The sequence below is a fragment of the Rosa chinensis genome, chromosome 6 (assembly GCF_002994745.2).
Source record: "Rosa chinensis cultivar Old Blush chromosome 6, RchiOBHm-V2, whole genome shotgun sequence".
NCBI lineage: Eukaryota > Viridiplantae > Streptophyta > Magnoliopsida > Rosales > Rosaceae > Rosa > Rosa chinensis.
This window is the reverse complement of record NC_037093.1, coordinates 40,169,707-40,241,795: the sequence shown is the minus strand read 5'-3', so window position 1 is coordinate 40,241,795 and position 72,089 is coordinate 40,169,707. Positions and strand designations below refer to the sequence as shown.

Below are 72,089 nucleotides of genomic sequence, written 5' to 3'. Positions count from 1 at the left end.
TCAAAATTCCAACCAATGCTTGAATAACATATCCTCACTAATTCCTCAAGGAGTAAAGACTTTAAAGGAGTTCTCAATGCTTCACTGTAGTTATCTACATCATCTGCAGTCATCCTAGTTTTGATAAGCTCCTTATAAATTCAAGAACACAGGAAGAAAAATCACGGTGCTGAACAGCAATAAAACGATTGTTCAACATAGTAATTAATATACAAATCAAGAAGGTAAACCTTGAACTCTTTTTTCTCTTCCCTAGTTGTTGGAAGTACACTACTAGGACTTTTTATCAGAAATGCAAAAGAGACTGACATTGATAATGTCTCAGATAACAACATGAAAATAGCACTCTGTACCTTCTAAGCTCAGGCCATGGATTATTCAAACGAAGGTCATCCAGAAAATGTTCAGGCTTGGACTCAATCACAGTATGTTTCTGCACCCAGAAAACCATAGAGAAAATGAAGGACATGCCCATTTCATTTCATTTTCTTCTCTTTTATTTTGTCTTCAATATCCCAGCAACCAAAGCTAGCAAGAAAAGCATCAAAAACCCAATAAAAACCAAATCGAATGACAACCCAGATCACATAAATCCCGGAAACATTCACCAAAGCCAACACCTTTTTCAAAAACAAAGCTTAAACAACCAGAACTAGCACCTGATCTAATTCGAGGACAGAGGGAGAGGGCTAGTGCTGGCAACCGTCCAGGAGAGAGAGAGAGAGAGAGAGAGAGAGAGAGAGAGAGAGAGAGAGAGAGAGAGAGAGAGAGAGAGAGAGAGAGAGAGAGAGAGAGAGAGAGAGAGAGAGAGAGAGAGACGAAGAGTCACTAAGTGATTGACTTCGAATTCATGGAGAGACCAAGACAAGAGTCATTGAACCAAAGCTAGTCTATGAAATCAAAATGAAACAAAATCAAAACCTACTGACCTATCAAATCAAAATACAATTGTAATCTACATAACTAAGTTCTAATGGCCCAAACAAGACCTTCAAACTCAAACCCAGATCCGTATAATCCCAAATAAGAGATGAGCTGCTGAAAAGGAGACTTACAAAACCAATAGTCATCGAAGCATAGGTTAGCAGAGTCCATGAAGGATATACAAGAGGCTATCTGTCCTCCCAGATTGACCATGATCAAGAGGAATTGTATAATAACACCCATATTCTCTCTTGGAATCCCACTAGCACTGCAATTCCAAGCATCAAGCTACCAAAGTGAATAAAGAATTGTATGAAATTTGCCCAGAAACTTAAGATAACTTAGCAGCCTATTAATGCCACTGACCACTAAGCTCTCAACCTATGTACTCAGCTAACACACAGACTTGCCAATCCGATATCATCAAAGTAAAATTAAAAATTTCACCCAAAGCCCATTATAGAAGCATAACTGTGTCTAGCAATTTGTTCTAAAAGCAAACAAACGATGCAATATGAGTAGAAAACAGCTTGTACAATAAAAGAAAGAAAATCATCTAGTGTAAACATACCTTTTAAAAGTGGCCCTGTTGATTTGTGTTATCGACAAGATGAGCAGCCTTGCCAAAAAAAATATGAACACTAGTGGCAATCACCACAGCTTCAATCTCTCCTTGTTTTCATGTAGACCCCAAATACACAATGTCACCAGGGCCTTTGATCACAGGAAGTGACTCACCGACAAGTGTAGACTGCAAAGACCAAATGCAAAAAATGAGACTAAAATCTAAATAGCTCCATTCAATCATATAATCTTGCGAAAATGTGATTGTTAAATCACCTGATCAATTTCAGTGGATCACCATCGAGGAGACAAGCATGTGCTGGAATAATATCCCCAAACTTAATGTTGATTATATGATTTATATCAGCAGGAACAAGAACGGAAGCATCCTCCTCAATCCACCTCCCAATCTGATACACGCACAAATTCAGAGAACTCAAGCCACCCAAGAACTGGGATATATTATTAACAATTTCATTAGCTTTAATAATTTCAATTTGGGTTTTATCAATTAGGAGATGAATTGGGTTTTAGAATACCTCTTTCGGTGGAGTGACCGGAGTGAATAACCCAACAATTTCGAACTGATACAAGACATATAATCATGAATCTTAAAAAGTTACAAACTGCAATTGAAGAAGAAATCAACATTAAATGGAAATCAAGTTATCACACCCATTTCTAACTACCCAATCAGTATCATTAGTTCATTACCTTAATTAAAATCAACATCAAGATCAAAACTCAAATGGAAATCGACATCAACATCAAGACCAGATCAGTTAATCAGTAACATTATCTTTGTTAAAAACTTAAAATTACCATCAAGATCAAAATATCAAATGGAAATCGTCAAATCAAACCCATTTCAACTTTACCCATTCAAAATCTAATTTCCCATCATAATTTCCCAACAAGATCAAATGGAAATCAAAGTATCGAACCCAAGTTTACAGATTAGAAATTTAGAATTCAGAAACTCAGATGAGAAGCAGAGGAGGAGCGGAGCTCGGAGAGGGAGTAAGAGATAGTGAGATACCTAGAGCCTGGAGGAGGAGCTCGGAGACTGCAGAGGCGGACTGGCGGAGACGGATTGCTGGTTGTAGCCTTGCAGGTTGCTGTGTTTGGTGTTCCATATTCCTCGTTCAGGTCGGGACTCGGGAGTGCTCCAATTCTCCAACTGAGTTCAGCGGTGGGGCTTGAGTCCTACCCAGTCCGGGCTGAATCCGCCCCTGCTCTGTGATTTAGTTCTTGGGAAGTGAAAGACTTGTGGTGATGGATAGGTCCCCATCCCCAAATAGAAGAAAAACCTAATCGAAACTAAGAAGAAGAGGGAGAGACTAAGAAGAATAGTGAGAGCGAGAAGACAAAGGAGGGGGTGAGAATCAAGATCTGAGAGAGCTGAGTGAGAAGGAGAGAGGCTGGTTTTTGAGGTTTTCAATTTCGCGAGTTCTAGGTACAGCTGAGAGAGCTGATCGATCGAGTGAGAATTCGAAGGACAGAAAATGACTTGCATCAAAACGCACAAGTCAATATAACCTAGAAAATTTTAAAACAAGCTCTACACTCGGACGACATTTAAATGTTGTCTGAATGTCACAACATTTTCTAGTCAACTAGAGCTTGGTTATTTGAGAGGGAAAAGTATTTGATCAAATTTTGGATATCCCTCCAAATTTGGGATAGGAAATCATCATCTATTACAACAACAAATATGTGTTGTCTGAAGGCTGGCCATTTTTTCAAATTGAACGGGTATGGTTTTAGCCTATATTCAGACAACATAAAAAAAAATTATGTCGTCTGAGACTTATGTCGTCTGAAGTGTGTCGTCTGAAGGCTTTTTTGGCATAGTGGATATAAATTACGCAGTTATAAAGACATCCACGTGAATTATTTTCCAAAGATATGAATTAGATTACAAGACCAAGATTTGTAATGGTCACATTTTTTTTTTCAATGTTATGTGAAAATGCTTTATCACAGTAAATATGTATTTATAATGCGCATGAATTTTCATTATCATGGCAAAACACAATTTATATAACATGCTAAATAAAATAATTATAGAAAGTAGTAACGTAAATTACAGGACATGCTCAAAATTACACAAATAATATATAACAAAATATATATGGCATGCTCAAAAATAGTAAACATAAATAAAATTCACATGCTTTAGATTCCACGAATATATATAACACATATAATAAGATATATGAAAAATGAAATATAAATAAGGCAGCCAAAAATATATATAAAATAAAAAAACACATACTTGGTTTTGAGAAAATAAAACAATCATAGAGCACGTGCGTGTTGATGCAGGCATGCGTAGCGATGTTTTTGGGCTTGAGAAAGACTGGGCCGCTTCCTATCTCTTTTCAACAGTGGGCCACGGGGCCTTTTTTTTTTTTTTTTCTTTCTCTTTTCTTCTGGTTTGCAGATTTGGGGGGGGGGGGGGGGGAGGGGCGCTAATGTAGGTGCGTGGGTGGGAGGTGTGCAGATGGGAGGCGTGCAGGTGGGATGTTGCGCGCAAGGCTAGGCTGAGCAAGCGAGAGGCTGTGCGTGCCGGCTGTGGGGCTTCCCTGTCGGGGCTGCAAGGGTGCTGCGAGCCTGCTACTGCAGGCTGGGCTGTTGCAGCAGTGTGTGCAGGTGAGGCCCGTGTGGGCTGGCGGCAAGGCTGAGTGTCACAGGCCAACTTTGCAATGTGCAAAGAGGACCGTGCGGCACCTTCAATTAAGCAAGTCAGCCAAGTGAGTACCTTGCAAGGAACAATGAAAACCACACGATATTAAAAAGGTGCTAGCGGCAAGCAAGAACACAATTATATAAATGTTTGGCAACCACGAAGAACAAATGAGTAATCGAAAGGAAAGATCAAGGAGCAATCTCACGGGACACTGATGATTGAATAATTCATCTTTTATTGATGGTACGACGGTAAGGGAGGCAAAAGTACATGTGCTTACCTATACTAGTTCCGTAGTCCAAACTATGCCGACTAGGAACCCCTCCCTAAAGAGCATATCGGACTTACATGAACTTGGCAAGAGGAAACATGAAAAAGGCTAAGGAGACTAAATGCCTAAATAAAATAAATTACATAATTTGTAAATTACCAAAACAACCCTAGCACGCAAGCAAACCAACCAAAGGCTTAACTAATGACCCTGGACAAGGTTGCTTGCGGCATTACAAGTGCGGCCCCTAACATCCTCCCCCACTTAAGCTGTTGGCGTCTCGACGACTGCTTTAGTCTTGAAGGCTTCAATCTTCTGCTGGAACTGCTTCTTCAGGGCTTCTGCATTCTCCCAACTGGTTTCTTCATCTCCAAGACCCTTCCACTTGACTAAGAACTGCTGGCATGGGTGCCTTGACACTCTGATCACTCTCTCTACTAGGATCTCCTCCACTTCATTTGGCTTGGGTGGTCTGATGTCGACGTGCTCTCGAACGAGCTGGTTGCGTGCTTGATCTTCAAGGTCTGGCTGGTGCGGCTTGAGGTTGCTGACGTGGAAGACGGGGTGAACTCTCATCCAGGCGGGAATATCGACCTTGTAGGAGCATTTCCCTACTTTAGAAATGATGGGGAGCGGTCCTTCATACTTCCTGAATAGTCTTTTGTCTCTGGAGCGTAGGAACCTAAGTTGTTCCGGGAGCAACTTGACAAGGACCATGTCTCCTGCTTTAAACTCCCTGGGCTTGCGGCCTTGATCTGCCCACTTCCTCATTCTCCCTGTCGCTTTCTCTAGGTAGGCTTGAGCAATCTCGGCATTGGTCTTCCACTCTTTTGTGAAGTTGAAAGCACGCGGATTCGCCCCTTTGTAGACTTCTTGCACAGTATGAGGCAAGAGAGGCTGTTGGCCAGTGACAATTTCGAAAGCACTCTTGTTGGTGGATGAGCTCTTCTTCGAGTTGAAACAAAATTGGGCAACATCTAGCAATTGCGCCCAATTCTGTTGATTGGCATGAACGAAATGGCGCAAGTATTCCTCCAACATCCCGTTGAACCTTTCCGTTTGCCCATCAGTCTGGGGGTGATAACTTGAAGATATGTTGAGCTCAGACCCGAGCAACTTGAATAGCTCGGTCCAGAATGTTCCCGTGAACCTAGTGTGCCGGTCGCTGACAATGTTCTGAGGCACACCCCAATACTTCACCACATGCTTGAAGAAGAGGCTTGCTGTATCTTCCGCCGAGCAATACTTTGGAGTTGGCACAAATGTGGCATACTTCGAAAACCTGTCAACTACCACCAGGATGCCAGATAAGTCTCCCACCTTCGGGAGGTTAGTAATGAAGTCAAGGGAGACACTCTCCCACTGGCGAGTCGGAATAGACAGTGGTTCCAATAGCCCTGGAGTCTTCTGATGCTCAATCTTGTCTTGCTGGCAGGTTAAGCAAGTCTTGGTATATTCCGTGACATCGTCCCGCATCTGGGGCCAATAGTAACCCTGCTTGAGAAGTGCGTGGGTTCTCACATCTAGGGTGACCTGCCCACAAGGTGTCATGACACTCCCTCATGAGCATTCTTCGTAGTCCGTCGGCTCGCGGAACAAACACTCGTCCTCCTTTGGCCATCAATATGCCATCTTCCATCCAAAACCGACGGCTCTTCCCTTCCTTCACCATTCTTATGAGAGACTGTGCCACGAGATCCTTCTCCAAACTTTCCTTGATACGTTGCTTGATGTCTGTGGCAATGATACTGCTCGACATAACGGCCAACACCTTCAGGGTGGCAAGGTCGGCCTTGCGACTTAGAGCATCAGCAACTTGGTTTGTGTGCCCAGCCTTGTGTTCGAACTGGAAGTCAAACTCTGCGAGAAATTCTTGCCATCGGGCTTGCTTTGGGGTTAACTTAGGCTGGGTCAGAAAGTGGCTGACGGCAGAATTGTCTGTCTTCACAAGGAACTTTGACCCCAACAAATAATGTCGCCACGTCCTCAAACAGTGAATTACGGCTAGCAACTCTTTCTCTTGAGCCGTATACTTTCTCTCAGCTTCCGAGAGTTTATGACTTTCATACGCAACAGGATGCCCCCGTTGCAGCAAGACCCCTCCTAAGACGAAGTCAGACGCATCTGTCTGGACTTCAAATGGCTGATTCAGATAAGGTAAAGCAAGGACTGGATCTTCCATCACCGCCTTCTTCAAATCTTGAAAGGCCATCTCACAATCACTACTCCAATCCCATGTCACCCCTTTCTTCAAGAGCTCAGTTAAGGGGGTTGTCTTCTTCGAGTAGTTCTCAATGAAACGCCTGTAGTAATTAGCCAACCCAAGAAAAGAACGTAGTTCTTTCACATTCTTGGGGTTTCGCCACTCCTTTATGGCTTCTACCTTCTCCATATCCATCCTGATTTGACCCCTTTCAATAACGTGACCTAGAAACTTGATGGTCACTTGCGCGAAGGAGCACTTCTCGCGCTTGACATATAACTGATTCTCCCGCAACCGTTGAAACACCAGCTTCAGGTGCTCTATGTGTTCCTCTAAGGTAGAGCTATACACCACAATGTCATCCAGATAGACTACCACGAACTTGTCTAAGTACTCGTGGAAGACTTGGTTCATCAACGTGCAGAATGTGGCTGGCGCGTTGGTCAACCCGAATGGCATCACCAGGAACTCAAAGGTGCCATAACGGGTGACGCACGTGGTCTTGGGTTCATCACCTTCTGCGATGCGAACTTGATAGTACCCCAAGCGGAGGTCTAGCTTTGTGAAATACTTGGCACCACTAAGTTGGTCAAACAGATCTACAATCAGAGGAATCGGATACTTGTTGCGCACCGTGACTTTGTTAAGAGCCCAATAGTCCACACACAATCTCCAACTTCCATCGTGCTTCTTTTGAAACAGCACGGGCGCACCAAAAGGGGCTTTAGAAGGCCTAATGAATCTTGCCTTAAGCAGGTCTTCGAGCTGCTTTCAAAGTTCCGCCAGTTCTGGGGGAGCCATTCGGTAAGGGGCCTTTGCAGGTGGCTTGGCCCCTGGAAGCAGTTCGATCTCATGGTCCACACTCCTCCTTGGGGGTAAGTCTTTGGGAAGTTCCGGTGGCATCACATCTACATAGCTCTCCAATACTCTCTCAATCTCCTTTGGAATCACTTCTCCTTTAGTCTCATCCCTTATCAGGGGAAGGGCTACATAGGTAGGCTCATGACGCTTCACGCCTTTCTTGAACTGGAGGGCGGACAAGAGACGGGGTTCACTTGGTTGTTCGATTCTTGCTGGAACCACACACGGCCTTTCTCCCATAATGAGCAAGTGTTGGGCACTAGGAATGGGGATAGCTTTGTTCGCCAACAAGAACTCCATCCCCAATATGACATCAAAGTGGTCCATCTGAACAACTACGAGGTCAGTCTTCCCTTGCCAGTGACCCAACTTGAGTGATACCCCTCGAGCTAGTCCAGTTGTGGGCGAGGCCTTAGAGTTCACTGCTTTCATGCGGCCGACATCCTTCTCCAACTGCAGCCCCAACCTCTTTGCCTCAGTTTCTGACACAAAGTTGTGAGTGACCCTTGTGTCAACCATCACGCTCTTGGCTATCGTCTCATTAATACTACCATCTACGAACATCAAGCCTTTAGCTTGGGACTTTTTAGGTGATTATGGTTGCTTCCCCACAGCGCCCAAGAATCTCAGAGCTCCCATGTGACCAGGTTCCTCCTCTGGCTCTGGCTGATCCTCCATTTCTTTCGATTGAATATGAGCCTGCAGGGCAGAGAGGGCAGTCTTGTGAGGACATTCATTCACCCTATGGGGTCCTCTGCATAAGAAGCACGCTAGCGGCCTTGGAGCATAGCCTGAGGGATTAAAAGGCCGAGGGGTGAAGACCCCTGTCGAGGTAGCAGGCTTGGACGTTGCCGTGTCCCTCGCATTCGCCGCTCTCCTGTCCCCTCCTCCTGAGTTGGAAAATTTGGACTCCGCTCCCCCACTTCTACTCGGTCCAGGCCTTATATTTCTGTTAACATTCGCATTCACAAACGGTTGGGTCTTCTTAGTAGAGTTCTCTTCGAATGTGTAGTCCGTCAACCTTTCGGCAGCAGCTTGAGAGGAGGCCAAATCTTGGACCCTCTGTCACTGAAGTTCTGTCCTCGCCCATGACTTTAAGCCTTCGAGGAAATAGAACAATCGATCCTTCTCTGACATGTCCGGGATGTCAAGCATAAGCACAGAGAACTTGTTCACAAAGTCTCGGATGTTGTTGGTGTGCTTGAGCTCCCTTAGTTGCCGTCTGGCAATGTATTCAACATTCTCGGGGAAAAATTGAGCTTTGAGCTCCTTCTTAAGATCCTCCCAAGTGTCAATGGTGCATACTCCTCTTTGAATGTCATTGTACTTAGTTCTCCACCATAGTTTAGCATCTCCTGACAAATACATTGTCGCCATGTTCACCTTCACCTCTTCCGAGTCGGCCTTCACCGCTCGGAAGTATTGCTCCATATCAAATAAGTAATTCTCAAGCTCCTTAGCATCTCGCGCCCCTCCAAAAGCTTGAGGTTCCGGTATCTTTACCTTCCTGTAGTCCGTCACAGGTTGGTTTCCCATCGCACGGATGGTTAGGTTGAGCTTAGTATTCATCTCCACTAGCTCATTCCTGAAAGCATCAATGGTGGCTCGGACATCTTCCGCTATGTTGTCCACAGTCACCTGGAGTGTGTCGAGGGCATCACTCATCGCCCCCATTTGCTCGTTTGGAACGGGAGCTTCTTCCTCATCTCTCTCCCTTCCGCTTCCTCGAGCTTTACATTTTTCAAGGGCCACAACTCGGTCCTTTAGGCTCTCCACCTCTGTCATCCGCGCCGCCAACCCATCTAGGTCGACGCGGTCCAACATATTAGTGATATCAATCAATCTATCCGGCACCCCCGCAAGTTCTCCGAGTTGTTGGTCATACCAATCGAATCTTTGTTGGTTTGTCATTTTGCCTGTCATCGTAGTGAGCTTTCTTGAGCCGAGTTGGCTCTGATACCAACTGTCACGGGCCAACTTTGCAATGTGCAAAGAGGACCGTGCGGCACTTGCAATTAAGCAAGTCAGCCAAGTGAGTACCTTGCAAGGAACAATGAAAACCACACGATATTAAAAAGGTGCTAGCAGCAAGCAAGAACACAATTATATAAATGTTTGGCAACCACGAAGAACAAATGAGTAATCGAAAGGAAAGATCAAGGAGCAATCTCACGGGACACTGATGATTGAATAATTCCTCTTTTATTGATGGTAAGCCGGTAAGGGAGGCAAAAGTACATGTGCTTACCTATACTAGTTCCGTAGTCCAAACTATGTCGACTAGGAACCCCTCCCTAAAGAGCATATCGGACTTACATGAACTTGGCAGGAGGAAACATGAAAAAGGCTGAGGAGACTAAATGCCTAAATAAAATAAATTACATAATTTGTAAATTACCAAAACAACCCTAGCACGCAAGCAAACCAACCAAAGGCTTGACTAATGACCTTGGACAAGGTTGCTTGCGGCATTACAAGTGCGGCCCCTAACACTGAGGCAGGATTTTTTTTTTTATATTTTTTTTTTCTGTTTAGGGTGGTGGTAGAAAAAAAAAATCTAGGGTTTAGGTTTTTTTCCTCGAAGCTAGGGCTAGATGATAATGTCTAAAAGTAAATGGGAATTAGTCTACTCATTTCATTTCATAGTCCCTTCATATAAGGATAGAATTACAACAGAAATATCAATTACAATAATGATAGTAAATGCTGATTAAGCTGTGATTGCAATTCCTTGATTCCCACTTTGTCAGTCACTTTGACGAAGACACATAATGTGTTTTTCCTTTAACAATATTTTCGTTTTCCTAGTGGTAGAATGAAACTAAGTGTCACTGGATTATATTTTCGGTGGCAGCATACTGGGAAAGCTGATGGTATTGGTAACTCATGGCTCCGAGTGAGCATTGTCTTTCCGGTTTGTCACCACAATTGTAAAGCGAGTGGAGTAGCCTGTAGAACACTTTTCGCTAAAGGGTGCATGTTAGAATGCATATTCTTAGATGAGACGCCTGTTATTATCTCGGGTGGTTCTCTTGAGGCTTATTGTAATTTGGGGTTAAGGCACTATGTCCCCCCCCCATGTATTCTATGGTTTCATTAATGGTCAAGGCGGGAGGTTTCATTAATGGTCAAGGTGGGAGGGCCGCTGCACCAGCCCTTTCTTTCTTTCAAAAATATATTCGTTTTGAGATAGTCTACAGTTTTTACTGCAGGTATTTTCACACCACAGTAATTTGTTCACGATTGTGACTTGAATATTTTACAAAGAACCGTTCTGTTTGGTTTAAACATGATTTGCAGAGTCATATTGTATATAAACTGGTTTGCAAATGAGAAAGAAGCTCGTTTTCAATCATTTGATTTCTAAATGTTGTTCAAGGGTGGGTTTAAATTTGAAAAAAAAAAGAAAAAGAAAAAAAAAAAGACGAAGAATCCAATGCAACTAAACAGATAGATATTGTTAGGAGGAGGCTCATGCCGCCCTCACATCCATTCTGAAGGACTTTTCTAAGGATGTGCATACGTGCTTTGATTGCAAGTTTTTCAAAAGTTCATGTAAATGCAAAGAGCAAGTACTTGAAGGGATTCTCTCTCAGAAATTTCAAAAAAAAAAGAAACCAAAAAACAAGTTAGAATTTAAGAGATTCGACAATTCATCCATCCATGGAGAGTTGGGAGTTAAGAGCTCCGACTTCCTTAGTGATTATGTGTGACGAGTCTCTACTGCTGCTGCGATTAAGTATCTGCAAAACTTTAAACAATTGGTTGTTTAATGACTAAAGCCATTCCCTTTTTAAGAATTAGCACAGGTCTAACAGTAGACACAAACACAAGTGCATGCTTGATCCACAATCTCATACAGAGCTAAAGAAGATATTTTGAGCAATATGGAGAAAATTTCGACCTCAATTTCACTAGCTGGCATCAAAATCCAAGTACAGTCTGTAGGCATTCCGATCCGACGAGTAGTACCCTTGTATGAGGTTATCAACTTTGAAACCGAGTTTCTTGTAAAGATTCATGGCAGGAGTCCTCAAAGGATCAACATGAAGTGATATTCTCCCCACGTTTCGGGTTCGGCATTTCTGAATGGCCGCTGTCAGCAGTGCCTCTCCATAGCCTTGCCTCCTGCAACTATCCTTCACTATATGGAAGAACAACCACATAGAACAAATCAATATCCAGATATTCAGCGAATATAAGATGCAAAGATGTACAACATTTAGTAAGCCAAGAAGAAGCATTTACTCAGCATCTGAGCTATAATGTTTCATTGGGTACTTCCATCGAACACTTAATGGGCATATTTCACAACTGAAGAAGAAGCCCATTTACACGAGAAACCAAATTACTCTGTGTGAAAAATAGTTGAAGGAAGAAAATGGGCTAGAAACCTGCGAGCTTTGTGATAGAAGCGTACAGGGAAGAAGGCCAAGAGTACATGACATAGCCGGCAACTGAACCATCTAACTCGATGTAAAGCAACCCACTGTTCTTCTTTTTCAGTTCTTCATCAAAGCTTCTAGCAAGCGATTCATGTTTCGGAAAGATCTTCCTCTCTAGCTTCACTATGTCTTCCACTATTGTTACCCACTTGGCAGAGTTTCTTTGGAGCTCCACAATGTCCCCGCCCGCCATTGACAGTTTGCCTAGTTCTCTTCGGGAGGGGATTAACACTAGTCTTCGTTAACTTGGAGTTGTTAACGCTATTAAGTCTTAAATTTTATTATTTTTATTTAGAATGGGTTCGGATTAATGGACACTAGCTATTTGATACAGTTTTTTTTACACTTTTTGCGAAACTTTGAATATAAAAGCATGTAATGATCTTGATTGATTGTGGCAAATGGCATGGCATTAAATTTATTTTCAACAAAATTATGATCCGTAAAATCTAAAAATTTTAACAATCATAAAATTGAAAAATTTGCTTCCCTGGCAATCTCGCATTATTCTAAGCCTCTTGGATGCTGACATCTCTAAATGTGACAATGTCTATGGAAATTCATGTGTAGTCTACTACTTCTTTCAAGACTCGACACCCTTTGGAATGATTTATCACTTTTTTTTTTTTTTTGCATCTGACTGAGAGTGAAGCTTATATCATTTGCTATATTTTGTGCATCATGTGAAATGCCAAATAATTCATGCCTTGAGAATCTGACACAGTAAAGGTCATTTTGTGACTTCCAGTGGTTGGGGAAACTTTTCTTCGGCATTGCATTGTCACTAAAGAGGTTGTTTTCATCCTGCAAACGATCAGTAAAACACAAACAAATGAGAATTCCCAGTGGCGGAACTTGAAACTTCTCGGGGGGGGGATTTTGGTTGGGCCTAAGCGTCTGAAACGCTATTTAAAGCAAAATTGGTGATTGCAACATCACCTGGAGCGTCATCACCATGATGTACGCTATCCATGGTGTCATGGATAAGGGCTAGGTCAGCCCTAGGCTGGTGATGGACGGCAGCGGCGGCGGTCACACTTAGTCCAGGAATCAACTTTTGATTCATGGTTCGTTTCACTCGAAAGAAAGGATGTCCATGTTTGAGTCACCATAGGGGCGGGAGTGAAACCCTTTGATCCTCCTTTTTTTTTTTTTTTTTTTTTAAAAGGATGTCCATGTGAAGTCTTTAGTAGACGGATCATCATATCATGACCATGATGATCTATCCTGTCGTGACAAAGCCAATATGTGTCTAAATCCAAGAGATCTTCTCTCATGACTTTATTGGATTTAATTGCTCGAATAGTGATATAGAGTCCACTAGAGAGACACATAAACTTCTCTAAGATGCGCCTTTGTTCGCAATCATTAGAGGTATTGCAAAGGAACTTATTTCTGATCTCTACATGCGTTTTCGCATGGAATCCGTTGGCTATTCATAGGTGCGATTTGCCCTAAGAGCGTAGAGAGTTTCTGTGACAATAATCAAGGTGACATTTGGCAGGGGAACTTGGGCTATTCCATGTCCTTGAATTAATACCGATGGCCCAGCCATAATAGTCACAAAAGTAATATGCTCATAATCAAAATGGAGTCATAATGAAAAGAACTCGAAATTTTATTCATAAGCCAACAGAGTACATCATTGTCTCTTAACCATTAGGAGAATCTAATCCAAATGCTAGCTAATGCAAAACAAAGGTAGTTGTTTAACTTCTTTCGGTAACTCCAAAATAAATATGACCAAGTGAGTAGAGAGATGTCGGTGGAGCAAAGCTCGCTTAAGTACCACTTATCTCAAAACCTTCCTAGACATCATACTTATTTGGATGAGCCTATGTGAAGAAAAAACTAAACCAATGGCATTTACTACAAAGTATATGGCAATTGCCTATTATATCTCTTGGAAAAATAAAGACTTAAACAGAATTGGCGATCTATTGATCCCAGCCAGATTTGTAGTCTTCAACCCTTCACTCTAGATCATCTTCTTGATCTTCTTGTTCCACATAGTGAGCTTCTCTTGCTTCACAATATGCTTTGTAGGCGGTGACAATTTCTTCACGAGCCCTACAAATGTGTGCCCAATGACCGGATACTCTACATCGAGAACATACATCTCTTTGCTCAGACTCCATTGATTGAGGAGTTTTGAAAGCGTCATTTAGATGGCTCCTAGCGTTGGTGGCGCCACCAACATGGCCAGAGGCGTTGCCTCCCTCTCTCTTTCCACATTGACCTCTTTGGTTCCGTGTTTGCCTATTTTGGCGGTTACCTTCCCAAGTAAAGCGATTATATGGACTAGAATGTCCAGAAGTATTGCTAAGATTAGGGTTTCGCTCTTGGCACCCTCTCTTAGGGGGCGTGACTATAATTGGATTCCGAAATAAGCTCAGTTTCTACTGATCTCGAATTATAGTTCTTCACAAGGATGTTGTCATGCTTTTCAGCGACATTCATAGCTCCAATAAGCTCATGAAACCTTGTAATCAGTCCTGCAGTAACATTAATTCGATAGTTCTTAGCAACCATCAATGTAGAGACAGGGAAGGTAGAGAGAGTCTTCTCAATCAACATTGCATTTGTGATGTCTTTACCACATAATTCCATTAAGGATTTAATGCGAAGTACTTTAGAGTTGTAGTCAAGAACTTACTTGAAATCACATAAGCGGAGGCTATGCCATCTCACTTCTAGGTCATGAAGCGGGGAGTCACGGACGTTGCCAAATCTTTCTTCGAGTGAAACCCATAGCCTTCTGGGGTCTTCTTCATTCATACACTCATACTGGAGCGAATCATCCATATGACGAGTCATTAGGATGATGGATTTTGCCTTATTTCTCTCTAAGGCTGCTCTATTTGCTTCCAAAGCTTGAGCTTGCTCAACAGTTAGCACGTCTTGGCTAGGCTCGAGAATCGTATCCAGGATTCCATCGGCCTTGAGATACTGGTGGACATCACGAACCCACCTGTGATATCCAGAGCCAGTTGTTCCCAATGGAGCAAAGTCCAATTTGTTCAGGTTACTCATCCTGAAAGAGAACAAGAAAAAGGGTTAGTTTCGGAGCGGCCACGAAAACATATAAAATTTCTTAGCGTAGTCGCTTCTAAGAAATTAGGAATTTTTTAGAGTAATCGCTTCCAAGAAATTCAATTCCAAGAAGTATTGGATTAGATCGAAACAATGACGTAAGTGGTCGATAATAAATTCTCTACAAACTCTAAGTTTGGAGATCTCAACAAGCTCCAAGCTTAGAGTGAGCACTAACCCCCACAGTTCGGCTTAATTAGGTCTCCCCTATGATGAAGAAAGGGGGGTAGAAGAAGAGAGGTTGCAAGTCCCCGAAAAAGAAGAGAAATTGAATTAAAAACTCTAAAAAAAGGGAACTTTTAGTAAAAAATACCTTGAAATAGGTCGCAGAAAAATTTGGCCTGAAAAAATGGTCGGAAAAAAGTTGTCGGAAAACTGGCCGGAAAAAGTCACCGGCGGTGACCTGTCGCCTGTGCTGACGTGGCACCGGACTACTGACGTGGCTGCTGACGTAGCTGCTGATTGTGCTGCTGATGTGGCTTGCGTCAGTGGGCCACGGCTTGGGGTCAGCTTAGGCTCGGCTAGGGCTGCCTCCTCTTTTTTATTTTTCTTTTCTTTTCTTCTCTTTTCTGCCATTTTTCTGCAGAACATTTTGGTTGCTGGTTCAGTGACACTTCTTGACCGGTTTTTGTGCTTTTGCTTACGGTTCCTGAATCTTCAGATCAAAGGGCTTCTGCTAGCAAAATTTGGTGGAAATTGGAGGTCCTAAAGATGGTGAACCGGTGGAATATTTGCTGCGGGTTGTATGGAGCTTCCGGTGGCCGATTCGGTAGGTTTCTAGCCTGTTCTGGTGGTTTTGTGGCCGGTTCTAGATTCTTGGGGTCGAGGGCTTCAAGTTGTGTTGTGGAGGCAGAAAATGGTTCAAGGTTTTGTATTCGGATTTAAGGTTTTAGCTTCTTAAATCAGGGTTTGGCTATTTGTTTCAGAGTTAGGGCTTCGTGCTGATAACATGTTTAAGGTAAACTGAATTGGGAGAGAATTGAATGGTACTTTCATTGATAATAGGGACCTCTTTATATAAAGGATTACAAAACATGGAATCAGAGTTGTACAAGGAAAGATAATAGCACAATTGATCGGATATCTATGAATATCTCCGAGAATATCTCTAATTCTCTAAACCCTATTACAACTAGGTCAAGTAACCTAGAGTTTGTGCCAAACACATATTCTGGATTTACTTGAACAATACTATTATAAATGGAAGTCAAGGTTTGGTGTCAAACCTTCACCAAATTTTTAATAGCCATAAATACCTTTTGAATAAAATAAACTTTATTTGTATAAAAAAACATTAACATGGCAAACTACCAAAATCAAATGTAAAAGATATTAGGGGAAAAAAAAAATTGATGAGAAACACAATTTCAAACCAAAAGTTGTCGTGGGCAGTTCAGTTCCCAACTTTTATGCTCTTTAGTTGATGAAACTTTGAGACCTCAAAATAATGAAGTTCTTGCATTATTTCTTTGGGAAAAACCACAGGTCAAAGGCTAGTTAAATATAAATCCAAGCCTCATGATTTACCAAATGGGAGCTTCTATTCATACCTCCAAAATTGGTATTTAGACCTCTCACTTTTTCCAAGTAATAGTTGCATGACTTTGTCAACTCATATCAAATTACCAATAAAGACACAAATAAGGAAAAAAAAAATATTCTTATCTCTACGAACAGTAATAGTCTTCAACTTGGGAAAAATTTTCTCCTCCAATGTAAACCCTAAAATATATATCGCCAAATGTTATTTAATGTTGAAGTCAAAATTTTCAGAATTTGACTTTGTCTTCGTTAAGTGATAGACTTCCTTGCTCACATAGCTAACAATTTACAAGATTTATCACTGCGCTATAAAAAATTAAAATATAAAAGGAGAGAAAATGGGAAATACAAAGACACCTCAGTTGATGAAGCCCTACTCATTCTGAATGCATGCAATCAAACATGTGAACGAGCGACGACAGAAAGCAGTACTCCAGCACGTTTATATGACAAACGCAGCAATGGGTAGTTGTCCACAAGATCTTCCCGCACATCATCAGTGCAGAGCAATTTTATGTGAAACTATGCTATAGATATGATGAAAAATTCGACCATCTGATATAAATCTATGGAGAATGCACTAGACTCATGGTTGATTATTGTAATTTCCTCCACTATCCCACACATATCTAAAACAAAAAAACCATGCATGTTCATTTCAAGCTGCTATGGAAACAAGTAGGGGAGAATCAGTTTAGGGACAATGACACCTAAATGCAATGAAAATAATACTTGGAAAACATATTTATACGAGAAGATGGGCAAACATGGTATTGTTGCCTACACTAACCAAGAGTCGACAATTCATTGAAAAAAAATGCTAGCACCTCTGTTACTCGTATATGGAGGATCAACTTCAAAAAAAAAAAAAAATTGCTGCAATTCCAAATCTTCAAAAACTGAAGGAGATCCAACTACTGATTTTTGAAAGCATGAATAGAATCTAAAAAAAAAGAAGGTCTATTGATTTTTTATTGGACGATGGGAATTATAGGAAAATTAGAGAGGTCTACAATTGGTTATTTGTAAAAGTAAGTTGGAGGTCTATTAAGTAGGGAGGTCCAAATGCCAAATTTGGAGGTATGAATAGAAACTCCCTTACCAAATTTACTCTTACTAAATAACATTTGAAATGTAAAAAGAATAAAAAATGAAAATAAAGTGAACATCAATAATTAATTAGTTTTTCACAACAATGACGAGAGCTCTTATTTCTCTCTCCTGGCAGCGGCAAACCCTAGTTTTAGTGTTTTCCTAGTCGAATCTTATGGCCTCCGATGTCTCCTACCCCTCGTGAAGCCTGTCTGTCATCCTCATCAAGGTCGTCCTTCCTCTCCGTTCAACCTATGGGTTGTGGCATCTGTTTCTTGCTGAATTGCTTATCAGATCGCGGTGGCGTTCACAGGGAGTTTGGCTGGGCTTGAAGATCTCTCATCAGAGGAGGATTTTCTCAGATGTGGGTTTGTGTGAGGTGATTCACATTTGGGACCCTAGATCTGGCACTTCTCTTTTGCGGGGGAGAAGGAGTTGCTGTGATGAAGCCAGAGACAGAGGAGGATGGCTTACGTCATTGGCTGGAGGCTTGCTCGGTTTGTTTGGACTCGTGGGTTTCAACGAGTGGCCTTTGAGTGGTGTGTTGTGTCTCTTCGGCGAGCCTCTCCTTTCTCTAGTGTTGGCCAATTCTCTACCTTCGGTGTTCCGACGGAGAGGGTTGGGTGGCTGGCGAAATATTGGGAGTATGGGTGACTTGGGGTGCCCAAAGTAATTTTAATTGGGCCTAGGTCTGAGCTTGTTTGTTGGGCTCTACAAGTGAGTGCGCTTTCTCTAGGCCTATGCACTCTTAGGCTCATATTTGGGACCCAGGTGGTTGTTGCTGCTTAATCCGGGCTCTAGTTCAATTTTGAATTGGAGTCTAGGTTTCATGGTTCTTGTTCTTGAGAGTTCGATCACTAATGTCCAAGTTTTTGACACCCTTGGTCACCTTCGTCCTCCCGGGAGCCTCACCTCGCTCTCTTGAGGTGTATCTCCCAAGTTATGGTTACGATCCTAGTTACGGTTACTACTATAACTTCGTTGCTGAATTGATATATGCAGTGCAGTTCTTGGTTTTTCAGTTTTTAGTCATGTTCGAAAAACATTTAGTCATACCCTGGTTACTTTTTAAAATTAGATGCGCTTGTGCATCATATTTTGTTTCATTGCTTTCTTTTTTATGTGTTTGCATTGCTCCATGTATTTATTAGTTTCACTTAGTAAAACTTATCGTCTTCCCCTTAGAAAAAAAAAACCATAATAAAAAATATAAAAAAACCCTACTTAGACGACTATTAAACCCTCAAACTTATTTCTCCGTGTGTATATACGAATCTAAGGCTAATCAATTAGTTCGAAGAGAATTACAACATCTTTCCTCTTTTTTTTTCCTTTTTTTGTATGAGACAGTTAACCTTTCTCCCAAGTTAATAAACAGCATTGTAAATAAGCTACAGTTTTACCTCCAAATTAAACTATACTCAATTTTCCTGCAAAATCCTAAAGGAAAACCCCAAAGGTGGTTGCCAAAAAATCCCACCAAGCCTTGCAAAACCCAGAGACCCACGTTTCCCCAAATGAACTTACTTTAACATTTTAACCAAAATCAAAATAAAATATCTCCAAAATTCAATATATTGTTTCTCTGGTGATCAAGCTCAAATGGAAAAGTCAGAGCTTCAACATCAAGTAGAAATTGAAAAACCAGTTTATGATTAATTATGGCTATACTTAACTATAATGTCCATAATAATGTCCATAAGATAAGTAATACCCATTGATAAAGATTAAGATAGGTTGGTACATATTACAGCAACTTTTGGTCAAAGACTCAAAAATAGTACAAATTACTTAAACCTGCTCAAGCTGAACATCCTTAGATATCAGAGGAACATAGTCTCCCAGATAAATAACCTCGAGGTGATCCGATAGAGCTGACTTGTCAATGTTTTCATGGTGGTACGATTTGCAGACGAAATAAAGCACCGTTTGGATGACCAGCAAAAACAGAATCAACTTAAGCAGCAACAACAAAAAGAGAACACCGAAGCCTATCCTGCCCATTATCCCAAACGCCCATCCATCCACAACCAATGCTTGAAATGAAAACTGAATAACGAAGGCTAAAGCAATGATCTTGATGAAGATGATTGAGACCACCCACATGTTCCCTCTGAGTAGCTTCTTGCTCTTGATCATGGCTTTGATCCCTTTCGTTTCTTCCAACACCGAGACGACGCTAGCCAGTTGCCAGATTATGGTCATGTACACGAACCCAACAGCGTACAAGATCAATAAAAAGATACCAGTTATGACGAAGACGTGGCCGTCTCCGCGTGTGCTGTATAAGAGAGCTAACCAAACAATTACGACTACTGTTGCCACTACGTTGTAGAGGAAGAAAGCCAGGAAGGTGCACAAGAAGGTGATCATCACGCGCTTCCAGACCCTTGGGACGACGCTCATGATCTTTCGGAAGGTGATTTCCCGGGCGGTGTATACGCATGCGATGGTGTATACCACGGCGGAGGTGGAAAGGAGGCCGAAGATGAGCATGGCAGTGAAGTAAGCAGCCTTGAAGAGCCAGAAGGTTACCCATTCTTTCGTGACGAGGTCTTTTGTTCTCTTGTAGAGAGGGCTGTATGGCCTCGTTTCGTCCAAGGCATATTCGCTCCGGAGGATCCTGGAGAAGAGGATGTTGGAGACTTCTATGTGAGCCAAGAAGATGAAGCTCAAAGGGAGGATCAAGGTCAAGCTGATTTGGCTGAAGATTTTTCTCCATTTGTATACAATCTTATATGATTCTTTGTAGATGCCAAAGAGACCAAGGAACTGCAACTCATCTTGTTCCCTATCCATATATAGTTGCAGCTTTTCCTTGAATGGGTTTCTGATTCAGAAAGACAAGTATAAGGTGAGAATAGAAGTTAATTGGGTTGTAGGAGGAGGAATATAGGAAACTAGATTGGACTTCATGATACAAAACTACCCTTGATTTTGCTGGAAACTAGTAGTCATTATCAATCAATGCTGTGCATTGACTGCATTCCAATTAGAAAATAGAATAAGTGAGATTTACCTACTAGCTAATGGAAATTCAATTACAGAGTCTCCCACAAGTTTAGAAGAGAGTATCATATTCTTCTTTTGATCAATAATTAAGCTCTAATAATTTAAGAATACTCTTTTGATTCTCATATTCCTAACCTTCATTTTTTTTTTATGAACCATTTTTATTTGGGTACAACCAAACTTAGAATGAGTATTTTTCAATCTTCTCATTTTACATTCTGAAGCATTCTTTTTCTAGATTATTCTTTAGAAATTTTTTTGTTACAATATCAACTAGTTAAGTCACAAGTCATTTTCAAAAAAGAAAAAAAAAATTGAGTCACAATTCATGACCAACCCTATATCTTATTCAATAAGAATAATTGGGAAAGTGTAAACTGAACACTTTTTTTTTTAAGAAAAAAAAAGTGTTAAACACATTTGTTCATCTAGAATTTCAAGCACTTGTTGGACTTGCCAACATTGGAAATAGTTCCTTCTTTATTTTGATCATAAACTTGGAAGAAGTTTGTGCATAATTAACAAGTTATGTGCATTAAGAAAAAGTTTGGAAACTTTTTAGCCTCTAATCCAATTCATTGTACACTAAATCCTAGTCTTAGCATTCTCACCAAAACCATATATAACCCAGGAACTTAATTGGGAAAACATTGAAGTGGTTAACCCTAACCCACCACATCTTCTGGTTGTTATTTTTTTTCCATCTAAATGAATACATTTTCATCTTTATCTAAAAAAAAAAGATTACAACTTTTTACTTCTTTTAAAAGAAAATGGCAGACTTGGAGTTCAAGGCCACTATAAGGGTACTTCTCAAAGAAGGTCTACATATAACATTGTCGTTCACGCCAAGGCGAGGAAACTGGCTGTTGTCAAAGTCGTTTTCCAAGTCTCTTCTTGCGATGTTGTGAAATCAATTGGTCATCCTAATCGTGCTCAGTCAACACGCTCATCCGGCCTTCCATGAAAATTCCTAATACTAATTCACAAATTCACCCCTTCGCCATTGCACCATATTTAGGCTATTCATCCTCTATTAAGAAGTCTAGAGGAGTGAGTTAGTAATTAAGCTGGATTCTAAACCACAAATTCCAAGTAGTTTTCACTATACTACATACACATTCATGAAACACTATCTTAACGTGATGCCTAATAAAAGGAGTATTGAAATTAGGTATACTATTTCATTATGGTGATAAAATATAGCAACAAAATATCCCACATATCGTATCTGATATAACTAAATGATGTGCAATTGAAAATATGCAAGGCCCCATCCATCATTTTTTTTTTTTTTGATCAATTAAGAACTTCATTAATAAACGAAGAATACAATGAGAAAGGGAAAAAAGATTCATCGAAACTTTTCCCACTTTAGACGCCAAAGTGGACGCCCATACTGACGCACTGGTGAGGCCGAACTAGGCCCCGACTCCAAACTTACTAGCAAACTAAACTAACAGACTAAACTGGTACCAAACAAAGTGGCAAACAACAAAACGTATTGGAGAGAGAGACCAAAACAATTCGCCTCACGCCCACCAGGCGCACTACCTCCCAAGTCCCCCCAGAATCCACCTGGCTAGCATTGATCGACCAGTCAACACTTGTCGTTGATTCGAACCCGACCAACAGGCACACTATACAGACAGACCTAGGACTAAAGAAATCCACCACCGTCATTTTCGCCGCCGCTCCAAAACGCCACCGCATCCAAAACCAAACCTGACAGGAAAGACCTCCTAGAAGGCCATAAGCACGTCGATTTCCGTCAAAACAACGGTTAAGACTTTTCGTTGACCCCAAACTAGGGAGGAACAACCCACAGGGCGGCCAAAGGATGACGGTCGCTGCCACTGCCCGTACTTATTAGCAAACCACCACCAAAACACAGATCCAAAGCTTGGTAGCTTCCGACCCAGACCACAACTCCCTTCAAGGCCACAGCACACCAGCCCACCACCGTCCCACCACCAAGATCAACGCATCACCGCCGCAACCAGAACCCGACCGCCACCACCCACCGAACGAAGGAGACCCCAGCCCTTTCGCCACAACACCACCACCAAGCACCAGTCAAAACGCCCAGATCCGACCGCCCTCCATCATCACTCCGACCATATCACCGGAGACCCAAACCAGATCCACCAATAGCAGCCACCAACCAAACCACATCGAACCACCGCAAGCAGCCAATAAGCATCGAAACGAAACCACTCACACGTCAATAAGGGACGGCGAGACTGAAAAACAACCCGTCCGACGACAGCGCCGCAAGGACGTGCCGCCGGACGAGTACAAGAGAGAGTTGGGGGAGTCCTAGGCGCGTGCGGCGCGTTCTAGGGTTTTTTTGACAATGAAGTCCCCATCCATCATTTGAAATTCAATTGTCTTTTTAATTTTCTAAATTTTATACAAATGGGTTGTAATTCTTCGAACTAGAAATTTTACATTTGAAAGTTAGACATAATTACATAAACAAGAGATAAAATGAGGCGGTTCGGGGTAGAGATTTTTTCCCCTATGTTTTCATTATCAGGTTAGTTTGTAAATGTTACAAAATTACATCTACTACTTAATAGTAGCAGCCCACTAGCACCATATGTGTGCAATTTAAATGCCTCGACATCATTCATGTACCAAATGACAAACAAAATAAAGAAATTCATCCTCTGTTATCAAAGATGGGTTGTGTAACCAAGAAAATAAAAAAATTGTTTTAGGGAATCAGAAATTGAGAGATAATCGTTGTGTATTCTCATTGATAATAAGGGCCTCTTTATATAGAGGATTACAATGCATAGAATCTCAATCATACAAGGAAAGTAATTCTACATTGATTAGGATTCTAGATCCTTCTAATTAAATCCTATTACCACTAGGTCAAGTAACCTAGAGTTTGGGCTAAACACAAATTAGGTTTTCCTTGAACACTCCCCCTTATGTTGCCCAAACGCGGTGCTTCTCTCGTTGCCTCGTTAAAAACCTTGCCGAGTAACAAAAACCCAGTGGGACAAAAATAATCTCGGTCGAAGGGGAAAAAGAGCACAACACACCCTTCACGTTTCGAGGTGAACATGTAGACATCTCCCCCTGATGTCTGCGTCTCCCCCTGATGTCTACGATCATGGGAGTTCAGATTATTTCCGCAAGCCAATTCTTGCCACATGTTTCTCGAACGTGGATTTGGGCAATGACTTAGTAAACAAGTCTGCCTCACTGTCCTCAGATTGAATCTAGTTCACTTTGATCTCGAGGAGAGTCTGTTGTTGCTGATTGTGCTTCGTGTTATCGCTTTTGATGTAGCCTTGCCTCATTTGTTCAAAACAAGCAGCATTATCCTAAATGCTCGTAGGCTCATCTGTGGTAGACTTCAAACCACAATTGTTCGAACATGCGTAATTATGAATCCAATCCATATTCATTCACGAACCACTTCATGAAGAGCAATGATCTCTGCATTATTCGAAGATATAGCGACTAGGGTCTATTCTGTAGACCTCCAAGATGTCACGGTCTTTTCCCATGGTGAACACTTAACCGGATTAGGAATGACCTTTGTGTGGGTCAGAGAGATACCCAACATCAGCAAAACCTTCCAAAACACATGTCGTTTTGGGATGGGGATAGTGGACGCAAGCCAGGGTTGGCGGTGTACCTGGTGTGTGATGGGTCTGAATCCATCATCTCTTCGTATGGATAGAACAAGCCCATATCACTCATACATCTCAAGTATCGAAAGATATCTTTTACACCAATCCAATGGCGTCGCGTTGGCGCAGAGCTAAATCTAGCTAACAAGTTCACAACATATGAGATGTCCGGTCTTGTGCATTGGGATAAGTACAATAATGCGCCTATTGTACTAAGTAAGGCACTTCTGCCTCTAGCACATCTTCGTCATCATCCTTTCGACGAAGAGGATCCTTTTCAGGATCAAGACTACGGACGATCATGGGTGTGCTTGAAGGCTTGACCTTGTCAAAATGCCTAAGCATCTATCGACACGATGCTCAAGTTCCAAACCGAGACATAATCGTGTTTTCCCAAAATCCTTCATCTCAAACTCGGATTACAAGTGTTCAGCGGTTTCCCTTAACTCTTTAAGGGCTTCTAATGAAGATCATGTCCAACATGAACCGCGATAGAATCCGAAACTTGTCATAGAAACGCGTGGGCATATCCCTTCCCAATCAAGTAGTCACTTTAGTGAGCGTTTCAACCTTATTGTAAACGCGCTCCATGGTCTAGAGCCACTTGACTTGGGTAAATGAAGTTCGCCATGAACCTTCATGTATATTCCATATCTAGATCCCTATAGAGATACGTAGTGACCATATTTGTAAGCTGCATGTTCAGTGATTCGGAAACTACCAAACTGACAGGGTAGTGGAGTGCAATGACATCCATTACGAGAGAATATGTCTCATCGTAGTCGATTCCAGGGCGTTTTATGAGAAGCCTTGCGCCATAAGGCGAGATTGCCATCTCTTTTTCTCATCACGCTTTCTAACGAAGACCCATTAGTCAACAGGTTTTATGTTAGGAGGTGTTGGCATCTCTAGCTCGAAAACCTTCCTCTTCGTTAGAGAATCCATCTTAACCTGGATCGCATCTTTCCATTTAGGCCAAAAACTCTCTACGTTGGTATTCATTCATCAACGGAGCGTGGTTCGATATCATCTGACTCAACAAACTCATGCGCAACAAAATACGCAACTACATCACCAATTATGATGGAGTTTCTATCCCACGTCTCATGTACACTAGTGTAATTTTCATAGAGCTCTATATTCTCAGGAATAGGTTCTGACGTTGAGGCGTCCCCCAACGATAACCATAACCTGGAAGATACTCATGAGACGGATTTTGAGTGTCGATGATCAAAGGATTGGAATGTGCCAAAGTATCCTTCGAACCCACGGACCTCCCAAGCATCCTAGCTGGGGCCATGGCTTGTAACGCCAGAGTGCCACTCTCTTTGGCGTTGGCGCCATGCCTACCTCCGTGTAGGGTGGCGCTATATCCTCTCGTAGGGACGTCCTTCCTTGCAGGCATGTTTGCAGCATATTTGTGTGATCTCGTCACTTTAATAGGGATCGAGATGAGACATAGTGGGGACAGGCCACGACAATTTCTGTCGTTCCTGTTGAACATTCGTGTTCTTATCTCCCCTGAATGACGGGAAGACTGTCTCATTAAAGTGACATCCGCAAATCTAGCGGTAAGGAGATCGCCTAGCAAGGGCATTAAGTGGCGGACGATGGTTGGAGTCTCAAATCCAACGTAGTTGCCCATCCATCTGTAAGGACCTATCATAGCGCGCTGTGGCGGCGCAATGGGCACATAAATAGCTCACTCAAATGTGCGTAAGTACAAAATACGTGTACCCAGTCACTAGCTGTAACGCATAGGTACATTGAGTGGCGGTAGGTCGTAGACGAATTTGCATAGCTGCATGCGATATTGCATCACCCCAAGCGGATGTAAGAAGATTGGTGCGCATTGCCAATGTTCGGACTACCATCGTAGTTGTTTCCGCGAGACCAATTGGGTGTGTACATGGGAATGTGATGTCCAACATCAAGCCCATTGCAATATCCATCGAAAGTCTTTCGATGTAAACTCTCTAGCATAGTCAAATCCAATTGACTGAATAGGATGATCTGGGGAGTGACCCATTGTCATATGATATGAGCTAGGAGTGTAGCGTAAGCAGCATTTATAGGTGGACAATGGCACAACACGTGACCATCGTGTTTGCGTGTCAACCAATATCATGAAATATTTAAGCATCCGCAAGTTGGTTGAATCAATCCACAAAATCCCTACGGATTATTTGTAAGAACAGAATGAGTATTGTCATATCCTTTGCAGAGGACGATCTCAGTCCTAATTTCCCTAAGGAACGGGCTTTGTAAAGATGTCTGTGTGAAGTCTTTGTAGACGGATCATCATATCATGACTAGGATGATCGATCCTGTCGTGACAAAACCAATATGTGTCTAAATCCGAGAGATCTTCTCTTATAACTTTTATTGGATTAATAGCTCGAATAGTGACATAGAGTCCACTAGAGAGACACATAAACTTCTCTAAGATGCGTCTTTGTTCGCAATCATTAGAGGCAATGCAAAGGAACTCATTTCCGTTCTCTACATGCATTGTCGCATGGAATTCGTTGGCTATTCATAGGGTACGATTTGCCCTAAGAGCGTAGAGAGTTTATGTGACAGCTGTAATCAAGGTGCCATTTGGCAAGTGGAACTTGGGCTATTCCATGTCCCTGAATTAATATTGATGGCCTAGCCATCATAGTCACAAAGTCATATGCTCAGAATCAAAATGGAGTCATAATGGAAAGAACTCGAAATTTTATTCATAAGCCAACGGAGTACATCATCGTTTCTATGATCAAAGAAAATCTAATCCAATAAAGGTAATATGGCAATCGCCTACATCTCTTGGAAAATAAAGACTTAAACAGAATTGGCGATCTATTGATTCCAGCCAGATTTGTAGTCTGCAACCCTTCACTCTAGATCATCTTCTTGATCTTCTTGTTCCACATAGTGAGCTTCTCTTGCTTCACAATATGCTTTGTAGGCGGTGACAAGTTCTTCACGAGCTCTACAAATGTGTGCCCAATGCTCAGACACTCCACATCGAGAACATACATCTCTTTGCTCGAACTCCATTGATTGAGGCGCTTTGAAAGCGTCATTTATATGGCTCTTAGTGTTGGTGGCGCCACCAACATGGCCAGAGGCGTTGCCTCCCTCTCTCTTTCCACGTTTACCTCTTCGGTTCCATGTTCGCCTATTTTGGCGGTTACCTTCCCAAGTAGAGCGATTATATGGATCAGAATGTCCAGAAGTATACCTAAGATTAGGGTTTCACTCTTGGCGCCCTCTCTTAGAGGTGCGACTATAATTGGATTCCGGAATATGCTCTGTTTCCACGGATCTCGAATTATAGTTCTTCACAAGGATATTGTCATGCTTTTCAGCGACATTCATAGCTCCAATGAGCTCATGAAACCTTGTGATCCGTCTTGCATATACATCGATTCGATAGTTCTTAGCAACCATCAATGCAGAGACGGGGAAGGTAGAGAGCGTCTTCTCAATCAACATCGCATCTGTGATCTCTTTACCACAGAATTCCATTAAGGATTTAATGCGAAGTGCTTCCGAGTTATAGTCAAGAACTGACTTGAAATCACAGAAGCGGAGGTATGCCATCTCACTTCTAGGTCAGGAAGCAAGGAGTCACGGACGTTGCCAAATCTTTCTTCGAGCGAGACCCACAGCCTTCTGGGGTCTTCTTCATTCATATACTCGTACTGGAGCGAATCATCCATATGACGAGTCATTAGGATGATGGCTTTCGCCTTATTTGCCTCTAAGACTGCTCTATTTGCTTCCAAAGCTTGAGCTTGCTTAACAGTTATCACGTCCTGGCTAGGCTCGAGAATCATATTCAAGATTCCTACAGCCTTGAGATGCTGGCGGATATCACGAACCCACCTGTGATATCCAGAGCCAATTGTTCCCAATGGAGCAAAGTCCAATTTGTTCAGGTTACTCATCCTGAAAGAGAACAAGAAATTAGGGTTAGTTTCGGAGCGAAAAGGGCTACCACGAAAAACTTATTAAATTTCTGAGCGTAGTCGCTTCCAAGAAATTAGGGATTTTTCCGAGCGTAGTCGCTTCCAGGAAAATCTGATTCCAAGAGGGGTTTTGGATTAGATCGAAACAATGATGTAAGTGGTCGATCATAAATTCTCTACAAACTCTAAGTTTGGAGATCTCAACAAGCTCTAAGCTTGGAGTGAGCAAGAACCCCCACAGTTCGGCTTAATTTGGTCTCCCCTATAATGAAGAAAGGGGGGTAGAAGAAGGGAGGTTGCAAGTCCCCGAGAAAAAGAAGAGAAATTGAAATAAAAACTCAAAAACGGGAAATTTTAGTAAACCATACCTCTTAGGATTGCGGATCGCATTCGATCCTCATTGTAGGATTGCAAACAAGCTTCAGTTCTAGGCGAATCAAACTTGTTGAAATTCGGAGCAGATTCACTTCTAAACAGCTCCCACTCCGATTGGTGTACAGGTTACAAAATGTCTCCAATAAGGCTGAAATTTGAAATTCAGAAAGAAGAGACCTAGGCGAACAACTTTGATGAAGGAAGAATTTTGATCTGAAAATCCGAAATAGAAGTTTCGGGGCTTGCAAACTGACTGATATGCACAGGAACGAGCATGCTGAACAGCTCCCACCTTGAATACTGTACAGGTCTCAAAACTTCTCCAATAGGGCTGAAATTTTGAGGTCAGATAGAGGAGATAGAGATGAACAACTTTGATGAAGAAAGTATTTTGATCAGAGGTCCCGAACAAGACGTTTCGGGGCGTGCAAGCAGGCTGATCTGCACAAGAACGAGCGAGCTGCTATGCTGCAGGGGCAGCAGGAGTGCCGCAATGCTGCATGGGCAGTAGGTGGCACATGGGTGCGCAAGGGCTGCAGGGGCAGCTTACGGCATGGTTAGCAAGGGCTAGGAGCTTGCGGCTGTTTTGGTGAGAAGAGTTTTGGTTTTTAGGGCTAGGGTTAGCACTCGTGCTGATAACGTGTTTTAGGGAATCAGAAATTGAGAGATAATCGCTGTGTATTCTCATTGATAATAGGGGCCTCTTTATATAGAGGATTACAATGCATAGAATCTCAATCATACAAGGAAAGTAATTCTACATTGATTCGGATTCTAGATCCTTCTAATTAAATCCTATTACCACTAGGTCAAGTAACCTAGAGTTTGGGCTAAACACAAATTAGGTTTTCCTTGAACAAAAATAAAATAAAAGATGGGCTTTTATGAAAACAAACCGTCAGCCTTCCACACTAACCCCAATTCATAGTTCTTTATTGGTTGCCCTATTGCTAAATTCTACTTCAACTGCAAATCAACCTAAAACAAACAAAGGGCAACATATAGATTTTTTTACATCGGCCAATGTAAATCGAGGAATTGAAGACTTTAGGAGACTTGCTGCTTCTAGAGACGTTGCTGCTCGATTTGACTCTAGATTCGATTAGATTTGATGGATGTTATTGAAGCTCGATCTGTTTTTAGACTGGTAATCATGTAAAGATGGATTCTCTAGTGAAAGAGATGGAAATGGGCACTTTGATGGTTAGGTTGTATTCATATGCAGCCGCTTCAGAGGTGGACCAAATGACGGAGGTTTTGCTGAAGAAAGGGAAGAGGAAGAGGAAGAAGAAAAACTGACAAAGAAAGAAAAGAAAAAAAACATCTGAAGAAGACACCAAATTAAAAACAATTATTAATGAAGAATGTCGGGCCTATCAGGCATTTTGTTTAAAAAAAGAAACAAAATCTAGGACTGGGACTGAACTGGGTTTGACAAAGGCCCGGCCCGATCCCGTCCAAACCCACGACTGACTGGCCCGGCCCGTTGACGACTGCTACGGTTTCCTCAAATGAATTTACTTTTAACATTTTAACCAAAATCAAAATAAAATATTTCCAAAATTCAATATATTGTTTCTCGATCTGGTGATCAAGCTCAAATGGAAAAGTCAGAGCTTCAACATCAAGTAGAAATAGAAAAACCAGTTTATGATTAATTATGGCTATACTTAACTATAGTGTCCATAAGAAAAGTAATACCCATTGATCAAGATCAAGATAGGCATGTACGTATTACAGCAATTTTTGGTCAAAGATTCAAAAACAGTACCAATTACTTAAACCTGCTCGAGCTGAACATCCTTAGACTTCAGAGGAACATAGTCTCCCAGATAAATAACCTCGAGGTGATACGACAGGGCCGACTTGTCGATGTTTTCATGGTGGTAAGATTTGCAGACGAAGTAAAGCACCGTTTGGATGACCAGCAGAAACAGAATCAACTTAAGCAGCAGCAACAATAAGAGAACACCGAAGCCTATCCTGCCCATTATCCCAAACACCCATCCATCCACAACCAATGCTTGAAATGAAAACTGAATAACGTAGGCTAAAGCAACGATCTTGAAGAAGATGATTGAGGCCACCCACATGTTCCCTCTGAGTAGCTTCTTGCTCTTGATCATGGCTTTGATCCCTTTCGTTTCTTCCAACACCGAGACAACGCTAGCCAGTTGCCAGATTATGGTCATGTACACGAACCCAATAGCGTACAAGATCAATAAAAAGATAAAAGTTATGAAGAAGGCGAGGCCGCCGTCTCCGCTGTTGCTGTATAAGAGAGCTAAGCAAACAATTCCGACTACTACTGCCACTATGTTGTAGAGCAAGAAAGCCAGGACGGTGCACAAGAAGGTGATCATCACGCGCTTCCAGACCCTTGGAACGACGCTCATGATCTTCCGGAAGGTGATTTCCCGGGCGGTGTATACGCATGCGATGGTGTACACCACGGCGGAGGTGGAGAGGAGGCTGAAGATGAGCATGGAAGTGAAGTAAGCAGCCTTGAAGAGCCAGAAGGTTGCCCTTTCTTTGGTGAGGACGTCATTTATTCTCTTGTAGCGAGCGGTGTCTGGTATCGTTTTGTCCAAGGCGCTTTCGCTGTGGATGATCCTGAAGAAGAGGATGTTGGAGACTTCCATGTCAGCCAAGAAGATGAAGCTCAAAGGGAGGATCAAGGTCAAGGTAATTTGGCTGAAGATTTTTCTCCATTTGTATACAATCTTGTAGGATTCTCTGTAGATGCCAAAGAGACTAAGGAACTGCAACTCATCTTGTTCTCTATCCATAGTTGCAGCTTTTCCTTGAATGGGTTTACTTTCTGAATCAGAGAGACAAGTATATATGAGGTGGGAATAGAAGTTAATTGGGTTGTAGGAGGAGGAATATAGGAAACTAGATTGGACTTTATGATACAAAAATACCCTTGATTTTGCAGGAAACTAGTAGTCATTATCAATGTTGTGCATTCCAATTAGAAAATAGAATAAGTGAGATTTAAATACTAGCTAATAGAAAGTCAATTACACGGTCTCCCACACAGGTTTAGAAGTGAGTAGTCTATCATATTTTTCTTTCGATCAATAATTAAACTCTAAGAATTTAAAAATACTCTGTTTCATCCTCATATTCCTAACCTTCATTTTTTTATGAACCATTTTTTATTTGATTACAACTGAACTTAGAATGAGTATTTTTCAATCTTCTTATTTTGCATTCAGCAGCATTCTTTTTCTAGATTATTCTTAAGAAATGTTTTTTTTTTTTAACAATATTATCTAGTTAAGTCAGAAGTCATTTTCCAAAAGGAAAAAAAAATAATTTAGTCACAATTCATGACAAACGCTATATCTTATTCAATAAGAATATCTATAGGGGAAGTGTAAACTAGACACTCAAAAGAAAAAGAAAAAATTAACACAATTGTTCATCTAGAATTTCAAGCATTTGTTGGACTTGCCAAGATTAGAAAAAGCTCCTTCTTTATTTTGATCATAAACTTGGAAGAAGTTTGTGCATAATTAACAAGTTATCTGCATTAAGAAAAATTAAGTTTGGAAACTTTTTAGCCTCTAATCCAATTCATTGTACACTAAATCCTAGCTTAGCATTCTCACCTAAACCATAACCCAGGAACTTAATTCGGAAAACATTGGAGTAGTCAAAAAATAATAAGATAAAAGAAAAAGATTACTACTTTTTGCTTTTAAAAGAAAATGGCATTCTTGGAGTTCAAGGCCACTATAAGGGTACTTCTCAAAGAAGGTCTGCATAGAACAATGTCGTTCACTCCAAGGCGAGGAAATTGGTTGTTGTCACTTGTCAAAGTCATTTTCCAAGTCTTCTTGCGATGTTGTGAACTTAGTTGGCCGTCCTAATCGTGCTCAGTCAACACGCTCATCCGGCCTTCCATGAAAATTCCTCATACTAATTTACAAATAAACCCCTTGGCCATTGACCCCTATTTAGGCTATTCATCCTCTATTTTAGGGGTCATCATGTGCCGGGCTAGGGCCGGCCCTACCCTAAATTTTAGGGCTTAGGGTCGAGTCGGGCTGAGCCTAGTCAAAGTCAACAAAAATTTGGGGCAGGTAGGGTCGAGCCGGGGCATCAATATGCTAACATTTACCCGCCCGAAAGACCCGAGCCACTAGGGTCGAAAGGGCTGACCATCCGAATAGGGCCAAAATGGGCCTTAATTTGTTTAACAAAAAGAAATATATATTTTTTATTTTTTATCTCAAAATGTAGCTCAATGGTTATATAGGTAATAAAAGACTCATTATTTTTTGTTGATCATATTTAATATATATATATATATATATAATTCTCAAATATATATATATATATTGGAATTAACTTAAAAGTTATAACATTTATAAATATTAGTTAAGATGGTTATATTCAATTAACTATCTCTCTAAATCTCTCAAAATTAATTGTTGTTTAACAAAGGAAACAAAAATTAAAGAAAATAAAACTTAGGAAATCAATTACAAAAAAGAGATAAGTTGTATGTATAGACTAAAGAGAAACATATTTAAAAAATAGAAAAAATAGAAAATTATTAGGGCTTAATTGGGCGGGCTCCGGCCCGGCCCTAATAGGCTCAAACGGGCTGGGCTGTAGGGTAGGGCCGGGCTTTATTTGCATGACCCTTACCCTACCCTATCGGAGAAAGGGTAGGGCCGGCCCGCCTTAATGTAAGGGTCGGGCGGACTTAGGGCCGAAGGACTAAATGATGAGGCCTACTCTATTTAAGAAGTCCAGAGGGGTGAATTAGTAATTAAGCTAGATTCTAAACCACAAATTCGATGTAGTTTTCACTATACAACATACACATGAAACACTATCTTAATGTCATGCCTCATAAAAGAGGTATTGAAATGAGGTATACTATTCCATTATGGTTATAAAATATAGGCTCTAAATACTGTTTTAGAATTGATGTATGACATTTGGTGACATAAGATGATTGGTTTCCACAAATTCCATAGGAAATAGTAGGGCAAGAGAATGTTAACACTAACTCGCTCCCATAGAAAATATCGGATTTTAAAAAAGATATGTATTGACCTTCATTTTCTTCATCTTGGTCGCCCCACTTCCACTTCGTCTAAAAGATCGATTTCCAAATAACCCATTCAAATTAACAATTTTATGTATTGACCAGTCAGTGGACCTAGCTTGGTTCTTTTTTATTTTCTGGTTTTATTTTATTTTTACCATCTATGATTTGTGGTACTATGCAATTAATAAATCCCTGCCTTTGTTTAGTAGGGCTAAGTGGTCGGTCTATGCACTTAATGTGTCTTGTCTGGCCTAGCGAGGCGGTGTACCATTATTAGATGAGAGCAACCTCCTAGTGGCAGAATGAAAACAAGTGTCGCTGGATTTATTCTCCGATGGCAACATAGGAGGAAAACTGTGATTATGGTAATTATGTTTCATGATTGTAATCGAGTTATCCTTCCGTTATATCACTGCTATGTCAAAGCAAATGGAGTAGTCAATAGAACACTGTTTGTTAATTTATGCTTGTTAGAATACATGAATTCTATAGAGACTCCTAATATTATTTCGGGACGTTCTGTCGATAATAATTGTAATCAGGGGTTTAGGCTCAATATCCCCCCGTATTCGGCAGTTTAATTAATTAAGACTTGAGCACAGCCGCATCAGCCCTTTATTTTCAAAAAAAAAAAAAAAGGTTTATGTCTCAATTAATCCTTTCAGAATAATCAATACCAATCATAAAAGAAAGAACTTCATCAAGAAATAATAGTGTAATTGATATATAAAAAAAATTAAAAAAATTCCGCCTATGTTACTGAAGGGATGATGGAACTTTTGATATCATAATCCTAACTCATTTTGTAGGCCATTTTCTCAAGGGCTTATGATATTATTTATAAGAACAATGGTGTGTCCTTTTTTTCTATTATTTTTTTTTAAAGGAAACAGAATCAGGTTCCATTAATAATAACGACATCTCTTGGTCAAGCTAAAGGGATTCGAAAATCCCTCAAATTACATCTCGATGTACAAATCAGCCTGCATAGAGCAAAGCTACCAAAAACAAAATAAACCAAACTAAAAAGGAAAATGCAAAAAGTGAAAAAACCCTATACCTATCCTACTCTAAATCAAAGCAACCAACATGACAAGCATTGACGCCTAGAATCTTCATTGGTGTACATCGCTACTCATCAGTCAGCACACAACAACGATCAAAGGCAGAATAAGGCAGGAGCTGAGCAAAGCTCAATTATTCAAAACAAAAACAAATTTAGAGATCTGTCACTCCCCCGAAAGCCCACAAACAGGCCTAATCCAACAAAGGAAAGTGGAAAGAGAGTGGGCTAGCCTAGCCAGGCCATAAGCAGCAGCCCAGGTGGGCAGAGGCCCAAAGCTAGAGCCCATCTCCTGCTTCTCACCTCCCCAGACCCGCTTGAGGGAACGGCCTCCGGTCACCAGTCTAGCGGCTGGCCGCGATCCTCCAGCATTGTCGTGGTCTAGGGAGGAAGCTCTTGGACCTCTACCTAGATCAACATCGCACAAGCCGCAGCCTCCAAAATTAGACCGAAACGACCAACCTCGGCTGGATCAGATCGGAACAACCTCCGCAACTTGAACCCAGATCCAACCACCATCACAGTCCAACACCCTCAACCACGAACAGAGCCTAGCACACCCAGACACCAACGCCGTCGACCACCCTTGCCCTCACGGGATCAAAGCCTGTCACCACCTGGATCGATCACCAACGCCGTCGAAAGAAGACACCGCAGAAACGCCATCTCTCCTTCGCCGTCCTGCCATTGCCGTCACCCCTGCCAATACACGAAACCCTAGGTTTCACCTTTCAAGGTCGCACCGCGAAACTCGGAGGCCAGCTGAATGTGAAGAATTAAGAATAAAAACAATGGTATGTTAATTAACATTTCTCATACATGTCATATTTCATGTAATTTTACTATTTTTAAGACTCATGTTATCACTTTAACAAATCATGTGATAATTAAGAAAAAATCTTGTTAAGGTAAATAATGTCCTTATTAGAGTAAAGTACGTTGTGCTTGGAGAAATAAACTCTTAAATGTTGTAATTTTATGTATACCATATATTAACACATTGTAGAATTTCCTCTGAAAATAAATACTTCAGAATTGTGCAAATGTCTTTTAGCTACTGTTTTGTAGCAAACATGAGGATCGGGGATCATATTCGGAGATAACAAGGTTGTTAGTTCAGTTTCTTGGATTTATTAAGAAGGTTTAACTTTTATCCGCAATCTGTCTTTGTCCCCTAAAGTATAATGACAGTAAAGCAAATTCCTTCCAGAATAAAGACAGAAGATGGCCGGTCTTTACCACAGCAGAGGACAACAATTCCAGTGACTGACAGTGGAAGCAATGCAGAATTGAGTTTACCTATTTAACTTGTGTGCTCTAGTATCCAGGACAAGAATTATAAGATATCAAATAATGAAAGTTCCAGTTTATATGTCCTAGAAATTCAGCTGTAACAGTAAGAACAGCTACAAAGATAGGCTATCTGTCTTCAAACCAAAGCAGTACAAAATTTCAAATGCGTCGGCATGAGCAAGAGGCACACAGAGAAAATTACCAATGTGTAGGCTAGATCATATGACATTAGTAAAAGAATCATATATGTAAGCAACTTTTCAAGTAGAAGTCTATTAATGCTATAGATAATTAGGTATATCATGGATATGTAATTTACAATTGTCAGAATCATTCAATCATATAACCAATTTCATGTAAATTATGCTAACAGCAGCCCATTTGTGATAGCCATGCACATTAGAACGTATGGTATGGACAGGCAGCCAAGACAGCAACTCAACAAGCATGTTGAAGGCATTGATAAAGATCTGCATTAAATGTTTAACCAACAACACCAAAACAATCTGTAACTTAGCAATCGCGATTTGTCACTCTAGGCACGTTTGTACATTCCGTCGCGGACGTCCGTGAGCCTTTTATTCTCTCTCTTGCACATGCCATCGACAACCAAACTGAAGGTAAAATATCAATTGCACAAGTTTGGCACGGTGGTCTCAGCGCCTGATTTGTATCGGTGAGCAAGGTTTGATGCTTGATGGGAGACTAACGGATGGAGTACAAATTATTGGATAGAGCATATTTAGCAAACTTTCTATTTTAACTCCTTAGCTATTTTAGAGAGCATGTTTAACATTTTATCTATTTTAGCAGCTGCACCAGACTCCTAAGTGACTCTCCATTATAACTTTAGCTATCTCGCTCCTAAATATAGAGAGCGAGATGAGGCTCTCTATAATTTAAAACATTCATTTTGAGTTATTTTATACAAATTATACATACATTTAAACTATTTAATATTCATTTAAAAAGTAATATAAATTCAAAATTAGCTAAAATAAAGAGCATTGATACAGACGTAATTCTAAAGTGGCTAGCTAAACTGACTTTTTAGTTATTTTGGCTAAAATTTGACTAAAAAATAGCTAGCATTGCTAAAGATGCTCTAAGAAATAACAGTGTAGAGATGTTCTTGATGAAATTAATAGAGTAAAGGCTGAACTGATTTCATCCCAAATTTTAGGGTAGTAACCGGAATTAGTCATTTTCTAGCCTTTTATGGCCCGAAGCATAGCTAGGGTACATTAAAAACCTCAGAGAAAAGAAATAAAGAAGAAGAAGAAAGGAGTTCCAAACTTCCAATATTATTCTGATGTTACAAGTTGATCATGTACAAAACGTTGGAGTTTTCATAAAGACGTATTCTGAGTTTAGTTGGAAGGATCCATTCAATATCTCTATTGTGATTTAGGCTCAGAGTGACACGCCATAAGAACCTGCAGTTTGATGTAATCCTGGTCAGTTAGTGTCGAAATCGACAATGATGAATCCAGAACTAGAACAAGAAAAAATTTTAAGTAAAAATTTAGTGGTGTTTGGTTGATGTCAGGCAGCATCCGAAAGAAAACATAATGTTCATTAGTTACTGCAGAACATGCAAATTACAACCTACAAAGTGGAAATAGCTAGATGGTAAGTCACGTAATAATACAATTACATCAATTCAGGACTGAATCAACGGCCATGAATTGAATATATGCTATAGAGATAGAATGATATATGGTCTTCAATGGCTTTCCTTTGTGACATTTGAGGAAATTTTTCTACTTTGTTAGCAAGCATGCATGTCTGCTCTAGGCTTCTAATTTTGTTATATACTGCTGACAGTATAAGAAGGTTGGTGGTGAGACCCCTGTAACACCAAGTATAGTAGTTTACTAGTGACTATGCTCACTATTTTAGAAACGAAGCTGTTTCATTTCAGTGCCTCTACTAGTTATTTGAACTCCTACCATGACAAGCTTTATGATTACGATGTGCATAGCTCCAAATTGCAATCCAGCTCAATCGATCTATACCAGGATTTATCCTTAGCGAGAAGTCCATATAATGCTGAATCTTCTTTTTCCAATTATCCATTCTACAACGAAGCTATATATATTCTACGAATATGAGCTCAGGAATATAAGGTGGAAGAAATTGAGAAAATAGCAGCTTACCCTCGACTAAACCAAATCAATATTTCTTACTGCAGAACAAAACACAGGCTACAACTGGAAAAAGAGTCATGCCATAACTCAATTACATCAACTAACAACCGAATCAGAGGCCATGACGGCTCAATACCACACCTTCTGAAGCGTTCTTCAAAAATTTGATCTTGATTTTGTTCAGCGTGGCTAGAGCCTCGTGCATATTTATCCTGTCTTCTGGTGATTCTCCACAACAAGCAATAGCCAATCTCATAATAGATGATAAACAATCTCTCTTGCTCACAAAGTCATGACATTCCTCTGTCCCAAGTAAAGTGGTATCAACAACTTCAACTATTGCATCTGCAAGAAGTGAATTTGCAACCCAGTGCTTTAAATTCATTTCCCCCACAAACATCGCATCTGTTGGCTTCCTTTTTGTGAATGTCTCCATCACTACAACACCAAAACTATACATATCCCCTCTTCTGGTCACTATTCCATCCATTCCATACTCTGCAATATATATGATGAAAACAAAATTTCTTAGTTAAGGAGAATATATATAAAACTGAAAGATTAACTACTAACACTACATCACCTGGAGCCATGTACCCGATTGTGGCAAGGGTCAAGGTTCGAGTGATAGAATCCTCTCCACCCAAGAGTTTTGAGATACCAAAATCAGCAACTTGTGCAACCATATCATCATCTAGTAGTATGTTGCTTGGCTTCAGATCACAATGCACAATAGGTCTATCATAACCATGATGGAGATACTCCAATGCCGTTGCAACATCTATCAGTATATTCAACCTCTGCAAGATGTTCAAGGTTAAGTTATGAGAATACAACCACTTTTCAAGGCTCCCATTAGGCATGTAGTTTAGTACAACGGCTTTGAAATCAACTTGACTGCAGCAACTGATGACTTTGATAAGGTTTCGATGGCGAATATTGCTTAGCATTTCGCATTCGACATCAAAACTTGAGAATGCCCCTTCTGTTTCTAAATTATATACCTTAATGGCAACATCTATCCCATCTGACAGTGTTCCTTTATATACTGAGCCAAAACTCCCAGTGCCAAGTAAGTTGCTCACATTGAATCCACTTGTTGCACTTAGAAGCTCTTCATAGGAAACTCTTCTCCACTGATGTTGTGGCAAAAAGGTAGTCTCTGTTGCAGCTTTCACATTCTTCTTTCTCGATATAATAAATATCCAAATGGAGGTCACTAGAAGCATTGCGGACAAGATACCCGGAATAACATACTTGAAAATAGTTTTAACAGTCTTCCTTTTGCATGATGGAACTTGAAATCGGGCTGCACCACAGAGTCCATGGTTTGAAACAAATGATTGAGCAGACAAGTTTCTGAAAGGACCACCTGTTGGAATTTCTCCTTGGAGTCTGTTGAAAGACAAATTCAAATACTTCAGATATGAGAGCGCTGAAAGAGAGTTGGGAATCACTCCTGATAAGTTGTTTTTGGATAAGTCCAAAGATTCCAGGCTTATGCAATTGCCAAGTGAAGTAGGAATGGAGCCTTGTAGTTTATTATTTGCCAAGGACAGATTGACCAAGTTTTGAAGTCCACCAACGCTGCTTGCTATACTACCGGATAATCGGTTGTTTGAAAAATCTATATCTATGGCAACTTTCAAATTACCAACATCTTCTCCGATAGACCCGATCAGAGAATTCGATGACAAGTTCAAGTACAGGATATATGTAAGTCCCCACAAGGTAGATGGTACTGTAGAAGTTAACAAATTAGACTCCAATGATAGTTTCCTTAGAGCTCCAGTTAGATTGCCGATGCATGAAGGTATAGAGCCAGACAGTCGATTGCCACCCAAAAACAAAGAAGCTAGGTTTTTCAGTTGGCAGAGTTCATCTGGCATGCGTCCTTGAAAAGTGTTACTTTCCAAATATAGACCTTGGAGGTTTCGGATTCTTCCTATTGAGGCTGGAACCAATCCACTTAATTGATTCTTTACCACAGATAATACTATCAAGCTGCTCAAGTTGCCGATGTCATTGGGAATTTCACCCCTCATGTTGCAGTTGTAAAAATAAATTTATTGAAGAGATGTATTCGTAAAGGAAATCGGAAGGTTGGCATCTAATGGATTTACTGAGAAGTCTAGTCTCCTCAAGTTGCGAAGATTTGCCAAACAAAAGAGAACATCCAGTTCTGGAGTCGAAGTACTGACGGTCAGGTTATTATCAAATAGTTGAAGCAGCTGAAGTTTTGTCAAGGTACATAGGGTGCTAGGAATAACGCCAAATAATAGGTTGCTGCCTAGGTCTATGACCTCCAGGTTAGAAGCATTGGACAAAGATTTGGGGATTGCTCCGCTAAGTTTATTTCCTCCTAGATAGAAGCGTTGTAGGTTTGGAAGGCCAAGGCCTGTGTTTGGTGGAAGGTTGCCTGAGAGCTGATTGTCGAAAAGCGATATCACTGCTATTGTGGACATATTGAAGATTAAGGATGGGATGACCTCATTGAAGTTATTCCCACCGAGGTTCAATATCTCTAAATTTGGAAGATGACCAATCTGATGTGGTATAGGACCTGCCACAATTTTTATAAATCGACACCATTTTATAAAAATTTTCATTGGGGAATAAAAGATGTTCTAAAATCATTTGTAACCTATATTACATGAACCGTGAAATGAATCTAGCTTCCATCTATTTTTATTTCTCTGGTTTCTTCATATTATAGTCCCTTTCATATACTTGTTAATTAAAAACTTACTTTTCAAAACTACTTAAAATTACCTGTTTAGGCCAATATATAATGATAGGAACAATATATATAAAACATATCATTATTGAATATATATGGAGTACCTGTCAAATAGTTCAAGCCAAGGTCAATTGTCTGTATCTGAGTCAAGTTCCCAAAAGTATTTGGTATTTCTCCACTGAAACTGTTGCGTGGTACTTCCAATTGAAGGAGTTCTTTGCATTCCCACAATTTCGATGGAAGTGGACCGTCGAATTGGTTGTAACCCAGAGTCAAATCTTGAATACTCGGAAGATGTTGACATATATTGTCCGGAAGACTACCATTTAAATTGTTTCCATATAGAGCCAACATAGTCAAAGAAGACATGTTGAAAACAACCATAGGAATAGACCCTTTTAAAGCATTCAATTGCACAAACAATATTTCCAATTGATCTAAACTGCCAATCTCATTAGGAATTTCTGGCAAAATAAACACAAAAATTTAAGTATCGTATCGGATTCTCTAAATTATGTCAATGGAATAAAGTAAACAGATCTCAGCCATACCTGTGAATTTATTACTGTCCAGGTATATTTCCTTCAACATTGTTATGTTTCCAATCTCTCTTGGTATGTTACCTGCAATTAATTCATTATTAATTAGATATATAACCGCATCTTATACCTTGACAAGCATGCTAATAGATCAGGGTCCCAGATAATTTGTTGGTACATACCTGAGAGTTGGTTATACGTCAGATCAATTACTTGAAGTGCAGATAAGTTCAAGATGGTTGCTGGTATGGAACCCGAAAACTGATTACCATACAAATTAAATGTTTGAAGTTTGGATAAGGACCCGAACCATGAGGGAATGGTTCCCATAAACTTGTTATATCCCAAGCTAATCAACCTCAACCGGTGCAGGCTAGCCAATTCCTGAGGCAAGGTACCATGAAAACTGTTATTTCTGAGGCGAAGTTCCACAAGAAATGAAAGGTTTCCTAGCTCCGGAGGAATGGTGCCAGTGAGACCAAAATAAGATAAGTTCAAGACCGCAACTCTGTGGTGGCGAGCAGCACAAGTAACGCCAACCCAGTTACAAACTGGGACGATGGTTGACCAGTTGGTGAAGATCAGTTTATGAGGATCATCGGTGATACTGGCTTTGAAAGCAAGAAGAGCAGACTGGTCTATGCTGATGTTGGTTTGTACATGTGCTGCCATGGTTACGCAGGTAGCCGCCATACAACAACAGTACTGCAGCAGGAAGAACCAAGCAATTCTCTCCATTAATTGTTTGAATATGTGTGTGTGTGTGTGTGTAGATGAAAGGTACAGAAATGAATATATTCTGTGTGGAATTGTTAATTGGCACTGAGAAGTGAAGCTAGAGTTACAAGAGGAACTGGCTTCAGATTGTTGAATGTATATATAGACACACACACACTACTAGTTAACTAATTGAGAGAGGTTAGTTGAGCATGAGCTGTCTACCGTGACTTTTCAGCATATGAAAACTCACAAAACCACGTGGTGTGGTGTGCTGGTCGAGCGGCCTAGTCTGGAACCCCCAGGTCTAGCGTTCGATTCCTAGCTCCATCCTATGGCCAACAGATTTGAGGGACCTGGGTTAGTTAACACCTAAGGTTCGTGCGTCTGCGGTGCAGTGATTAGTCGGGCAAAGCTGGGATACACTGCATGGGTGTGTGAATTTGGTTACTACCGACGTCCTGGCATCCAAAAAAAAAAAAAAACTCACAAGACTTGGAAAGACTTGACTAGTACAGAAGTTGATGGGTTGTCAATTATTAATATATTAATGACCTGGAAATGAGATTCAAATAAAGAAATTGCTACGATATATTATTGGATTAATACATCAAGAGACTTAGTTCGATACTAATGTAGACTAGTTCGATATATACAGTAGAGTAGTTCCAAACTAGCCTACTAATGCATGAAGTAAATTAACTAATTAAGAGAGGTTGGCTGAGCATGAGCTGTCTGCCGTGACTTTTCAGCATATGAAAACTCACAAGACGTGGAAAGACTTGACTAGTAAAGAGGTTGATGGGTCATCAATTATTAATATATTAATGACCTGGAAATGTACAGTAGAGTAGTTCCAAACTAGTCTATTAATGTATGAAGTAAATTAAATTTTAAATCAAAATAGTCTATTTAATATATTACTAGATTGATATATCGTAGATAAACCCTAAAAAATATGCGAAATTGTTAATGGACCATGGGAGATACAATGCAATGTTAATCATGTGGTTCCGGCATCCACGCACGTAATGTATCATTGTCTTTTCCTTAATTGTGGCCCTCTTAATTGTATGGTATGGTAGATATAAACTTGTCTGACTGTCGACCACTTTATCTAGTAAACTAGCTGATCGAATAGGTTGTCAAAGAAAAAAAGGAGTGGATAATTTGAAATTCCAAATCTACAAATTTTACGTAACCTTGGCCTTGGAACCTTTTCAAAAAATAATAACTTCGGCCTTGGAACTTTTTGTAATAATTGGTCTTGCAGTCTCTCATGAGATGCACCGTGTAACATGTGTACGTATCTTAAATACTCAGGTTCCTATAGCTTAAGATTGATAAACTTTGAGTCGTAATACTAATAACTACCGTTATGTGAGAGTAATTAACATTCGGTTTCATTAATCAATTGAGAGGAGGCCTCCGAGCAAATCGGAGCGACCTCGAGAGAGCGAAACCTAGGGTTTCGTGTGGCGGCGGTGACCGTGCGGTGTCCAGACCAGGGCGACTGCAAGAATACGGAGCAGATCCTTTCTTGGCGACGTCAGATTCTGGGAATTGTTTCGAAGGCCCATTTCGAGGCTGTGCGACTCCGATTCGCGGCGGCTTTCGGCTGAAGCTTTCGAGGGTGAGGTGTGTTTCGATCCAGTGGTGACGGGCTCCGATCACTGCTGCTTACGGTTGTGGCGATGAGGGTGGTGGATTAAGGCTTCGGGTTCGATTTTCTTCTCAGATCCGTGGTGGTGCAGGGCTTATTCTCGGAGGTTCACTGATTTCCGGCGGAGGTTCGACACCACCTGTTGCTTTCAGATCGGAGGTCGAGGTCTCGGCTCTTAAGCGGATCAGGTGCCTTTGTTGATCGCTCTTTGCTTTTAGGAGGACCCAGCGATGGTGGAGGAGCGATGGAGGCCGCCGGAATGGTGAAAGGCGGGGCTGGCCTGGGCGGTGTGAGAAAGTTGGATTTTGGCAGTGGGCTTGGGCCTCTGTCTTGCTGGGTTGTGTTGTGCAGCCTAGTGAACTGGGTCTAGTTGTGGGCCCAGTTCTCCTCTTTTTTTCACCTAGTTTGGGCTGGTCTGGGCTTTTGGGGAGGTAGTCTTTTGGGTAGTCTAACCCTATTTTGTCTCTTGGATGTTACCGTGTGACTGTGTTGATTTGTTGCGACGTACACCATTTGGGTCTTAGGCGTCAATATGCTCAAGACAGTGGTTCCATCTTCGGGATAGGGTGGAGTTAGGGATTTATTTTCTTGTTTTATTTTCTGCAGTTCCTTTAGGTTTCAGTTTTGTTGGCTAGTAATAATTTGGCTGCTTTGGGCAGTTTGTATTCTGCTTTGTGCAGACCTGATCATCGCTTTGTATTATGAGGGTTTTTCGATTCCCTCTAGATTGACGCAGTGACGTCGTTGAAATATATGGAGCCTGACTCCGTTTCCCTCAAAAAAAAAAAAAACTACCGTTATGTACTTGGTAGACATTGGAGAATTATACACAAAAAAAAACTAATAAAAGAAAATATAACTTAGAATGCACTAAAAACTTTTGTGATAAAACCCAACACAATATTGGTCTCTACTATGAAGTAGTGTTGAGTCATGAGCTATGTTTGGATATTGTAACTATTTAACATGACATTAGAGCGAGTTTGTAACTATTTAACATGACATTAGAGCGAATCTCTCTCCAATCAATCACGTTATAGACTTGAATTGAGTTCCTAAAGTTAGGCCTCTTAAAAGTTGCATTGGCTCTTGTAAATTTTTATTTTTTTATTCTTTTTTTCTTTTATGAGTCTCCTCAGAGGAAAATTATTTAAAAATAAAACAAAAAGATACAAAGAGGAGGACCCAAACAAACTTTTTTTTTAGAAAGAAGGCCAGAACGGCTGCCTTTAAACTTTGATCATTCATGAAATTGCAGAATACATGAGGGGACATGAAATCTTAACCCCAAATTACAATAAGCATAAAGAGAACTACTCGAAATAATAACAAGAGTCTCAACAAAAAGTATGTATTCTACCATGCACCAATTAGCGAATAGTACACTTCTGACTACTCTATTCACTTTACAGAGGTGGTGACATATTGGAAAGTAAATGCTTACTCAAAACCATAATATATTAATAAGATTAACTTTCCCACTATGTTGCCACCGGAAAACTCGTCCGGCGACACTTAGTTTCATCCTGCCATTAGGAGGTTGCGACCATTTGAGAACTCGCCACCTTACTAAGGAAGACAAGACACACAAGGTGTGCAGTCCGGGACAGAGCCCACGTCGCCCTACGTTAACACGGTAGGGACTTATTGCAGGCATAAAGCCACGTCTAATTAAAATAACAAAATAAAATGTAAACTACTTAATCCATAAAGAAAATAAAAACAACATTTACCGAAATCTAAAATTAGGAAGACCCAAAAAGTCTCTATTACAAAACCCATGAATGAAGGGTGGTGCCAAATCCTACTAGATTAGATCATTTGACGAACAACTAAAATTAGCAAGAGCATCTGCAACTTGATTACCTTCTCTAAAATTAATAATTAGGATAATGATTTGTGGCCTCAATCTTAGGTGTCATGCCATGTTATCCACACAGATCACTTATTTGTCAAATCATGCTATGCAATTCTTGAGAAAAATACCATCTTATCCTTCCAAAATCTAATGACACTAAATTATTTTGGCTTTCTTCTACAGAAAAAAAAACTTTTTGGCTTTCTTTCATTTTTTTTGCTTTTCATTACACTCATGCTTAGATTTAAACAACAATTTTTTTTTTCTTCAATCAAGAGTATAAAAAATTTCATGTAATGCAGTCAATATATTTGCACGTATGTTCGATTAATAGATTTGCATAACACATATAGATGAATTCAACCTTTGTTGGGTTCCTGCAAATTTTGAAAATATAATGTGAAAAATACATATTCATATGATTGTATATATTCTTTTCTTCACTGTTTTCTCTTTATGTAGCTAGAGTTTAAATGTTGATCTGAATTTATTATTTTTTGTTTGTTTTTCCCTTATATCTAGATTGTAGATGTTAATTAATGGCTGCTAACGTGGGAATTTTTTCTTACCTCTTAATTTAGACATAAGTATTTCCCAAATTCAATTTATTAATGCTTTTTTTTTTATGAAATTAATAAATATTTGGAAAGAAAAGTTAACGTCTATTTCTTAGCACATAATTCAATATATTAATACCATTTAGAAAGAAAAACTAAAGGAAAGAATTTAACTAAATGAAGAAAAATATTGGTCAAAGAATCTGTAGACATATCTCTTAAATTAATACATAATTAATAGCTGATATTTTTTTTTCGTCACCTAATTAAATTTATTAATGTAGTTGATTCACCCCCTAACATTTAAAAGGAAATGTAAAATGGTAAAGTTGGTGTTGCAATAGTATGATGTGGCAAGATATATTATGTGGAATTGAAAATAAAATTTGTATTTACTTACATGGCATGACACCTAGAATTTGAGGCCACAAATCTTAGGCCTCATTGACACTACTACAAAAAGTTAATCACACAACACTAATCACACAACGGAACAGAAATCATCCGTTGTGTGTTTAAGTAAGCTTTCTTGCACAACGGTACTTGTTATATTCTGTTGTGTGAATGCCAACAAAGTGATAACTTTTTTATCAGAACTACATTGCACAACGGACTTAAGTAATGTCTGTCGTCTGAGTCTTAAAAAAATTAGCGGCAGATTTCCCTCCACTTTGCAGCCTTGGTTGCCTCTTGAAATCTGAAATTTGTGCTACTTGATACAACGGTGCTTTATATTTCCGTTGTGTGATTGAAAACTGGATGCCAAATTTTGAGGAAGCTTGATTGAATGTCTTCCACAAGGTAAACCTAGTGCAAGCTGTAGAAATTAGACAACAGAAGTTATACTTTTCTGTTGTGTGAAAGTGGGAACATATAGGCGGCAACATTTTGAGACAAATTGCTGTATGCGGCAGATTTCCCTCCATGTTTTGACATTTTGATACTCTTACAACAGTTTGTTAGGTTTCTGTTGTGTGAGCAACTTTAGAATTTGTTGAAGTTTAATTGTGCCTCCCACCCAGCCCAAGCCACATCGTGTCGAAAGAAAAATGAAACAAATTCTCTCGAGCTCTCTCAGTTGTGAAATCCCCGTCTCTCCACCACCCCTCCCCACGACTCTCCCAATCGTGAAACCCCCTCCCCCCCCCCCCCCCCCCCCCCCCCCCCCCCCACGAAACCCCTCTCTCTCAGTCTCTCGATCTCTCTTGTCTCAATTTCATGCTCTCTTCTTCTTCAATCTCATCACCCCCTTTCAAACCCCAACCCTAAAATCTTCCTCCCCCAGCAATGGCCTCCTCCCTCGACCGCAACCACACCCTGAACGGCGATTCCAACACCCACGCCTCCAAAAAGCCCAAACTCTCCTTCATCACCCCCTCCGAAATCGCCGCCGAATTCTCCCACCTCTTCTGATCCGAAATCAGGTAAGACTGATTTGGAGTTTTTCCATTTGAGTCGAATGTTTTTATTTATTGTGAATATACTTGGTGCTTTTGTTGTTGATTTACTTTCTATTGTTTGCTTTGTTGAAGATTCATTGGAGGTTGGAAATGTCGAGGATTTTAAGGTTCATGTGTTCAAATCATCATCTGAGGTGAGAACTCAAAACCACTAATTTTACTCTTACAGACAACTTGGGCTTCTGGAATTTTGACTCACTATATGATTAGGCACTGGTTGTTGTGGCATATGTTTTTACTCTTTGTTTCAAATTTTACATGAGTAGAAGCAATATGGTCTGTAAGTTCATGCTGGTTAATGAATTTTGCAGTTGCTTGAAAAGCTTCATGAGAAGTGGAGCAAAGTAGGAAAGAAACCATACCCAGCCATGTATTCCAGCATTTATGGTGGAATCATTCTTGATCCAGCTTTGATGGTGATTCCAATAGACGATCACATGGTTCATCGAGGCCATGGTGTGTTTGACACAGCCATTCTCTTAAATGGGTAGGCATAACAATTTCCTCTTCAATACAATTTCTTTGAGACATCTCCAGTTTCATAGCACTTATGATTTGAAACATTTCTATTGCAAAAATTAGTTCATGCAATTCTAGGTTTCCAAGTTTAGTATTATTTGTTAGCTAGAGTTTGTTAGCTTGATATACATTGTTGCTTCATTTCCTAACTGCTTAAGCTTTTTTTGGGGTCAAGTGAGAATGAGCTTGAGTTGTAAATTTGATTTTGATTCCTGCAGATACCTGTATGAGCTGGATGTCCATCTAAACCGCTTCCTCAGATCAGCTTCAAAAGCAAGGATCCCCTCTCCCTTTGATCGGTCAACTCTTCGGAGCATTAATTCTTGTGCAACTGGCGGCAGGGTCACAGATCAAGAAAGGAACTCTAAGATATTGGATGAGTGCCGGTCCTGGTGATTTTTTGCTCCAACCTACAGGGTGCCCAACATCTGCATTCTATGCAGTAGTCATTGATGAGGACTTCAATCAGTGCAAAGAAGGGGTTAAAGTGATCACTTCCTCTATTCCCATGAAGTCACCAGAAATGGCGACAATGAAGAATGTGAACTACCTTCCGAATATCCTTGCAAAAATGGAAGCTGAAGACAAAGGAGCCTTTGCTTCCATATGGGTGGATGAGAAGGGTTACATAGCAGAAGGTCTAAATGTGAATGTAGCTTTTATAACACATGACAAGGAGCTTATTGTACCCTTCTTTGACAAGATCCTTGGTGGTTGTACCGTGTTAAGGCTTCTTGAACTAGCACCCAAGTTGGTTGAGTCGGGGCGTCTGAAAGGTGTGACAACTAGAAACATTAGTGTGGAAGAAGCCAAAAGCTCAGCGGAAATGATGTTTGTAGGAAGCACACTGCCACTGTTGCCAATTATCGCGTGGGACGAACAGCCCGTTGGCGATGGTAACAACTTTCTCTTGATGATTAAACTCATTTTCCCTTCTTAAGTGAATGGAGGACTTTGCTATTTATAATCATTCAAGTTATAATGCATTTTCTATTTTTGTTTGTGACAACAGGGAAGGTGGGAGAATTGACAATGGCACTCTCTGATCTGGTGTGGGATGAGAAGGTAGCAGGATCTACTGAAACACAGAGGACAGCAGTTCCCTACGTGTAAGGGTTCACAGAATGATCAAATCAAGGGGCTAAAAGAATGCTTCTTCTTGCATTTAGCTGCCTCACTGCTCATTGTTCCTGGTATTACAAATGCTTTGTATTCTGCTGCATTGTTCCTTTCTTCCTTTGAGAACATTGAAATCTTGAATAAAAAAACATCAGAAAGCTTTCTCAAAAAGAAAGTCTATTAGAGGTTTAGCAGAAGATTTTTAATTTTTTTTTTTTTTTTTTTAAGAATAGCACAAGAACATATTAGTAACCTCAAAAACAGTAAATATACCTGCTTTACTTCACTGAGCTCGATACACTTGAAACTATCAGATAAATGTGCCTGCAATGTCCTCCAATGTTTAACTACGGACTGGATTCATTAGTGTTGTCAAGTACACAGGATAACTTCATTTCATGCAGTTATACAAATGATATGCGTTAATTGCATAATTACTTAAAGCTATTCCCAAAGATGTGTATCAGTGTATGTATCCAAACATAGTTCACTACTAAATCTGGGCATTTATTTCTGGTTGTAAAATTTCTAGGGATTCTCTTTCATGCTGTCAGTTTTGATATGAACCGCCCCTTATGTGAAAAAAAAAAAAAAAAAAAAATCTCAACCAAAATTGTACCTTTTCGCTATGTTTTAAGTTTTCAGGTTCTAGACTTGATCATTTTTAGTGGTATTTAAAGTTCAATGTAAATGTTGCAGATTCACACCTTTACGTTTTCATTTTTTTTTGTTTAGCTACTCACTGAGCTTTAGTTGCTCATGCCTCTATTTTCTTTTTTTTGTTTCTTTGCAGATACTTGGGTAGCAGGGTTGTGAAAAGAGTGCCCGAGTGTTAAAGAGTTCTGTCTTCCTTCTTTAGTTTTGATGTTTTGGTGCCACTGGGCATTATCCCTTGCTGTAAGTGTTTTGATTATGTTTCTATATAATTGAACTCTTGATATGTACTATTGTATATTAGGAGCTAGCTAGCTGCCTGCTACTTTGAGAACAACAGAACAATGTCCCATTTGCGGCGTCAACAACACCATCAATTCTCATCTGGGTAAGCCTGCAAGAGAAGTTGCAGCTTTACAACTTCTAGATTTGTTTGGTAACCCACATTTCTCTATAAAAATGTGTTTGACTTTATCATGTCTTTAGTAGTTGATAGAGTACAGATTGACAAACTGAAGATTTCATTAGGCGTTGATGATGATTGTTATCCAGACTGGAATCATGACCTCCTTGTGGCATGAAGGTAAGAGGAACTAAACAGATCATATTTTTTTTATTTTATAGGATATGTGCTTTGTGTTCTGAGACACTGCCAAAAGATTTTTCTGACACTTGTAATCTGCAGATTCTAGCAATTGAGAAGCTTCCAAGGTTTCCACATACCATAATTCTCGAAGGTGGAAGCATCCATGTAGATGGAGAAGGTAACAATCAAGGCACTATGAAAGCTCGTTCTGTGCAAGCACAGTTGTCATCTTATTTTGTTAATCATAAATTGCTTTCTTCCTTTAGGGACTTGCCTCACTACTGAGGAGTGCCTGCTAGATAAAAACCGGAACCTAATTTGACGAAGGAGCAAATAAAGGATCAACTTAAGGCATATCTTGGAGTGACGAAGATTATTTGGTTCCCCCGTGGATTGTATGGTAAGAACTATACTTGGCTACTATCTAATGATTGGTTTACTTTCTTTCATTTGGGAATTAGGTCACTTATTTTTTACTTCAACCTAAACTATGTACCAACATGCTTGGCAGGAGATGATGAGTGAGACATTCGAGGTTTTGTAGAAGCGAATGGCAGCTGAAGGTTAAGAGCCATCGAGAATAGGAATGTTTTTTTATTCATGTGTAGCTAGCTAAGAATGCTCTTGTTTGGTGCATTATCTTGTTACTTGAATGTATTGATGCTTGAATAATGGTACTTGAATGATATATATGGATTAGAGTATTGTTTATATGGTAATATATTGAGCATTATTCTGGACCAACATTTATATCGATATTATTCTTGTTGTTCAAGGGTTAGTCATACAACACAATATAAAACAATGTGTTGTATGAATGTAAAAGAGTTCAAAATTGAGGCTTCTCCTACAACAGTCACTAGTTGGTACCCAATTGATTACAGTATTCACACAACGGATAACCAAATATAGTTGTTGTGTGAACTAACAACTAACAACAAAAGAAAACAAAATTCTGTTGTGTGAGATTCATAACACACAACAGAAATAAAATGATCACTGTTGTCTGAGTAATCAACAGACAAGGGAGATCATTTTACTTCAGTTGTGTGTTACTTTCCTCAGACAACAAATATTAAGTTATATCTGTTGTCTGTTAGTAGTCTCAGACAACAAATAATGAGTTATATCCGTTGTGTGTTATGAATCTCAGACAACAAAGAATAAGTCATACCTGTTGTGTGTTATGAATTTCAGACAACGGCAAAATTTCATCTTCTGTTGTCTGAATGTGCCGAGGCATCGCCGCGCATGCCATGCCAGGCACATGCTACACAGAACTCACACAACGGAAATAGGTATTTCTGTTGAGCAAACTATTATCACACAACGGTGAAATCACCGTTGTCTGATTTTTCAATCACACAACACTCACTTAGACCACGGTGAGCTTGGTCATCACACAACACAAATCCACCGTCGTCTGATGACCTTTTTGTAGTAGTGTGAGGCCCCATATCATTGCCCTAATAATTATTGGACTTGAAAATGTGTTAGCTCCGACATATAATTTCATAGCTCTCGAGCCCTCACTAGATTTTTTTGGAATGAAAAAAAAAAAAAATTCACTTGGCACTTTACTTACTTGGAATAACAATGGAAATAAAAGGAATTACTCTAATGTATGAGTTTCCTGCGTTTACTAACATATAGGTATTGAATTGGGTTTGGGTCTCACCTTATTGTTAGCAATGGATTCCTAAATAACCCGGAGTTTGATAACCAAGAGGGTGTGTGGTTTAAGAATGAAAGTCTCAGGAATGCATTTTTTCAACCCAAAATATCCTTACGTATTTTCAATGACCTCAAATTACCCATAACTCTAGAAATATATATACCTCTCTCATGAACATTCATTTTTGTAGGGGTATTTTAGTAATGAAACTGGTTTTAATTCTGATTCATGTACATGATTCATGTACATAATTAGAGCAATTTCCATTTAGTTGATGGACTGCCATACAATCAATTACCTATGCTTTCCCAAACACTAACACAACAATTTAAGAAACATCCAAAAGCAACAGCATCAATCTCGTACGTACACTTAACCAGCTCCATGATCTTAAGCTCTTCGGAGGGCACTAGCAGACAGCATAATCAACACAGTGAAGATAACAACTGCAACGAATGCTGAAACCACAGCCCCGCTAGATTGCCGGCAGAAATCACCGAACTGTTGGCAGATAGCAAGCCAATTTGCATCGGAGTTCCCATTGTGGGCCAAGTAAACTATGGCAGCCTCAGCGGCGGCACTTGAAGTGTTCAGAGTAAGCGCCAGCTACCACAAATGAACAACTTATATGTCAACATATAGACCTTAAAAAAAAGCATATATATGGGCGCGAAACGTCTATATAGATAAAATTATTTGTAGCACATTGCCGACGATATATGGATAAGTGTACTCATTTGCATGGTTATATCGCACATACAAGAGAATAGTTCACATTTGAGTCTGTAACTATATATGACCCTTGTAGGATTATTACTGGTACATTAGTTGAAATGCTGATCGATATAACTAATAGGTTGGAAATAGAGTTAGCTTACAGTGTCGAAAATAAGCAAGAGAAGCTTCGGAGCAACTAATAGTGGACGCCTGGACGGATAATGGTTACTATGGAGAAGGGCAAAGAGAGGACCAGGTAGCCACTCACTATGGCCATTGCTATCACGAAAAACCTGCAAATTTGTAAATTTTGATCATTTTGTGGAATACTTTTGTGCAACAAGTACGTACGATGTTAATAGATAATTAAGAGGCAAACATGCACGTACGTGAAAGTGGGCAAGTCGTCATAACTCATAACCGGCTTGAAATTGAAAGAACTGTGTGAAGAAAGGAAGAGTCTGCTCGCTGGATGCCATGGTGACGGTGGCACCTAGAGCAGCTGCCGTGGCACCTAGCCGTAGAATGAAGTCGATTACAGCAACCCCCTTCTTCATCCCAGCTCCCTTGTCATGATCATGCTTGGGATCAGCAGCTAGTACCCTCATCACATGATATGCTTCTCCTTTAATTGGCAGCAAACTGCCTACTTCTCGATGATGACTCTGGCTGAATGTTGATTGCAGTCGAATCACTTCTCGATCTATTCATCTTGATTGAATCACTTGAGTAAATTTACACTTAACTAAGCTTGAATGTATGATGCAGAGCTGAATGAGAAGAGATATAGAAATGAGAAGCTAATTGTGATTGAACTTGGTAATAGGTTGGGCTTTATATATGGAGGAACTAGGAACTAAGAACTATATATAAAGCAAGGTTTGTAGTTTATTAATAAGTAAATTAGAGAAGTCGTTGCTAACTTTTTCCATCAATTAGCGGGAGAACTGTGACAGGTAGATGTTAGCATGCAGTAGTTATATATGTTCAAATTCAATACATACATGTACAAATTATTCTGATTTTGTTGACAATGTGATTTTCAAACCAAAAAGTATTGCTCTTGAACTAGTTTCATGGCTGCAGGTGACTTTCTAGAAGTCAAAAGGTCATAATTAAGTGAGACTGATGAAACTAATCATGTTATGATTAGAATATTATTACGTTAACTAAACCACACAAAGATCTGTATATATTTTTCTAGCCATATGCTTTAGGTATACCTTGCACAAGCATTTGTAGACCTTAATTTGAATGTTATTGGGACCAGGTTATGAGTAAGTCTGCAGTCTACTAGCTAAACCATCATTATAAACAATTGATCCAAGTCACAGCTCGACACCTACGGTTTTTATATGCTCAAGCATGGCTCAAGCTTGAATATATTTTTTTTCCCTTAAACTTAAACTTGGCTTTAAACCAAAAACAAAAAACTTATTAGAGGTCTGCTTGAAAGATTTTCTAAAGCTAGCTTTTTTTATCGGATCGACTTCAATGGGCTTGTTTAGTTAAGATCTTTTTATTTCCCATACTCTACCCGCTCATCTCATAATATCAGTGAGGTTGGAACCTCCTATCTCCATAAATGATGGTTAATTATTATAGATAATCGACATTATACGACTCACTGGTTCGTTTAGTTCAAACAGAAGTTGAACTAACATAAATGTGTGGGAAGAGTCTAGCCAAGAGTCCAAGACGGGACCTAACATTAAGAGTACTTGTCAAAGGGGCGGCTCCGCAAAAACAGGGGAGATTAGGGTTGGAAATAAAAGGGTTTTCTGTGCCTGTCTGGCGGCGCCCTCTCACTGACGATGGCTTCCAGCCTCGTCGGAGTATGGTGGCCGGACGGGATGGTGTTTGGTTGGCGGAAGATGGTGATTGGGTTTTGTGGTTGCGGTATCTGGTTTTCTTTCTCTCAGACAGATTCAATAGTGGAGCTGGGCTGCGGTACAGATGCGTGGGGGCTCGACGCTGGTGGGGGACGACGTTGTCTACCTGAGTTCCAAGACTTGGAGTCGACCACAAAGTCGTCTGTTGCTCGATGGTGGGCTGTAACGAGATTGTTGGAGCAGCCTGGTTTGGTGTTCTCATTGGGCAGACAAGGAGTTGGAGTATCTAACTAGGTTTGGGGAGGGATTTCGGCAAAGCTAGTTGTCAGAGTACCACCGTATGGTGGCGGGAGAAATCAGGGGAGGAACGGATTGGCAGGGTGGCATGATGGTGTACGATCTTTAGGACAACGGTGGTGTTGTTTGACGCCAAAGTTGGTCTCTATTGGGGTTAGATCTAGGCACGCTGGCTATGGGAAGGCATTGTGGTTTTTCTTTCGAGGTTGGGACTGGTGGTGGCTCTATCTTTGGGTTAGATACTGGTGATTAAACGAATTTTTATGTGCGTAATTGCACTCTAAATACTAGAATTAAGCTAATCTTTAAGTCAATTATTATGTGATCAATCCATTTTTATTTATTTGTAGGTAATAAGAGGAGTTGCGAAAATTGAGAGAAAATGGTGCGAACTTGGAGCAAATTAGAGTCAACTCCGACTAAAGAACGAAAAGTCAACTGGTTGACCACCGGATCAACCAAGTCAACTTGATCCGATAGCATGAAGTCCAAGGCCCAAGACCAAAGAAGCACAAGTGAAGACCCAAGCCCATTTGTATTACATCTTTGTATTCAAATTTCAAATTCAAAATGGATGTAATGACAATAATAATAGTGGATCACACCTTACACACATCACACATGTGGATGAGATATTTATTTGTGTTCACACTAGACACACACTCACTTACACTTTTACCCTCCAGTTTTCTTTATATTTTTCAAAATGTTTTCTAATCTTCTAATTCTCTACATTTTTTATTGGATTAATTTCAGTTTACCCCCCTGAGGTCTTTGGGTGTCATCATTTCACCCCATCTACTTTCAATTTTGAATTTTTACCCCCCAAACTTTCCAATTTCAATCAGGCGTGTCCTATTTCTCCAATTCCGTCCAAATTGGACGTTAACTCTAACCTTTGAGGGCTAAAATAGTCATTTCAAGATAAAAAAAATTAATTAATTTTTTTTCTTTTCTGTTTTTTTTTTTGTTTTTTGTTTTTTTTTGTTTTTTTATTTTTTTATTTTGTCTTCAACATATACACCGCAAGTTATAATAAGTTTATAAAAACAAAAAAAATACTCTAGGTGGTTAAAAGCCGCTCGCTGGTCTACGATATTTGTGATATATCTCCGATAAAGTGAATAATTTTAAGATATATCCCCAATAAAGTGAAGAAATATATGTGTAAAATCTTTTTTGGTCTACAATATTTTTGATATATCTCCAATAAAGTGAAGAATTTTAGGATATATCCCCAATAAAGTGAAGAAATATCTGTAAAAAATGATTTTACACTTTATCTGTAAATATCTGTATATTGAAGTGTGTACAATCATTTTACAAATATTTATTTACAAATAAAGTGTAAAATTATTTTTTACAGATATTTCTTCACTTTATTGGGGATATATCCTAAAATTCTTCACTTTATCGGAGATATATCACAAATATCATAGACCAGCGAGCGGCTTTCAACCACCTAGAGTATTTTTTTTTGTTTTTATAGACCTATTATAACTTGTGGTGTATAGGTTGAAGACAAAATTAAAAAAAAAAAAAACCGAAAAAACATAAATAAATAAAAAGTATTATTATTATTATTATTATTATTATTATTATTTTATCTTGAAATGACCATTTTAGCCCTTAAGGGTCAAGTTAACGTCCAATTTGGACGGAATAGGAGAAATTGGACACAGCTGATTGAAATTGGAAAGTTTGGGGGGTAAAAATTCAAAATTGAAAGTAGAGGGGATGAAATGATGACACCCCCAAACCTCAGGGTGGTAAACTGAAATTAATCTTTTTTTATTAGGCTGTTTTAGTCTTTTTATTTTACCCATTTTCTACTTGTTTTTGAGCCCTTGGATCTAGGGTACACGTCCAATCTTGACTGTTGAACCCAATGGGGTATTTAAGCACCTTTGCACTCACATTTTACAAGCTTAAGACCCATTTTTCTACACCCTAGGCCTTTAGGCCGAATTTAGAGACCTCTCCTCCATTTTCCATCTTCTCTCTCATTTTATCTCTTCCCAATTTATCATTCTCTACCATTTTTCAAGGAAAAATCAAGGGGCTTTTACTACCCACACCATCAATTGCTCATCAACACAAAGAGATTTTACTTTTGGTAAAGAGTGGGGGCTTAATATCAAGTTGGGTTCATGTTTGCCTATAGCAAATTGTGAGCTTAACTTGTGTTCCCTCTCTCCTCTATCAAATTGTGAGCTTAACTTGTGTTCCCTCTCTACTCTATAAATGTTGATGCTTTACTTTTAATAAATGCAATTTTCGTTGTGTATGCTTTAAATCCAAATTTATTGGTCCTTAGAAGCATGTTTCTAGGCTTTGTGAACCTTTGAAATTATGTTGTGGGCAATTGTGATGAATAGATTGATAAATTGACAACTTATTAGTCTTGTTGCATCTAGGATTTAAGTGCGGTGACCATTAGCCATCTTAATTGTAGCTAAGCTTGCTTGGGTCTCTATTATCTTGCTCTCTGGGCCTCTAATTTTGGATATTGTGGCCTTAACCGGCGTAATGCCCAAATTAGAGAGCTGATTGTGGCTTTAACCGGCATAGTCAATACACCGAAAGGATAATTGGTTTAGTAGCCTTGACGGGTACTAGATACGGGACTCGACACATATAGGAAATGCATGCATTTGTGAAATTAATTGGCACCGATGTTTACAAGATAGTTAGTGTGAATCACCCGACACTCCCATGTTTCCATTAATTTGAAATCCGAATTTAATTTCTTGCTTGATAATTAGTTGTTTGCTTTTATTTTAGTTTGCATTTAATTTAGTTAATTCTCAATTCAAAACTCCCAAATAAAATTCTACCTTCCATTGTGCATAACACATTTGGGCTACAAGTTAGTGGCTTTGATTAGGCATAGTGTGAGTTAAGCCAAGCATTGCCGAGGCTTGGTGCCTTGTGAATATTATTTTACTTTATTTTATTTTTATTTTTCATTGTATGCTTTTAAGTTATTCTAGCGCCAATTACCTTGGTTAGGTCCAACACCTAATCCCCGAGGTACGATAACTAAGGTCCAAATACTTCCCTTACTTGACACGATTCGTACGCTTGCGAGAGTATATGCATCAAGTCAACTAGAGACTTGGATTCGAGATAGCCAACCTTGCAAGTTTCCGACTTCATATGGCGTTTTCCGGTAAGCTGGAGTTGACTCTGAGGGACAGGAAAACGGTTCGCGGCAGTCTATTACTTTTCTTTATTAGGTTTTTAACGTTTGGTTTTTGGTTAGGTCTAATAAGTCCTTCCTCATTTGAGCGAGGGTTTGTTAGTCTTGGTTTCTTGATTGTGCCATTGTTATGGTGTCATATCCAGGGACCAGTTGTTTTAATGTCGATGTTTTCTTGTTGTCAATGTAATGGGGAGATGCGCGCTCCTACTCATATAATGGCGGTTTTGGTATATGGAGTTGGAAGGGGATAGTCTCTTCTTGAGGTTGGCTATAAGGATGTATCGGGACTCCTGGGATAGGTTGATTGTCTGTAGCCCAGAGGAAAGGGTTATTGTGGTTAGAGTTGAGCCCCTATTGGCTCATGGTATCTGTAACCGCTGGTTTTATATTAGGGTTATGAGTAGGTCCTCTTCTCTATTTGGAGTAGTTGAGATTTTACGGAGTCATCCCATCGTTGTAATCTCTAGGATTAATGAATTTTCTTTTCTTCTCAAATAAATAAATAAATAAATGTGTGGGAAAAAAAAATCATACAAGAATCAATGGTATGAAAATTCATAAATATTTAAATTGAATTATTTAATTACTACAAAAACACCATCAAATAATGGATATGTTCTGTCGTGTGATAAAAGTCATATATTATGCAATAGCTTTCCGACTGATGGCCCTATGAAATGACAAACATTCTCCGTTGTCTGATACCATGCCATGTCAAACCACATAAATTTTCTTATAGTGTATTGTTTGATGGAATCAAAATATGAATTTTTTGGGATCATCTGTGTGGCCTTTAAGTAATTTCAAAGACGACTATCTATTGTGTAATTGGACAATCTACAATATAATTGATAGATATTTAATGGTTCGAGTGACTAAAAATTAAAATATCTGTTTTTATATATTTATCAAAATTTTAAAAAAAGGAGACATAAAAAATATCAGGAATATACCAGAGATATTCTGAAAAATATATCTTTTATGAAAGAATCAATTTATTGGATTTACATATAAACAGATATGAATGTCAACTTTATCTACATCCATAAAGTAACTCTAAGTGGTTCCATGAAGTTTTTAAATTACAGTGAGTTGCCTTTTAAAACATGGCTTCATCAAATTTATTTTCTTTTGCTAAAATTTCTCCATCATGAATTCTCCTCACCCAGATTCATCTTGAGGGAATTTCTCCTCACTCAGATTTCCCTCGAAGGGTATACACCTCACCTAGATTTGCTTTGAGGAGATTTCTCCTCACCTCTATTCGCCTTGAGGAGATCTTTCTTCACACAGATTTGCATTTACAGAATTACTTCTCAGCTAGATTTGCCTTGAAAAGATTTTTCCTAACCCATATTCAACTTGGGGGGATTTTTCTTCAATCAAATAGGCCTTCAGAGGTTTCACTTTGAGGTATTTTCCCCAAACAAGTTAATTTGCCTCTTTATTATACCCTATCCTGACGAGAAACCATTGTTAAAATTTTACACCCCCACATAACCTCCATATTCCATAATAAATGTTTATCCTTGAATAATTGAGTTTTTTTTTCTTCTATTTTTTTTTAATCAGATTTTTCAAATATTTGTTTGTTGAAGAGAATTGGAAAAATTGTATTGTATTGTATTCATCTCACCATGAGATTTATATAGGGTTACATCATGTATACAAAAGGAAATACATAATAGCTATACTAATCAATCGCACATTACTAGTATGTCAATCGCATACATTACGAGTCTATCAATCGCACATTACAAGTATGTCAATTGCATACATTAAGCAATACCTATTGCATGAATAGTCATTATCATTTACAACACTCCCCCTTGGATATTTCATGTCAATAGTGTTGCCTCTGCTATGCGCTTCTAAGTTGCCTCGTCAAAAACCTTGCCAAGTAATAAAAACCCTGTGGGAAAAAACAACCTTGGCCGAAGGAGAAAAAGAGCAAAACGCGCGTGAATGTGGAGTAGTCGACATCCTTCAACACTCCCCCTGTGCCGCTCAAACTCGGTGATGGCGCTTTGATCGTTGCCTCACTAAAAACCTTGCCAGGTAACAAAAATCATGTGGGACAAAAATAACCCTGGTCGAAGGGCAAAAAGAGCACAACAAGTCCTTCACTCTTCGAGATTGAACATGTAGACATCATACCTCCCCCTGATGTCAAGGTCTCCCCCTGATTTCTACAATTATGGGAGTTCGGATAACTTTCTTAATCCGATGCTCTTCACATGTTTCTCGAAGGTGGATTTAGGTAATGACTTGGTAAACAAGTCCGCTACATTATCCTCTGAACGGATTTGATTCACTTCAATATTTAGAAGTGTTTCTTGTTGCTGATTGTAAAAGAACTTAGGCGATATATGCTTGGTGTTGTCGCCCTTGATGAAACCTAACTTCATTTGCTCAATACATGCTGCATTATCTTCATAAATGCATGTAGGTTCATCTGTGGTAAACTTCAAACCACAAGTTCCTCGAATGTGTCTAACTACAGACCTTAGCCATATGCATTCTCGCACGGCTTCATGTAGAGCGATAATCTCTGCATGATTTGAGGAAGTAGCAACAAGGGTCTGCTTTGTAGACCTCCAAGATATCGCAGTGCTTCCCATGATAAAGACATAACCCGTTTGGGAGCGACATTTGTGAGGGTCAGAGAGATACCCTACATCAGCAAAATCAAGACATCGTTGTCATTTTGATGGATGGGAAGAGGAGCACGGAAGGTGGCGTTTTGCCTTGTGGAGTCCGATCCCACACTTCCGTTATTTCTTTTCTCTCTATAGGGATAAAACAAGCCCATATCAATCGTACCTCTCAAGTATCGAAAGATTGTCTTTATGCCAATCCAATGGCGGCGTGCTGGCGCAGAACTGTGTCGAGCTAACAAGTTTACTGCGAATGAGATGTCCGGTCTTGTGCATTGAGCTAAGTACAATAATGCACCTATTGCACTTAGATAGGGCACTTCAGCCTCTAATAAGTCTTCGTCCTCATCCCTTGGACGAAACGGATCTTTTTCAGGCTCAAGACTACGACCGATCGTGGGAGTACTCACAGGCTTTGCTTTATCTTCATTAAAGCGCCTTAATAATTTTTGGGCATATGCTGACTGATGGATCATAATCCCATCACTACGGTGCTCGAGTTCTAGTCTGAGGTAAAACCGTGTTTTCTCAAGATCTTTCATCTCAAATTCGGATTTCAAGTACTTAGCAGTTTCCTTTAACTCATCTAGAGTTCCAATTAGGTTCATGTCATCGACATAAACTACTACAATTGCAAATCCGGAACTTGTCCTTTTTATAAACACGCACGGGCATATTTCATTGTTCTCATATCCCTTCCCAATCAAGTAGTCACTTAGACAGTTATACCACATCCGTCCGGATTATTTCAATCCATATAGTGAGCGTATCAATCTTATTGAAAACGCGCTCCGTGGTTTAGAGCCACTTGACTTGGGTAATTGAAGTCCATCTGGAACCTTCATATATATCTCTGAATCTAGATCCCTATAGAGATTTATTGTAACCACATCCATAAGCTGCATGTCAAGTTTTTCAGAAACTACCAAATTGACAAGGTAGCGGAACGTTATAACGTCCATTACGGGAGAATATGTCTCCTCGTAGTCGATTCCAGGGCGTTGTGAGAAACCTTGCGCCACAAGGCGGGCTTTGTATCTAACAACCTCATTTTTCTCATTACGCTTTCTAACAAGGACCCATTTATGGCCAACAGGCTTTATACTTGGGGGTGTAAGTGTTATAGGCCCAAATACCTGTCTCTATGTTAGTGAATCCAATTCAACCTGAATCGCATCTTTCCATTTAGGCCAGTCTGCTCTTCGTTGACATTCTTCCACGGAGCGAGGTTCGTTATCATCGTGTTCTATAATTCCTTGAGCAATAGAATATGCAAACACATCATCAAGGATAATAGAATCTTGATTCAACGTCTCATGTACACTAGTGTAATTCATAGAGATCTCCCTATTCCCTGGAATTGGTTCTAACATTGGAGCGTCCCCCAATGATATCTCTTGGACATAACCATAATCCGGAATATCTTCATGAGAAGGGCTATTTATGTCAATGATTAATGGATCTTTCTGTGTCAAACTCGCTTTCTTTCTCAGGCGAGAATCCATCGAACCTTTAGGCCTCCCACGTTTCCTTCCTGAGAGCCCGGCCTGAGCCACATTACCATCACTATTAGTGGTGGAGGCGCCATGTCCAATACCCCTAGGGGTGGCGCCATGTCCATGATTTTTAGGGACATCAATCCTTGCAGGCACATTTCAGCAGGTATATGTGATCTTGTCACTTTAGCGATATCAGAAAATGCATCAGGCATAGAGTCTGCTACGTTCTGAAGATCGCGAATTCTCTGCACTTCAATTTCAGACTATGCGGTTCGGGGATCAAGATGAGACAAAGTGGGGACAGACCATGACAATTCCTATCGTTCCTGTTGAACATTATTGTTCCTATCTCCCCCTAACGACGGGAAGACTGTCTCATCAAAGTGACAATCAGCAAATCTAGCCGTAAATAGATCGCCTGTCAAGGGTTCTAAGTAGCGGATAATGGTTGGAGAGTCATATCCAACATAAATGCCTAATCGTCTTTGAGGACCCATTTTGGTGTGCTGTGGCGGCGCAATCGGCACATAAACTATACACCCAAATATGCGTAAGTGTGAGACATCAGGCTCATATCCAGTAACCATCTAGGACGCAAAAAAGGGTTGAGTGGCAATAGGCCTCAGACGAATGAGCACAGCTGCATGCAATATTGCATAGCCCCAAACAGAAACAGGAAGATTGGTGCGCATAACCAATGCTCTAGCGACCATTTGAAGTCTTTTAATGGCAGCTTCTGCGAGACCATTTTAGGTGTGAACATGAGGAACAGGGTATTCAACCTCAATCCCAATGGACATGCAATAGTCATCAAACGTTTTTGATGTAAACTCTCCAGCATTGTCAAGACGAATTGACTTAATGGGATGATCAGAGTGGTGAGCCCCTAATTTAATGATTTGTGCTAGGAGTTTAGCAAATGCAGCATTTCTTGTGGACAATAGCATGACATATGACCATCGTGTCGATGCATCAACCAACACCATAAAATATCTAAATGGTTCGCAAGTTGGTTGAATAGGCCCACAAATATCACCTTGGATTCTTTGTAAGAATGGAATATTTTCCTTAGTGTCCTTTGCATAGGATGGTCTCGATCCTAATTTTGCTAAAGAGCAGGCTTTGCAAAACGAAAGAGGGGCTTTAGAAGCAACCAGGGAATTATCAGGTTGAGCCACGAAGTCATAATTGACTTTAGAAGTAGAAAAAGGAACCAAGGAGGTATTGGTGGCGTCAATACCACTTTTGGGCCGCAGGGGGTAGGCAGCGCCAGCCCTACCTTGGATCGAATTTTGGTTATGACTTCTTTTCGTTTTGAAAAATGGATGTCCGTGTGAAGTCTTTAATATACGCATCATCATATCACGACATGGGTGTCCGAAACGGTCATGCCAAAGCCTATATGTGTAAGAATCCTATAAGTCATCTCTCATGATATGGTTGGATTCAATAATTCAAATAGTGATTGCATACAATCCACTAGATCGACACATAAGTTTCTCTAATACTCGTTTATGTCCGTAGTCATTAGAGGTGATGCAAAGGACTCTTGTCCATTCTCACAATGTGTTCCCACATGAAAACCATTGGCTCTTATATCTTTAAAACTCAATAGGGTCCTTCCAGCCCTAGGAGCATATAGAGGTTCGGTGACATTAATACTTGTGCCATTTGGCAACATAAATTGAGCTGGTCCTCGACCATGAATCAATTGTGATGGTCCAGCCATCGTAGTCACAGAAGATCGACTAGGCGTCATCCATAGAAATAGTTGCCTATATCGCAATATAGTATGTGTGGTGCCACTATCAACAAGGCATTCCAACTCTCCAGGAAACATACTGAAAAATAATAAAGTTCGGAATTAAAACATGTCCATGACATCGAATAATAATACGATACTTTATTAATAAAGATAGTCAATGATTACATCAAAGGTCCCAAAAAGTCTAATCCAAAATAAAATCAAACTAAGACACATTGTAGTCACCACCACGGCCAGGGTTGCCACGACCCCCTCTCCCACGTGTGGCATTGCCACCACGTGTATCCGCACCAAACTTGTTGTTTCCTTCCTGGTTAGGGTGGTTATATGGACCCATACGTCCCTCATATCCCTTATTCTTAGGGTTCCTCTCCTTGCGCCCTCTTTTGGGCCTTGAATTATAATTCCTCACGAGTATGTTATCATGTTTCTCAGCTATAGATATGAGATTGATAAACTGATGAAACCTCGTGATCCGTCCAGCATTGACTTCAGTGCGGTATTGCTTTGATACCACAATGGCTGAAACGGGGAAGGTGGAGAGAGTTTTCTCAATTAGCTCTTGCTCTATGGCAGGTTGTCCACAAAACCTCAACATGGACTGTAGCCGAAGAGCTTCTGAATTATATTCAACAACAGACTTGAAATCAGCAAAGCGCAAATTGTTCCATTGACCCTTCAAGTCAGGGAGGAGGGAATCTTGGACATTGCCAAAACACTCTTCTAGCGCTACCTATAGCTCTCTTGCATCCTTGATCAACATATACTCCAATCTGAGTGCCTTGTCCATATGGCGCCGTATCAAGATAACTGCTTGAGCATGCTTTGTAGGTGTTCGCACGAACACACAATCCGGGTTAGGTGCCTGGATTATGGGTAATATTCCCTTTGAAGTGAGGTGGTTCTCAACATCGGTTACCCAACTGTGGTAATCCGAGCTAGTTGAATCAAGCATGGGAAAGTCGAGTCTAGGTTCATTCGACATCCTGAAAATAAGAAGAGAAGATATATTAGTTTCGGAGCTAAACTTCCACGAAAACTAAAATAATAAGATTTCCGAGCTATGCTACCAAGAAAACAATTTCCAAGAATCTCTTTTGGATTAGACCAAATAATAATGTTTTAATATGGTCACAATTTGATGCTTACGGACGCTCTTAGTCCTAGCATTATGAACACTCTTAGTTCGTTAAGCGTGAATCCCCATAATTCCGCTTTATTAAATACTCAAAATCCTGTTCATATATTCTAAAATTGTGCAAAAAATAAAACGAATTTAAAATACAAGAAAGCAGCAACCTTAATTATAAAACTTACGTGTTGAAATTCGGAGCAGATTCTCTTCTGAACATCTTTCACTTTGATTGTTGTACCGGTCTCAAAATAACTCCGATAAGGCTGAAATACTGAGGTCAGATGGAAGAGACAGAGACGAACAACTCTGATGAAGAAAGGATTTTGATCTGAGGTTCCAAACCAGATGTTTCAGAGCCTGCGAGCAGACGGACGTGCACAGGAAAGGAGAAGGATGCAGTCGGTGTGCGTTGGTGCTGTAGGGGCAGCAGGGATGCGTGCGCAGGGGCGCGTAGGTGCGCAGGTGAGGGTAGCGTGGGCTAGAAGCTGCGGCAGTGAGGCTCGAAGGTGGCAGTGGCAGGTTTTGAAGAATTTTCTGGTTTGGTTTTTTTTCTTGTCGTTAGGGCTCGTGCTGATAACTTGTTAAAGAGAATTGGAAAAATTGTATTGTATTGTATTCATCTCACCATGAGGTTTATATAGGGTTACATCATGTATACAAAAGGCAATACATAATAGCTATATTAATCAATCGCACATTACAAGTATGTCAATCACATACATTACGAGTCTGTCAATCGCACATTACAAGTATGTCAATCGCACATTACAAGTATGTCAATCGCATACATTAAGAAATACCCATTACATGAATAGTCATTATCATTTACAACATTTTTTATTTTATCAGGATATATCCTAAATATCTTATATATTGAGGATATTTGACGATATCGGAGAAATTTCGCAGAAACAGCGGAAGATAAGATATTTTTCCCTATGATGTATCAGTCCCTCCAAAAAGGGAGATATCATGGGATATATCATAATATCGCAGATATTTTAATACTTGCAGTGACTTTGGAAAACATTATTTTCTTTATTGTGTGGTTAAGGTACACTTATTTTAAAAAGAGTAGGCCAAAAAAAATGAGAACGCTCTCGTTTCTCTCTTCAAAGGTGTTGCCAAGCTTGTACCTTGGTTTCCCCCTGTTCACCTTTAATCCATATCACATCACTTCATGGGTGCCAGTCATGGCTGAAGAAGGCACCGGCATCCAACTTCTTCTCCAATGAATGGGCTTCTATGCCGTCAGGGTTGTCACTTTTGGTTTCTGATACGAAGGCTGCGATTTTATTTGCTGGGTGCAATGATGGGCTAAGAACTGTGGCTATGTTCTAGGTTGTGGAGCTCCGCTTGTTGTTGGTGTGGGTTTAGGCAGGGTTGCTGGAGGCCGTTCTTGGTTGGATTATGACAGCGGTTTTAGAGCTTTGATCGCGCGATGCTGGTGTGAGTGGACCTAGGTTTCACTTGCGGAGGGCCTGAGATTTGACAACGGTGATGTGGTAGCTGGCGGTGACGTCGACAAGATCATGCCTGGACAGCAGGGTGGTGGCCCGGCCGAGGCTGTACTGTTCAAGGGTTTTTTTGTTGTGATAGGTTAGATCCAGATTCCTGATAATTTGGGGATGGACCTATCTTTGGGGGATCTGGGCATTGAACCTCAGTCTTTGGGCCCGTGGTTATGTTTTGTAAGTTTTTTTAGGTTGTTGATAGCCTTGGGGTAGCCCCCTCTGGGTAGGAAAGTCTCAAGGTTTACGAATAAATTAGGGTTGGATCTTGAATTGCTCGGACAAAACCCTTGTAGTGTCAGGTTAGTGGTTACTTTTCGTGCTCCTTTTCCAAGTTAGCCTTATGTTGGTTGCTTTAGGGCTTCCAAAGTAGTGATGAAAATCAATCGTGCCTTTCAGGGGTGGTCACTGACACATTGTGTATTGTTAACTACATTTTCTCTTACTGGATTGACACCCAATTTTCTTCAAAAAAAAAAGGTGCACTTAATTTAATCACCAGTTGTATATTTGTTTCTATTGTCTAATGATATTATGCAAAACAGCTTTTCATCTGAATATGTTTTTTTAAAGAAGGAATTGATAACATTAGATCAATAGCCAAAAAATCTAGAGTCTACAAAACAGTTACATAAGAATCCCGGTTAAGCTGTGATAACCTATCTAAGCTAATGCAAACTAATACAATCTCTGGGATGCTCATAGTTAAGCAAGCCTATGCAAAAAAAAAAAAAACCTTGCCATTCTAAAGAAAGGAAATCATTCATCTAACCCTCACATGCCAAACAGGCAATTGTGGTACATGCAAGATGCTAGAAACATCTTAGAAGACTCATAGAGGCCTTTGCACCTCGCACAAGCTTAATGCCCTGAAAAAGAAAAAAACAACTAAGCAATAATAAGCTCCTTCCTTTTTAGGTTCGAGTTGGTGCATTGATCTGACTTGTTCAACTTGTCCAGAAGGTTTATTTTCACCACCTTTTCCTTGTCTGCAGCACCATCAGGCCTAGTAGCCTTTATCTTGGTTGTAGTACCATAAGGGAGTTTGTTCTTGCTCCCCATCGATCTCCCCCTCTTTTCTTCTTTGCAAGCCCTTATGCAGCTTGTTCCACTAGAACTAAACTCATATCATTAAATTGCAGGTTCTTTTTTCCCAATGCAAGGCTTAGCTTCACCTTCTTTGGTGAGATAGTGACCTCCAACTCACCACGATCACGTCTCTTGCCAGTCATTGGTTCAAGCATCATTTCAGTTGCATTCAATTCCCTGATGGTGACCATCTGACGTGGTTTGAATAGAGGAGTAGGCAAGAATTGTTCCAAGATCGAGTTTGGCACTAGAGTTTGAAAAACTAGGGTTTGGCCTTGCACCGAAATCCTAGTTTGCATGACTGCATTAAACCTGCATTTACTGATCGAACCCGTCCCAGAATTGGACGCCGTCACCCCATGTTGAAGCACAGCTATCTTCGACGTCGGCAATGTCCACTGGTCACCCAAAGCTATACCCTCCGCCGCCTCCTCCTCATCCAAAGCCAGCCTCGAGCATGGTAGTCCAACATGAGTTATCAACCCACACACTCCACATCTTCCAAACAATTTGTCATAATGAAATTTACACAGGAATTCTACCTCATCTTTAACCCAGTACCATCGTTGCAACTATAATGGTCGAGTGAAAAGTATCTCCACCCGAATCTGATATTTTCTGGCCCTTTTACCCGGCTTATCAATCTCCTAAAAATCTCCCAAATTGTATCCGATCATCATCATAATCCTTTCGGATATGAAGGCAGGAGGGATACCCATCAAAGTTATTCAGTACGAGCCCTTCACCAGCGACACTTGTTCCACTGGAGAAACACCGTCATACATGGCCAACGCCACTGGGGCACGATTAAAACCCCATGGAGCTTCCCGCCAGACTCGCTCCCTATTAGCCGGATCTGAGAATGTAAATAGTGCCCTCCTCCACTTGCAAATTCCTATTCACCCTTCATGTATTGCAAAACATCTGCAAAAACAAGTGAATCTTGAACTCCTTGGCAGTCAACAAGTTTCCCACAATGAACACATCAGCCTGCCATAACCCTTTTCCTTTGGTTAGACGCAGATCAACCTGTTTCTTCCCCTCTGCAAGTGCAAGGGAGGAAACCAGACGAGTGGTCATAACATCAACATATGTCATCGTGAAAACCTATTGAAAGTTACAAAGAAAAAAACCCTAAGCCTAGCTCTGTTTTGAGAGAGAGAGAGAGAGAGTGGCGGCTTTTTCTACTTGAATATTTATGAAATGATATGTACGTTGATTCATCCGAATATGTTATTATAATGCTTTTGCACAATATAGTTTGTCTTTCTTTTTCATGTAGGACTATAGCATTTTGCATATATATGATGGTTTAAATAATTAACAACCCTAGATGAGTTCTTTGAAATAGATATTTTATGTTAGATCCAACAAAAAATTTGGGTTTGATTATGTTGTCCCTTGATTTTTTACACAAATATTGTCATTCCAAGTTTTTTTTTTTATTAAGAAGAAAAAATTATTTTTATTAAAAAACTGGTAACATTACAAAAGAACCTGCCGTAAAATGACCCAACAACTTAATTTCCCCAAACACAATACATATGTACTACGTATACTTACGTATGCCTAGTATAGGATTTTCTTTTCTTTCTTAACCACCAATTGTTAATTCAAATACACCTTATCACTACACAATTAAAAGTTTGTCACTACAAAATCAATAGTAAACATCATGTCACTATACAAATTTTGCCGCCACTATACATTTGAACGAGAAGTTGTCAAAATAAAATCATTAGATCTTAATTCAAAAGACCCTACCAGGATGTGAGAGGCGGCATCTAATATATGAGATCAAAATTATATATGGTCGTACTACATAGAAACATAAGACAAGATATTGAGTAAAAATTGCACTCAGTAAGCGAAAATGTCACCCAACATAACTTCACTCGTATTCATTAAAAGAATAGAGTGTTAATTATTTCGGGTTCGACTCATTCAAGACAAAATGTATCTCTTAATTACAATCTCCTGTTACAAGAAAACACCCTTTGATTCCATTTATGAAGAAAACAATAATGAAGATGTGTGTTTGTCTGTTTTGGCAACTGCACCCGGATATTTGAATGGGTTACCTACGTATACCCTTAGAGAGGGATCAAGCTACTCGTAGTTCAAGAATTTCAATGGGTGTATGACCTATTGGAGGGTATTGCTTTTTGGAATGAGAGTAGTGTTTGGACGAATTTGGTCTAAGTGAATCAGGGATTCAATTTACTTTGGATTTGTGTCTAATGTCATTTTGGGAATGATTTGACCTTTCTGGTGTTTGGATGAATTATACTGGTGAGGTTAGGGATTAGGATTGGATGAATTTAACTGGTTGAGTCAGGAATTATGTTTGGACTTGTAGTTGCATCTAGTGGGTCACTAGATTGCCTACATACTCTTGGAGGGATTAAACCGTTATAGTTCATAGGAATTGGTATTTCTGGTGTTGAGAGAATTTGACTAGAGTCATTATTCAATTTAGAACTGGTTGAATTTGATTGGTGGAGTAAGGGATTCTATTTGAATTTTTGTGTGAATTTGACTGGTGGAGTCAAGGATTTGATTTGAAATTCTGGGTGCATCTAGTGGGTTGCTAAATTGCCCACATACCCTTGAAAAGGGATCAAACCATTGTAGTTAAGAGGAATTGGTATTTTTAGTGTTGAGAGAATTTGACTGGAGTCAGTGATTCAATTAGGACTGGCTGAATTTTATTGATGCAGTTAGGGATTATGTTTGAATTTATCTATGAATTTGACTAGTGGAGTCAAGGATTCGATTTGAAATTGTGGTTGCATCTAGTGGGTTGCTAGATTGCCTACATACCTTTGAAAAAGGTTCAAACCATTGTAGTTCAGAGGATTCGATATTTCTAGTTTTGTACTGACTTTTGTGTTCGACGAATATATTTTTGAACATGTCAAATGTATTTCTTTTGGACACCCAATTTGGTAGAGTGTCCGCTGATTTGATTTGGCACCTGTCATGCCGAGCCTTGCGGTTGGGCCCTGAGACTTGAAGTGGGCCTCACATTGCTTGATTAAGCCTGAAACACCTATTAGGAAGAACCGAGCCTTTATGTCGAATCACTACTTTGTTTTTGACAAGCCAAACTTTTGATTTTGGGGCTCAGCATTTAAAGTAGACCATTACTGGAGTTGCTTCCATTTTTTGTAAGCGGCCTGGTGGAGAATACTCATTTGATTTGCCACACCAATCTTCACGAGAGAGCCAACTCATTTTATTTTTTAGTCAATTATACCTTGGCTTGCTTTTGTTGACTTTTATCTTTTGAAAGACCCCTGGAACATTTGCTCTTCACTATTTCATTTCTGAACAAGAACGTCTAAATGCCGTGCAGAAATCGAACTGGACTCTATGGTGCCTTCTCTTGAAGAATTGGAGAGATTTACTCGCTCTCTTTGTTATTTTCTCTGGTTCTGGAAAAGTGGAGAACAAACTCACTCTGGGTCGTGCTTGTGCCTTGCGACTCTTAACCATTTTCAAGCAACAAGACTATTATTGTGAGCAGTCAGCTATTTGTCTTCACTTTAGGCCCAGTTTCACCTCCGCTGTGTTTCTTTTGCGGCTTTGACATTTGAATTAAGTTGACAACTCAATGTAGTGCAGCCATGCTTCTTGGCTTGTCGTCTGCCTTTGTGGCTTTCTCAATATGAGATTAATTAAGGGAAGAGATCAATCTTGGACGTCACTATATATGAAGCGGTGGATTTTATCTCCACTTTGCATTTTGTGTGATCTAATAACAAACAAAAACCACCAACCAGCTTCACACGTTTGACTTTTCAAGTTGATGTTACATGCCACAACAAATAGAGAGCTTGAATTTGTGTCCTTGTGGAGATGTAATTAACCAAGTGGTCTCATGGCTCTGTTTGATACTTGTTGCGGCAATTTTGCATTCACAGCAACGTCATTTTGCAGGGAGCGTTTTGCACTAGAATCTTGTTGTTCATGAACAATAATTCTACGCACTGAGTTATGCGTGAGCAACACCATTTCAAGGGAGCTTTA

At 39.9% G+C, this 72,089-nt stretch overlaps 4 protein-coding genes, 2 long non-coding RNA genes and 2 pseudogenes across 7 annotated transcripts; 2 read left to right on the top strand and 6 right to left on the bottom strand.

The window, feature by feature from the left end:
- Positions 1-1,557: 1,557 nt before the first annotated feature.
- LOC121049907 lies at positions 1,558-2,155 on the bottom strand. Its single transcript, XR_005801608.1, has 3 exons — positions 2,028-2,155; positions 1,765-1,898; positions 1,558-1,675 (listed from the first exon to the last, which is right to left on the bottom strand). It is a non-coding gene; the product is annotated as an uncharacterized LOC121049907 (long non-coding RNA).
- An 8,820-nt stretch (positions 2,156-10,975) lies between these two features.
- On the bottom strand, positions 10,976-12,266 carry LOC112173630 (putative [ribosomal protein S18]-alanine N-acetyltransferase). The gene is made up of 3 exons (XM_024311317.2): positions 11,910-12,266; positions 11,420-11,659; positions 10,976-11,258 (listed from the first exon to the last, which is right to left on the bottom strand). The coding sequence occupies exons 1-2, from the start codon at positions 12,151-12,153 to the stop codon at positions 11,430-11,432; spliced, it is 474 nt and encodes a 157-aa protein (XP_024167085.1). The 5' UTR covers positions 12,154-12,266; the 3' UTR covers positions 10,976-11,258; positions 11,420-11,429.
- Positions 12,267-19,478: 7,212 nt separating this feature from the next.
- LOC112171325 lies at positions 19,479-20,486 on the bottom strand. Its single transcript, XM_024308525.1, has one exon. It carries the CDS (start codon positions 20,484-20,486, stop codon positions 19,479-19,481), a length of 1,008 nt encoding a protein of 335 aa, XP_024164293.1.
- A 9,978-nt stretch (positions 20,487-30,464) lies between these two features.
- Positions 30,465-31,475, bottom strand: LOC112171324. Its single transcript, XM_024308524.1, has one exon. The coding sequence runs from the start codon at positions 31,473-31,475 to the stop codon at positions 30,465-30,467; it is 1,011 nt and encodes a 336-aa protein (XP_024164292.1).
- A 6,211-nt stretch (positions 31,476-37,686) lies between these two features.
- LOC112172374 (receptor kinase-like protein Xa21) lies at positions 37,687-41,863 on the bottom strand. Of its 2 annotated transcripts, none has more exons than XM_024309687.2 (5): positions 41,725-41,863; positions 41,555-41,626; positions 41,108-41,467; positions 38,847-40,826; positions 37,687-38,761 (listed from the first exon to the last, which is right to left on the bottom strand). In XM_024309687.2, exons 4-5 carry the CDS (start codon positions 40,306-40,308, stop codon positions 38,376-38,378), a joined length of 1,848 nt encoding a protein of 615 aa, XP_024165455.1. In that variant the 5' UTR covers positions 40,309-40,826; positions 41,108-41,467; positions 41,555-41,626; positions 41,725-41,863; the 3' UTR covers positions 37,687-38,375. The 2 variants fall into 2 exon arrangements, with proteins under 2 accessions (XP_024165455.1, XP_024165457.1); XM_024309689.2 differs by having other exon boundaries at positions 38,575-38,761; positions 38,861-40,826.
- A 5,870-nt stretch (positions 41,864-47,733) lies between these two features.
- LOC112172884 lies at positions 47,734-49,665 on the top strand (annotated as a pseudogene).
- An 807-nt stretch (positions 49,666-50,472) lies between these two features.
- LOC112174707 lies at positions 50,473-51,367 on the top strand. The gene is made up of 2 exons (XR_002926144.2): positions 50,473-50,672; positions 51,187-51,367. It is a non-coding gene; the product is annotated as an uncharacterized LOC112174707 (long non-coding RNA).
- Positions 51,368-52,740: 1,373 nt separating this feature from the next.
- Positions 52,741-53,675, bottom strand: LOC112171323 (annotated as a pseudogene).
- Positions 53,676-72,089: the final 18,414 nt, after the last annotated feature.

Coding starts and splice junctions, on each gene's coding strand:
- LOC112171325 (XM_024308525.1), bottom strand. CDS start 20,486: ATGGATAGGGAACAAGATGAGTTGCAGTTCCTTGGTCTCTTTGGCATC.
- LOC112173630 (XM_024311317.2), bottom strand. CDS start 12,153: ATGGCGGGCGGGGACATTGTGGAGCTCCAAAGAAACTCTGCCAAGTGG. Junction 11,660..11,909: donor TTCTATCACAAAGCTCGCAG/GTTTCTAGCCCA, acceptor TCTTCCATATAG/TGAAGGATAGTTGCAGGAGG.
- LOC112171324 (XM_024308524.1), bottom strand. CDS start 31,475: ATGGATAGAGAACAAGATGAGTTGCAGTTCCTTAGTCTCTTTGGCATC.
- LOC112172374 (XM_024309687.2), bottom strand. CDS start 40,308: ATGAGGGGTGAAATTCCCAATGACATCGGCAACTTGAGCAGCTTGATA. Junction 38,762..38,846: donor AATCGGGTACATGGCTCCAG/GTGATGTAGTGT, acceptor TATATATTGCAG/AGTATGGAATGGATGGAATA.